The following is a 72,089-nucleotide window of genomic DNA, read 5'->3' as shown; positions in this document are numbered from 1 at the left end:
TAACAAACTAACAGTTGAATGATCAGTTTTGACATGACTTCATGTGCCCCACACAAGTCAGGGAGTTTGGTTAACACTAGTCCAATGGGGATCAAATGAGATGCTCCCAGGTGTAAGCCTAGACGTAATGAGTACATGGTCAATGTCCTGTTCTCCACAGAAGCCAACTAGGGGACTCACTGGAGCCCCTGGGGCACTGCTCAAAAGAACCCCTGATGTGCTTAGGGATTGGACAGCATTTCCACAGCAAAGATTTTTATTAAAAAAAATAGCCTGACACATATCTTTGCTCACTTACTCTGTGTCTGTAAGATATACTTGCTAAGAGACATTTAAATTATTATTTTCTCAATACATTTTATAAAATACTTTGACTTGGGAGAATCAAGATGGCGCTGGAGTAGGCGGACGTACCAGCATCTACCTCCCAGAACTAAAGTGGATTACAAACTAATTTTATGAACTATCATCTGGAAAAACCAACTTTGGACTAAACTGAGAGGACTCTTCAACCAAGGAACACTGAAGAAGCCACACTGAGACTGGTAGGAAAAGTGGAAACGCGGAAATGCGGAGAGGGCAGCCCAGCTCCTCAGAGCGAAGGGTAGCAGGGAGAGACTCACGTGGCGAGAAGTGAGTTTAGCAGAGGGGAAAGGGTCCTGAGCCCCAGGAACAAAGCCCCAGCCTGCAGCCCCAGAGCCCAGAAGAGGCGTAAGGACAATATTTAGCTGGAAACAAGTCAGGATACTGTTTGTGAGAGAGTCTGATTTCTCAGACCCAGGATCCTTCTTAAAGGGACCGCGCAGAACATCTCTCTCAAAAACAATCACCTGGGGCTCCTGGAGACAGGGGGGAGAGAGGAGAGGACCACAGTAACAGGAAGAGAGTGTAATCTAGGAGGCATAGGGAGAAACATTTTGGGAGATAGCCACCCTAACCCCTGGGACGAGTCACTCCCCAAAGCTGAAGTGAATATTTCCCCCGGAAACAGCAATACCAGCAAAGGGAAGCAGGAGAGCAGCCAAACAAGCTCCCCCGTGGCATTCAGAGCAGAGTCGCATAGAAGGAGGAAGTTTTCGGGTCTACAGTAGTGAGTCTTAGGGTCCAAGCTGCAACGCCCCCACCCACGTGGCTGAGGGCGCACTGCAGAGCAGGCGGCAGTGGGAGACAAAAGCACGGTTCTGCTGGCAGGGGCGGAAGCCAGCTGGCCACCACTGGACTCAGGTGTGAGCTCAATCTTGCCCGGCTGGGGAGAAGGGGGCGTGCAAAAGTGGTCGAACTCAGCTGCCGTCAGCCTGTAATCCAGCCTGCGGGAGAAGGGCAAGAACCCCGGAAAGGGTGGAGACAAGCCCCGGGGCAAGGGCAGAGGAGCACAGCCCTGTCCGCCAGTGCAACCCAGGCTTGCGGTCTGACTTGGTAGCCGGCTCCTCCCATGGGGGTGGAGCCAAAAGCCCAGAAGAGGCGAAGTTCTGCTACGGAGCTAAGCTTGAGCCCGCAGCCCTGCCCAGCGGTAGAGCCAAGGCTAGCAGATGTTCCTTGAGTAAGATCCTCCTGCAAGGGCAGGGTGAAAGCTCATAAACAGGCGGAGACCCGTAGCTGAGCAAAGGTGCTCACCAGTGCCCTCAGGACTGAGCATAATGTCACACATGGGGGCAGGGCAAAGGCCAAGGCCACCAACCCTTGTGCACCCAAGCACGTGATCACAGCCACTCCCGTGAAGAGAAAATGTGGAGGCAGAGAAATACAACAAAAATAAACCAAGAGAAATCCCCAGAAAAGGACCTAAGTGAATCAGATATAACCAAATTACCAGATGCAGAGTTTAAAATAACGATTGTTAGGATGCTCAAAGATATTAGAACAACCATAGATGGCCATTACAAAAACCTAAAAAAAGAGATAACAAATATAAAAAATGACATTGAAATAATAAAAAAGAATCAGTCAGAAATGACAAGTACAATATCTGAAATAAAGAATACAATGGAAGGAATTAAAAGCAGGATGGATGAAGCAGAGAATCGAATCAGCGAGTTAGAGGACACGATAAATAAAGGCATGGAAGCAGAGCAGAAAAAAGAAAAGAGACTCAAAAAGTCTGAGGAAACTCTAAGAGAGCTCTGTGACAACATGAAGAGAAATAACATCCACATCATAGGGGTTCATGAAGAAGAAGAGAAAGAACAAGGGATAGAGACTTTGTTCAAACATATAGCAGAAAACTTCCCCCAATTAAGTCAGGAAAACATTTCACATGTTCAGGAAGCACAGAGAACTCCATTAAGGAGAAACCCAAAGAAACCAACACCAAAACACATCATAATTAAAATACCAAAGCTAGATGATAAAGAGAAAATATTAAAAGCTGCTAGAGAAAAAAAGACTATCACCTACAAAGGAGCCCCATAAGGATGACTTCTGACTTCTCAACAGAAACACTTGAGGCCAGAAGGGAATGGCAAGAAATATTCAAAGTAATGAAGAACAAGAACCTACAACCAAGACTACTTTATCCAGCAAGGCTATCATTTAAAATTGAAGGAGAAATAAAAAGATTTACAGACAAAAAAAAAAACTCAAGGATTTCACTGCAACCAAACCAAGGCTGCAAGAAATGCTAAGGGACCTGTTGTAAACAGATCAAAGGAAAAAAAGAATATAGCAAAAGAGAAACACAGTTTTAAAGAAAAAAAAATGGCAATAAACAATTACATATCAGTAATAACCTTAAATAGTAATGGATTAAATGATCCAATCAAGAGACATAGGGTAGCTGCGTGGATAAGAAAACAGGACCCATACATATGCTGTCTACAAGAGACACACCTTAAATCAAAAGATGCACACAGGCTGAAGATAAAAGGATGGAAAAAAATATTTCACGCAAATGGAAATGAAAAAAAAGCTGGGGTAGCAATACTTATATCAGACAAAATGGACTTTAAAACAAAGACCATAGTTAGAGATAAAGAAGGTCACTACATAATGATAAAGGGAGCAATCCAAAAGGAAGATATAACCATTATAAATATCTACACAGCTAATATAGGAGCACCTGAATATATAAGGCAGACTTTGATGGACTTAAAGGGCGAGATCAACAGCAATACTATAATAGTAGGGGATTTCAATACCCCATTAACATCATTAGATAGATCCTCAAGAAAGAAAATTAACAAAGAAACAGCAGACTTAAAGGACATATTATATCAACTCGATTTAATAGATATCTTCAGAACCTTTCACCCTAAAACAGCAGAATATACATTCTTTTCAAGCGCTCATGGTACATTCTCTAGAATAGACCACATATTAGGGCACAAAAATGGTCTCAACAAATTTAAGAAGATTGAAATCATATCAAGCACTTTCTCAGATCACAATGGCATTAAACTAGAAATCAACCACAATAGAAAAATTGAAAAACATTCAAACACTTGGAAATTAAACAGCACATTATTAAACAATGAATGGGTTAACATTAAGATCAAAGAAGAAATTTAAAAATTCCTAGAAACAAACGATAATGAGCACACATCAACTCAAAATTTATGGGACACAGCAAAAGCAGTCCTGAGAGGAAAGTTTATAGCATTACAGGCATACCTCAAGAAGCTAGAAAAAGCTCAAATAAACAACTTAACCCTGCATCTAAAAGAACTAGAAAAAAAACAACAAGTAAAGCCCAGAGCTAGTAGAAGGAAGGAAATAATAAAGATCAGAGCAGAAATAAATGACATAGAGGCTAAAGAAACAATACAGAGGATCAATGAAAGTAGGAGCTGGTTCTTTGAAAAGGTAAACAAGATCGATGAACCTTTAACGAGACTCACCAAGAAAAAAAGAGAGAGGACTCAAATAAATAAAATTAGAAACGAGAGTGGAGAAATAACAACTGACACAACAGAAATACAAAATATTGTAAGAAAATACTATGAAGAACTGTACGCCAAAAAACTAGACAACCTAGATGAAATGGACAAATTCCTTGAAACATACAATCTTCAAAAAATCAATCTGGAAGAATCAGAAAACCTAAACAGACCAATTACAACAAATGAGATTGAAACAGCTATCAAAAAAACTCCCAAAAAAGAAAAGTCCTGGGCCTGATGGCTTCACAAGTGAATTCTACCAAATATTCAAAGAAGAACTAGCTCCTATCCTTCTCAAACTATTTCAAAAAATTCAAGAGGAAGGAAGACTTCCAAACTCCTTTTATGAGGCAAGCATAATTCGAATTCCAAAACCAGGCAAAGACAACACAAAAAAAGAAAATTATAGGCCAATATCCCTGATGAACTTAGATGCAAAAATCCTCAACAAAATATTAGCAAACCGGATCCAGCAGTATATGGAAAAAATCATACACCATGATCAAGTAGGATTTATTATTGGGAGGCAAGGCTGGTACAATATTCGCAAATCAATCAATGTGATTCATCACATAAACAAAAGAAAGGAGAAAAAACACATGATAATTTCAATAGATGCAGAAAAAGCATTTGATAAAACCCAGCACCCATTCATGATCAAAACTCTCAACAATGTGGGAATACAGGGAACATACCTCAACATGATAAAGGCCATCTATGACAAACCCACAGCCAACATCATACTCAATGGGCAAAAATTAAAAGCAATACCCTTAAGATCAGGAACAAGGTTGAGGTGCCCCCTTTCACTGCTCTTATTCAACATAGTCCTGGAAGTCTTAGCCACAGCAATCAGACAAGAAGAAGAAATAAAAGGCATTCAAGTTGGAAAAGAAGAAGTAAAACTATCATTATTTGCAGATGATGTGATATTGTATATAGAAAACCCTATAGTCTCAGTCAAAAAACTACTGGACCTGATAAATAAAGTCAGCAAGGTGGCAGGATATAAAAATAATACTCAGAAATCAGAGACATTTTATACACCAACAATGAACAGTCAGAAAGAGAAATTAAGGAAACAATCGCCTTCACTATTACAACCAAAAATATAAATTACCTAGGATGACATTTAACCAAGGAGACTAAAGACTTGTACTCAGAAAATTATAAAACATTGATAAAAGAAATCAAGGAAGATACAAACAAGTGGAAGCATGTACCGTGCTCATGGTTAGGAAAAATAAACATCATTAAAATGTCTATATTACCCAAAGCAATTTATAAATTCAATGCAATACCAATTAAAATACCAATGACTTACTTTAAAGATATAGATCACATATTTCAAAAATTTATATGGAACCAAAAGAGAACATGAATAACCTCAGCAATCTTAAGAAAGAAGAATAAAGAAGGAGGTATCACACTTCCTGATATCAAGCTATACTACAAGACCATTGTACTCAAAACAGCCTGGTACTGGCATAAGAATGGGCACATAGATCAATGGAACAGAACGGAGAACCCAGAAATAAACCCACAGCTCTATGGACAACTGATATTTGACAAAGGAGATAAGGGCATACAATGGAGTAAAGACAGCATCTTCAACAAATGGTGTTGGGAAAATTGGACAGCAACCTGCAAAAAAATGAAACTAGACCACCAACTTACACCATTCACAAAAATAAAGTCAAAATGGATAAAAGACTTATATGTAAGCCTTGAAACCATAAGCATCTTAGAAGAAAACATAGGCAGTAAGCTCTTGGACATCTCTCGCAGTGATATAGTTGCTGATTTATCTCCACGGGCAAGTGAAATAAAAGACAGGATAAACAAATGGGACTATATCAAACTAAAAAGTTTTTGCACAGCCAAAGACAATACGAACAGAATAAAAAGACAAACTACACAATGGGAGAACATATTTGACATTACATCTGATAAGGTGTTAATAACCAAAATTTATAAAGAACTTGTAAATCTGAACAGCAGAAAGACTAACAATCCAATCAAAAAGTGGGCAAAAGAAATGAATAGACACTTCTCCAAAGAAGACATACAGATGGCCAACAGGCATATGAAAAAATGCTCAATGTCACTAATCATTAGAGAAATGCAAATTAAAACCACAATGAGATATCACCTCACACCAGTCAGAATGGCACTCATCAACAAAACAACACAGAATAAGTGCTGGCAAGGATGTGGAGAAAAGGGAACCCTCCTGCACTGCTGGTGGGAATGCAGACTGTTGCAGCCATTGTGGAAAACAGTATGGAGAGTCCTCAAAAAATTGAAAATCCAACTGCCTTTTGACCCAGCTATTCCACTTTTGGGACTATACCCCAAGAACACCATAGAACGGTTCCAGAAGGAGAAATGCACCCCCATGTTTATGGCAGCATTGTTCACAACAGCAAAGATCTGGAAACAGCCCAAGTGTCCATCAGAGGACGAGTGGATTAAAAAGCTTTGGTACATATATACTGTGGAATACAGTCATAAGAAATGATGACATCGGATCACTTACAATAACATGGATGGACCTTGATAACATTATACGGAGTAAAATAAGTAAATCAGAAGAAACTAAGAACTATATGAACCCATACATAGATGGGACATGAAAATGAGACTCAGAGACATGGACTAGAATGTGATGGTAACAGGGAGTGGGGTGAGGGGTGGGGAGGGGGCAAGGAAGGAGAGGGAGGGGGTAGGGGGAGGGGAGGGGTACAAAGAAAACCAGCGAGAAGGTGACGGAAGACAATTTGACTTTGGGTGAGGGGTATGCAGCAAAATCAAATGTCAAAATAATCTGGAGATGTTTTCTCAAAACATATGTACCTTGATTTGTCAATGTCATTACATTAAAATTAAGAAAAATAAGATTAAAAAAATAATTCTCATAATATTCATGTCAAGGAAGTGTTATCATGCCCACAGATAAAGTAACACAGGTTTAGAGGATTTGAGCAATTCTGTCCAAGGCCACACAGCGCTGAGTGGGAAGACCAGGCTTCTAAAGCAGTTAGTCTAACTCCAGAACCCATGCATCTTCCACCACCACCTACCAAGGAGGAAAGGTCTCTAACTTCTTCATCAGGAATGTTGGGGCTTCAATGAAGCTGCTTCCAAAGCAAGCCACTACTGCTTCTAGGAAGCAAGGGCCCAGCAAGGAAAAGCTAGTGGCCTCAGGTTCTCTGAGCACAACACTGACAGTGATGGCAGTGGCTATGGGGATCCTGGGATCAATCCCAGGATCTGGCCAACTCTCAAGCATAGTGGGCAGGGTGGGCTGAGTGTGGCACTGGCGTGGCTGCTGAGGACCAGCTCCCCAGCACACAGCTGGTAAGCAGCACCAACTACCAAGCTCCAAAAGACCTCTGTCGATTTCAGATCACATTATGTGGGTGTTTTGTAATGTCCTGGCTTAGATATGGAAGGCTTTGATTAAAATGGGACTCTAGCAAAGCCTTGCTAGTGGATACATGGTGGTTAAATAGCTGCGTTCTGGGTTTGAATCCTGGCTCAACCACTTACTAGCTGCATGAAATCAGCTCCTTACCATAACATTTTTAAAAGATGTTAAATGAGTTCATATATGTGAAACAGAATGGCATTTAGAACATAGGGATTATTTTATGTTAAGTAGGGATTGTCATCTGTCTTCTTCTGTCAGTAGAACTTAGTGAATGCTTGTACCTTTAGAGTTGTTATCAAAGATTCAAGCCTGGATTAAGGACCTAAATGAAGCTTAAGTGGACATGTTTAAAGACACTATTTCCTTTGGAAACAGACAAATCCTGGTGTTCAGAGTTAACTCTTGCAGGTCTGCTGATGTAATTCTGTGAGAGATCTTCTATCACATGTAGCTGAACAGTGGCCTCTAGTGGCACAAGTACTTATTACTACATTGTACTGCAAACTCAAAGATTCTTGTAAGGGATGAACAGATTGTAGGAGCACGGGAACTGATCGTATACTGTCCTGGATCAAAAGGAATCTACAGCCATGAGAAGCCCTGTATATTGGCAGTGTAGTTATCTTGACCTTTAAAAGTAACTTCATTCACCCCGGCCGGATGGCTCGGTTGGTTAGAGCATCGTCCCAATGCACAGAGGTTGCCAGTTTGATCCCTGATCAGGACACATACAGGAACAGATTGATGTCTCTGTCTCTCTTTTTCCCTTCTTCTCTCTTTAAAATTAATCAATAAATTAAAAATAAATAAGTAAATAAATAAAAGTCATTTCATCCCTTCTAAAGCCAGTCCTGATGAGAAAACCCAAGGGCTTCTCAATATACACTTTTAGAAAACAAAAATGGGCCTGACCAGGCAAAAGCACAGTGGATAGGGCATTGGACTGGGATGCAGAGGACTCAGGTTTGAAACCTCGAGGTCGCTGGCTTGAGCGCGGGCTCATTTGGCTTGAGAAGAGGATCACCAGCTTGAGCGAGGGGTCACTAATTTGAGCATGGGATCATACACATGGCCCCATGGTCATTGGCTTGAGCCCAAAGGTTGCTGGCTTGAAGTCCAAGGTGTCTGGCTTGAGCAAAAGGTCACTCGCTCTGCTGAGGTCCCTGGTCAATGTTAGATTCAGGGAGTACTGGAGCTGCCAAAGAGTGTAACTATTGCAGGAACAGTAAGTGCTAATATGGCTCCTGTGAGGCTGGGAACAAAGAAGGTCAGAGACCCTTATCAGAAGTTTAGGTTTGAAATTCGCCACTAAGCTAAAACCGGCCCCTGTTGCTATGCCGGCCCCTGTTGCTATGCTGCGTGTGACCTCCCTAGCCAATAGCTAAACTGCCACATCTGCTTCTGTCTATGCTTGCTCATTTAGGATATATAAGGGCTTGGCTGTAAGCTCCAGGCGCGGCTCCCATTTGCAGCTCCTTGTGGGCACGGTGTCTCCGGACATCTCGGGAGTTCGCCCCTGCGCAGGTTAAACTGGCCAATAAAGTAACATCTTCACTCCTGAAAGTCTCCGACATTTGTTCTCGTACCGGTGGATGCTACAGTCAAGGCACATATGAGAAAGCAATCACTGAACAACTAAGGTGCTGCAATGAAGAATTGATGCTTCTCATCCTCTCCTTTCCTGTGTGTCTGACTCTCACTGTGTGTGTCAAAAAAAAGAAAGAAAACACAAATATGGTGTGAGTCTTTTGGAAAGTAACACAGGTGAATAAAAGTCTTAGAAATGTTCATATCAAAGGACATAGGACATAGCTTAAAGGGATCCCAATGGCTTCATCTGGGATTATTTGAGCAACAAAATAAATGCACTTCTAGTTTGTTATCAAAGGCTCAAGCCTGGATTAAATAGTTTATAAGCTACAAAATGAGTCTGTACTAATATATATAAACAAATGACTAAGCGAAGAAGGGAAAGCTCTTCCTTACAATGAGATTCCAACTAATAAAGTAGAAGGAATGCTAGAATGAGAAAATAATTTTCAATGAGTGTTTCAGGCAAAAATTATTCATGGATGCTAAAACACTTATTAGTCACAAAGGTAAACATGGTAACATTTTAGTAGAGGACACTGGCAGACATGTCTTAGCCAAAGTTAATATCAAAGGTAACACCATTAGTAATGGGGCAAACTGACATCATGTGCCTCCTAATATGAGGTGCTGAAGACACAACCAAAACACAAAACGTGAATCTAATCATGAGGCGAGGAAACGTTGTACAAACCCTAATTAAGGTCCATTCTAAAAAGCCACTGGTATATCCTGTGGAGCAGGAAGGAAGGAACTGTGTAGTGATGGATTGGAATTAGTGGTTTCGTAGGAAAAGAATGAATGACATCCAGTACCATTGCATTTACCAATGCCAGAATTTGGTCCCTTACTGAAAAGAATGTGTACTTCTTAGAGAAAAGGCTTGTTCCAGGGATGCAGCTGAGAAGGTGCAAGTGAGCCTGGGTTGTTTTGTTAAACAAGAAAGTAACATAATGCCCCCAAACTAATGGTCAAAGGAGCTGGTTTACAGGAGCTTCTCCTGGCCTAATTTGGGATGATTGCAGTATCATAAAGAAAATAATAGGAATGAATTATATATAACATATTGAATTTTTAAAATCTATGAGTCCACAGATACTTTAAAAAATTAAAAAGAGCCCTGGCCTGGTAGCTCCGTTGGTTGGAGAGTCATCTGGATATTGCCAAAGTTGTAGGTTGGATCTCTGGTCCCAGCTCATATGGGAACCAGCCAATGAATGCATAAATAGGTGTACAACAAATTGGTGTTACTCTCTCTCTCTCTCTGTTTCTTCTCTCTCTAAAATCAATCAATAAATAAAAATAAATTAGGCCCTGGCTGGATGGCTCAATAGATAGAGCGTTGTCCCCAAGCACTGAGGTAGTGGATTGGATCCCCAGTCAGGGCCCGTACCAAAAGCAATCAATGAGCATAACTAAAAATGGAACAACTAAGTGGAGCAATGAATTGATGCTTTGTAACATCTGAATACAGCAGGTTCAGTGGCTAATTCAACAGAAGGGAATAAAAGCTTAGAGTGGTTAAGTAATTTGTATAAGATTGAACAGCTAGTAAGTTGAGAAGCTAAGCAATGACTTCAGGTAGTCTGAATCCAAAACTACACCATCTCTACTCCAATATTACAATATTTCACTATTCCACACACAAACTCTTCTGGCCAAAGCAAACAGGTCTAGTGCTTCCAAGCATACACCCCAAACTGCCTTGAATTTACACCTCAAGCCCTGCCTCAATATCACAGTTTCTTCCTTCCTGTCCTTCCTTTTAAATCCTTACCATCTTGGACCCAGGCTATGCTCCCTACCTCTATGAAAATTTATCAGCCTTCTTCCTTCTTGTAACTCAGCACTCACTGCTTGCTTGGCCATAAAATAACTTCAGAATTACTTTGGATATTATTTGACTTTAAAAACATTTTTTTACCTCCAACTAAATAATAAGTACCCTGCAAGCAGGTATTAAGTATATGTAGGTATTTGTCACATATATAGACATTGAGACTTTGACGACCCTGTTTTCTCTAGTCAGACACCTATCATGACAGCCCATTTATATGCAATTATAGTTTACACCTAACATTTGCAATTTATTTTCAAGTAGGTCAAGAGTTAATTTGTTGGTTCTTAATATTGTATATAAAAGGTGGTCAGCTAGAAACTGAGAGTCTGGCTAACAAATTTCAACATGGTGTTGTTCATTGTTATTCTATGTTGCAATAGTTATCAAATGAATGATTGGTTTGATAAGGTCCAAGAAAATAATATATTTTGAGCAGAAAATTAGTTTTGTCATTTAGAATAAAATACTGAAACTCATGGTGGCTTAGATTTATGATGTGCCTTATTCTCTGTACAAAGATCTGATGTGTCATATGCTGTATAAAAAAAACAGGAAAAATCCATTTGTGGAATTTTTCTACAAGTACTCCAGCAATGCAAGAGCTGCCCGAGGGAGAAATTCTGGTTCGACAAGGTTAACTATACTGTTCTGTGGTTAATGAGATGTCAGACACAGTAAACAATCTGATTTTCAATTGACCCAGGAGCCTATACAAACAATGCCACATTCACAGATGAGGGGTTCATGTAAGTTTCAGATTGTCTTCTGAGATGCCAGGGGTCTATTGAAGGGCCAGGCAGGTACTATCAATGAACAAAAGGAGCGTTACTCAAGGAGAATACCGTTGTCAGCACATTGATAACTGCACACTGACACTTGCTTCCCTGTTTCGAATAAGAGGGGCTGCATGCCAGTCAATGGTAGTTGCCTTGTGGGACTAATTGTGGATCTCATGTATTATTTTTAAAAAGAAGCTGGAAGGCCCTAGTGAGTTAACTCAGTGGTAGAGCATTGGCCCGGCATGTGAATGTCCTGGGTTTGATTCCCAGTCAGCGCACACAGGAAAAACACCCATCTTCTTCTCCACCCTCTCCCTCTCGCTTCTGTCTCCCTCCCCCCCCCCCCCCGCCCGCCCGCCGCCCCGACCCTCGTGCAGCCATGGCTCAATTGGAGTGAGTTGGCGCCTGGCGCTGAGGATGGCTCCATGTCCTCTGCCTGAGGTGCTAAGGAGAGCTCAGTTGCTGAGCAACAGAGCAACACCCCAGATGAGCACAGCATTGCCTCCTAGTGGGCTTGCCAGGTGGCTCCTGATCAGGGGGCATGGAGGAGTCTCTCTGCCTCCCCTACTCTCACTAAATTAAAAAAAAAAAAAAAAAAAGCCCTGGCTGGTTGGCTCAGCAGTAGAGCATCGGCCCAGCATGTGGAAGTCCTGGGTTTGACTCCCAGCCAGGACACCCAGGAGAAGCGCCCATCTGCTTTTCTGCCCTTCCCCCTCTCCTTCCTCTCTATCTCTCTCTTTCCCTCCCACAGCCAAGGCTCCATTGGAGCAAAGTTGGCCTGGGCACCAAGGATGGCTTCATGGCTTCTGCCTCAGGCACTAGAATGGCTCCGACTGCAGAGGAGCAATGCCCCAGATGGGCAGAGCATCAGCCCCTAGTGGGCTTGCCAGGTGGATCTGCTTTTGTCCTCAGACTTTGCATGTGGGAGTCTCTCTGCCTCCCTGCTTCTCACTTCAGAAAAATACAAATAAATAAAGTCTAGTTCCAATTTTAAAAAAATATTAGCTAGTTCATTTAAAACAAACATTGCACAAACCAGATATGTGTGCAGCAAGCTAGAATTTGGCCCATTTTGTTACTCCTTGGTTGTTGTTTATATGTCAATCCAACCCCCTTTAAATTGTGAGCTCCAAGTACCTAGAATGGCAGTTGGATAAAGAACATATGCTCACACTTGAACAATGAGGGCTTAAGTGTCAAAAATTTAGTGGTATGTGAGAGTCATTGCTCAGTATTTATTGCACACCCTAATCTAGGTAGAACAACACTGTTGTAGGGTTAGGGGAGGGGAATGCAGTAATCAATAAACTGCATTCCCACTGTTCTCTTGAAGCTTATATTCTAATGAGTAAGAATCAATGATTAAAATAATTTTGGATAATAAGGATTATGAAAAAATTAGTGCTGGCTCAGGAATAGACTGTGCTGGGTCTCTGAGGGACTTGTTTTAGAAAGGGTGTGAAAGCCCCCTTTGGATAGATAACTTTACAAGGGGCACCAGCAAGAACAAGGCTATCACATAAGATCTGAGAGAAGGGCATCCCAATCAGGGAGGACAGCAAGGGCTTAGGGAGAGATGTGCATATTTTGAGGAAGAGAAGTTGGTTGGTTGATGAGGAAGCTGCTAAGGGTGGGCTCACATTCAGCTGGAGTCAGGGCTTTGTCTTTTATGCAGTGAAATGGGAGATCATTAGGTTTATATATCAGAGCAACATGCGATTCGTGTTGTAAATAGATCATTTAAAAAATTGTGGCAAAGGAGTACAGTTAGAAATGCCACTGTACATACTACTGAGGTGATAGGAGATGCAGGGGAAAGGAAGTTGATGACATAAAAGCAGGTGGGTCGGAATTTCCTTTGTACTTAGAACTGGGTTAGAAATGTACTGAGCAGAGAGGATAAAAGCAGAAGGTTCAAGAGGACACCTGGAATCAAAGTGCCCGGTGTTGTCATGCCTTATGAAAATCTTGTACTGTTCCGAAGTCAGATCTAATCTTAGTAAAGTAGAATGCTGAAACAGCTGTATTCAGAATTGTGTCTGTAGGAAACAATTTAAATTCTCTAAGTAGGTGGATATTTTCTAATAGCAATTGTTTGGATTGCAGGGTTAAAAATAGAACCCCCTTATATTTGTCTAACACATGTATACTATATAAAATACTGTAAGGGCCAGTTTGCAAGCATGAGGTTAAACGACTTCAGCTGACATGAAAAGTCCATGTTTTTTCCTCCCAGAAATGGAACAAGTTCAAATGGTTACAAATGAAGTCAAACTGTGACTTCCTGCCACCCACATAGTTAAAAGAGGGATCAAGGCCACACAATGAATGTTGCTTCCCTTCTAGTCTTTCCAGTGGGTGATTATTTTCCTTATCAAAACCCATGTACATCCCATTTCTCCAACAAAACTAAGCTTCCAACACGCCTTTAATGTGATTCTTAAGCCCTCAATCTTCATAACTATCTTTTACAGCCCAAAGTGAATTAAGAAATAGCTCTTAACAAATTGCTATTATCAAATTTCCTTGTAATGGAACAATTCACCTTTGTTTTTAGAAACTTCCCTGAAGGCTAACTTTAAATTTCTAAATAAGACTTTCAATGCAGATTGTGGGCATTAGTAATAGGGTTAATACCTGATGGTAACAGTGACAATATTTAAAACTATAAAGTAAAACTTAGAACCTCAGAATAAAGAGGTGCTCATTATTATGATAACTTTGTTTTAAAATGGAAAGGTGATTTAAGAATTTCACTGGTCTTCCTGTAGGATTAAGATACCAACTGTAAAGGACAAAGGTAACATTACATATTAGGACAAATACAAAACAGCTTATATGCATTAAGATTTACAGCTGTAGTGGGAACCTAAAATGAAGGGATAATACTGAGGAACATAAATACAAAGCTGTCGAGGTGGACCAATAAAGTCTTCAGCCTGACCTGTGGTGGTGCAGTGGATAATGCATCGACCTGATAAACTGAGGTCATCAGTTCAAAACCCTAGGCTTGCCCAGTCAAGGCACATACAGAAAGAACTACAAGTTAATGTTTCCTGCTTCTCTCCCCCTCTAAATAAAAAGCAGTAAAATGCAAGAAAAAAAGTTTTCACACCTATATCTGATGCAGACTTAAGACCTGTAAGTTTATAATGAAGGGGACAAAGATATATGTTCAGTGACACCACAGGTTTACAATAAGCAAACTCAGAATATGGAAAATTAGGACCTCAGGACAAATGACACAATTTCTTTAAATTATAAGGAAAAAGATTGGGCAATCTATGACTAAAAGCAAAGCCACTTATTTGAACAAGCCAATTATAAAAACATCATTAGGGATAGGAAGGAAAATTTGGACACTGACTGGGTAATAAGATATTACTGTTAGCCTTTTAAAATATAATAAAAGTATTGTGGTTTCAAGTTCTTACTTTCTTTTGGATTATAATATTTGGAGATGAAGTCTGAGATTCCCTTCCAAATAAGGGAGGGAGGTGGAGTGGTGAGTTGGTGAGGTATAAACAGAGTGAGCTGTCCATGATTTGATGTTTTTTGGAACTGTGATAAATGGCTCCTTGATTACTTCTATTTGATTAGTTCCCATAAAAATTGAAAACTGGTATTTTTCCCCAATAAAATTTTTTTCAAATTTAGGTAGATCAGCTTCAGTTTGTAAACGTCTTGACAAGAACCTAGAAAACTGGAATAGCACAAGACAAAAATTAGGACATGGGAACATATCCTTGGCAAAGCCACCCTAACATATACACCTCAACCCTCACGCGGTGCGTCCTCCACACCTTCCACCTTCACATATAATGCGAGTTCACAACCATACTGCTATTTCAAAACAGGGTCTGTAAAAATTTACACAATTACGAATTCCAGGCTAATCTGTTAAATTTATGGGCCTTTGTCCTCCAATGCCTGTCAGGTAAACACTTACAGGCAGTTTACGCTCTACAGAAATAGAGCTCAGCAATTGATTACAAATTATGTCGAACACTCTGAACTTTCCCTTTGGGATGTTACTCATTCGTGCTAGGTCGTGCTAAGTTTTTGGTTAGAATGGATTTAAACTAGCATACCCAATATTTTTATACCCAAACGAATCATCTCTCCCATGTAGCTGCTTTGTGAGGCTTTCTGCTTTTTCTAGCCCTGCTGCCAGCCATTGGTGAGTTTGGAAATTTCTGGAATCCTCTTCAGAAGCTGTAACTATTTTTTTTAAACATCTTTAGTGGCAGTTTTCATCTCCTTGTGGGTGCATGTGATTTTTTTTGCGAGTAATTTGGAGTTACTGGACTTCGTGGACAGGTAAACAAGGTGGGTGAAAAAAAATTAATGGGAAAACTATTAAGCATTGAAATATGTATTATGGCCTTTTAAAATCTCTCAATTCAGCCCTGTCCGGTTGGCTCAGCGGTAGAGCGTCAGCCTGGCGTGCGGGGGACCCGGGTTCGATTTCCAGCCAGGGCACATAGAAGCGCCCATTTGCTTCTCCACAACCCCCCCCCCCTTCCTCTCTCTCTCTTCCCCTCCCGCAGCCAAGGCTCCATTGGAGCAAAGATGGCCCGGGTGCTGGGGATGGCTCCTTGGCCTCTGCCCCAGGCGCTAGAGTGGCTCTGGTCGCGGCAGAGAGTCGCCCCTGGTGGATCCCGGTCGGGCGCATGCAGGAGTCTGACTGTCTCTTCCCGTTTCCAGCTTCAGGAAAAAAAAAAAAAAAAAAAAAAAAAAAATCTCTAAATTCACTTCCAAAATATTGGGGAAATAACTCTCAATGTTAATTTGAAAAATGTTCATTTGAATACACGGCAATGGCTTTTTCAACAAGACTTCATTTTTCATGTGTCCCGATTTTACTTTTATCAGCCAGACAATTGCCAAAGGCTTGGCCTCATTAGTGAATTCTCCTTGCCTAGATAAAAATCACTTTTAAAGAAAACCTTTACAGCTAAGAGGAGCCCTAGGAGACATAATTAACTGTAATCCAGTATCCTAGAAGGGATCCTGAAACAGGAAAAAGGCACTAGGTAGAAACCAAGAAAACTGGATCAAGTATGGACTTTAGTAAAAATGTATCAATAAACATTTAACTGTAAAAAAAGTACAATTCTACTGAAAGATGTTAAGGGAAACTGAGTATGATGTATATGCAACCTCTGTACTGTCATCATTTTTCTGTAACTCAAAACAGTTTGAAAAATTAGTTTATTATAAAGAAAAACTTTAAAGCTCAATAGTTGGCTGATGCAGCATTCTGCTAAGTTTTGGTTAGTTCATAAGGAACTAACTGACATTTAACATTCTGTTGTTGGCGCCACTCCCATTTACTTTCTCGATCCACACAGGGAAGACTTTTAACAGTTCCCCATGAGGATAAAAGTTCTATTCCAATCACCTCAAACTCTAGCTAATAGAGGAAAGAACAGATTTGTGAGAAAATCAGTACAGCCATTTTTACTATTAAAATTTTGCTTTTTAATAATTTAAGCAAGATATTTGAAGCAGTTTAGAAAAACAAGACTTGTATTTTATTTCCTTGTAAAAATCTTTACACATGCAGACAAACCAGTGTTATGAAAGTATTCACCATCATTTTAACAAATAACCACTTAAATAGAAGTGTCTGCAATTTTATCTGTATAAAAATAAGATACGTTTTTACAGAATTCACACTCCAGTTCTTATAGCAATAAACAATACACAACCTTAAGTACAACTGAGCCTGACCGTGGTTTTCAATTAGATACTGCTAGAACATTTTGATGTGCAAAAAAAAAAAAAATTCTTTTCAACAGAAAATGTCCTGTTTCTAGAGATCTAGAGGGTTTTAAGAAATCAAATCCTAATCAGTTTGCTTTTAATGTTTTCACTGAGTCACACACCATAATGTAGATCGGCAAAAACAGATGCAGGTTCATCGGAAGGAAGTCAGCGCCTATGCCTGCCATGTCCTGAGCGGCTGCCACTGTGGTGCTTGCCTTTATGGGACCTCTCAAAGGAGCGAGATCTTTCCCGCCTGTCCCTATGATGTCCCCTTTCATGCCTGTGTTTCTTGGCAGCATCTGAGTGATCCCGAGACTTGCTCTGAGATCGAGAACGAGACTTTTTCCTTTTATGACCATGTCTATTTGAACTTTTTAAATCATCTCTGGTATGCTTGGCCTTAAGGTGAGGAGAACCATGATTGTGATGTCTTCTTGGGCTTTCACTGTGACTGCGGGACCTGCTTCTTGATCTTGAGCTGTATGTTCCAGATCGACTCCGCCTATTATTATAACTTAGATAAAAATTTGAGGGTTAGATTAGATTTCTATTAGATCAGAATATTTAGGTGGTGCTCATAGCAGGTTCAACACAAAACTGTCAGGCCTGTATTGACAACAGGACAGACTAAAGACTTTTATTATAACTCTCCCCCCTCCACTTTTCCCCCTCTAGCCTATATTAGACAAATGTACTCTATGTCTATATTCCAAAGACAGGAGTAATTAGCAAATTTTACAGACTGTTCTAGATAGCTATGCTTTTTATCTGACCATCTCCCATTGTTCAGAGCCACAAAAAGCAATTTATTTGACTATGGTTACAGTAGATCGTTGTACATGGAAATAGTCACAAGAAATTCTTGATGGAATTCAGAGTTTGGCTGGTTATGCTGATGTTTGTGATGGCATGACTACAGTATATTAATAAATGTTGATTTTTTTGTTCAACAATAAATGTGAATTCTTGTTCCTGGAAAAATAAGATATTCCCTGAAAATAAGACCTAGTGCGTCTTTAGGAGCAAAAATTAATATAAGATATTCTTATTTTCAGGGAAACATGGTAATTAATAAGTCACATTTCCTAACTGAAACCGACAAAATGTTTACACATAAACAGGATACTACACTGCTAACAAAAATTAGTGGATTAGAGAACTTACAAGAAACTTCAGTACTTTCAGCCTTTTGTATAGTGCATTTTCACCAATGAAATAAAAGTTGGTTTTGCATCTCATCTATATAACTGAACAATTTTTTTGACTTGTCATTTGCTTTTCTGATGTTCTTGTTTAATAAAAAAAGATCAAATGCTTTTTTTTTTATCACTTCATACTCGTTTTTGAAATATCCCCTAATTTGTGAGCAGTACATACACCTTCCATAGCACTTTGGCCAGCCCCTATACTTTTCCAAAACAAACAAAAACAAAACAAAATACACAAAAAAACAAACAGCAAGCAAAAACAGAAAAGAATGCCTTTTAAGGCCAAATTAGCTACACTTATTTGATATTTGAAAAGCATTTTTTTAAAAGTAACTTTTAAATATTCCAAATAAGATTGTTTTTCTTAAGGCAATATTTACTTACTGTCGTCTTGGAGTATGTGATCTAGAATGTGATCGTGTTCTTGACCTTGATCTACTTGCACTTCTGCTATTTCGACTCCTCTTGCTGTCTTTTCTTACACTTCAAAAAAAGAAAGGAAAAAAACCCACAGTACTTAAGTCACATACTAGTGTTAGAAATTAATCACATAAGATTCAGGCCAATTTTCTAACTCAAGCTCACTCACCCATTATAAGGACTTTTAGAAGCCTGTTGTCTGTCTTCAGGTTCTTTTTTGACCATCTTCACATTAACAGAGATTGGTGATTTCTCTTCAGCCTTTACTTCTCTTGGTGAGGCTTAAAAATAATAAGGACATACTAACTATTGGATTTAACAGAGGGTCAAAACTTGTTTATAAATATAACTCAAAGTATCAGGCTTTTAAGTATGTCTTTAGTTGTCAAGAGAAAACAACTTCTTATTGTTTCTTTGCAACTGTTAAATGTTAAAGCCTCTAATAACCATGTTTAAGTTCAGTGCCCAACTCATTTCAATTCTAACTCTTACATGGTTTAGAGGCTGGAGAAAATCCACCAAGCGTTGAAAGGGCTGGAGTTCCATCAGGATTCAATCCCTTTGCTTTTAATTTGGCTTCTTGTAAGGCTACTTTTCTTTTCTCTACTTCTTTTTCCAGCAATTCATAGTTTGGCTGTTAGAGGAAAATGAATTTAGTATTTCTCTTTCTCAGTGGTTTAGAGGCTTAACACACTGAGACAATAAACACTAGTAAACATAATTACCTTTTTTCTGGTATAAAGCCTAAGGGTTTCTACACAGATATCCTGGATCTCCTCTTCTGTAGTACCAAAAAGAAGAAACCAATGGGGACGAGTAGGCAATGGAATCTAAACCATAAACACAGAATGGTTTAGATTAAATTTCCACTGGTTTTATTAGGAGAACTGATTTATCCTATAGGACAAAAAGACTATATACACCAACCTGAAGAGCTCTAGCTGCAAGGTAGATGCAAGCACATGCTATAGTCTCTGGTTGAAATCGAACAAATACATTGGTTCGAAGGCTGTCATTCATATAATTCCTGAAAAAATATTTTAATCATAAGCTTCGTACATAAAATAGTTCTAAAGCTTACATAAAATTGGAGACTCAATCTACTTTATTCTTTTTTCTTCTCATAATTATATTCATATTCTCATATTCTAGCATATAACAATTCTTTTTTAGCATGTAACAATTCTTAACTCAAAAATCCACGAGATAAGAATTTAAAACTAGAACAATTCTTCAGCTTTCCCCCATATGACCAAAGTCCTTGAAATAATTCTATATTATTCCAAACAGTTCTGAAATTTAAAAAATAGCTCTATAAAAAGCAATGCTTTCAAAGTCAATTCTAACATGACTAGTTTCAGAAATGATAAACCACTCCAACAATACTTCAAGCCATTCATTACTGACCATCTCTCCTTTATCCACAATAAAAAGCAGTATCAACCAAGTGTTTTCAAAAACTCAAAATACTGTGACAGGGGTAAAAGGTAAACAAACTCACCAGGTTACAGTACGAAAACTAAGCTACTTCAGAAAATCTAGACAGGGAAGTGAAGAGCAGTAAATATATAAAACAGCCTTGCTTATACACCATTTTTGTGACTAAGTACAAATAAAAGCAATAAACTACTTTAGTTAATGAACTGCTTGACTTTTTAAAGTAGTGAACCCTTCCCCACAATACTCCTAATGTATTAATAAAATTTTACAAATTTTTAAAAGGTTAAACTAAGACTTTCTTAAAAATCTTTACTCATGACAATGGCTAAAATCTGTTTTTATAGAACACATATTAAAAATGTCATGCACTTTATAAAAGCAATGAGCTTTTCTATTACTATTATTTACTGAATCCAAAGGAAGCACTTCAGTCTTAAGTCCAGACCATAAAAATTAAGCTCTGCACACCAACTGTTTTGAGACAGTAGTTGTGCCTGGACCACGAACTCCTTGTTTTCTTTACCTTTAAATAAGCCAGCAATCCAAACACACACCTGCACCTCAGAAGTCCAAGTTCTATAGTACTTATGTTGATATCTCTAAAAATCAAGTTATTAACTGTTAATGTCTGCAATAGCCCAGGAGCTATAAATTCATCCAGTATGGAAACGGTGCCCAGTTTAAGCTATAAGTTATAGTTTTCTTTTTGTAGAATTCATGCTATACATACTAAAAATAGAAATCTAGTCAAACTCCTAACAAGAAAAATTACGTAATTCATAATGGCCGAATAACAAATCTATCAAAAATGAACTATTCATTTTGATAGGTACAGGTATACATTAAATACACAGGCATGTTGAATAGTTATTTCTAGAAGCAAATATACAAATCCTTTTGACACCCCGACAGAACTAGAAGATGCTGCCAGATGGATATGGACCACTTCAGTGAATCTCGGATGAGAGCTTGCACTGGATTGGCTGGAGAGCAGGGCAGCCAATCAGGCCATCCTGAGGTCATGGGCTGAAGTGCAGAGGGCAGAGTTCTATGACTTACCATCATGGACTACCCTTTAATTAAAGAGTAGAAAAAAGAACAAAGTTAAATTGAGTCCTCCGTTAAAAGTAATTAGTCAAGCCAAGAAAACAGGAAGCAGAAATAAGCATTATTTACCTTTTGATTAAAAAAAAAAACAAAAAGCACCAAAAGAAACTCATCTTATTATTTTGGAAAGGGAAAATGAAACTTACTTTATTTCTGCTTCTGTTTTCCTGGCTAGAAAAAAAAATATAAAAAAAGCAACTTACCAGGCAGTTTGAACCAGGGTTTGATTACGTTCACATTCTAAGACTTGTAAATACATAACAATGATCTGAAGGACAAAGAGTACAGAGTTGAATGAATACTAAGTAACTGAACATACCAGATACAAGTTATAATTCTTCTGTAAACTATAAATAGCAGACCAACCTAAAATGTACCTGAATTGATGTGTTATTATGCTACCATTTCTCATAAATTATGTTTAAAAATGTCTCAAATTGTACAAGAAAAAAATTGGGAGTTAATTCAATGGAAAACAATACCTCATTTTTCATGAATACTATCTGACAGGCACTGTATTCTACAAACAAGTTAAAGCTATAAAATTATAGTGTTTAACTTCTAAAGGTACAATCTTCACATCTCAGAACCCTGTATTTTTAAACTTATACAATAGGTATGAAACATATTCTGTGACGCTCCAAGTGGGTATTATAGTGTGTCATCAAACACTAAATATCTCCACAGTGAAGCTCATCACACTCCATGCAAGGAGCTTCACCTCAGTTCAAACAAGGTATTTCGGAACCTCTATCACATCATTCTCATTTTACAGTTTTAAGATATGAAATCTAAAAACGAGATTATCTGCCAAGACCACACAGCTAACTGCAATGGAGAGTTTCTATTACAGAAAGTACTATCCTCAGAGCATCCGTTCTTCTAAGTGTTCTGTCATTATGTCGATCACATGCAAGCAGAGCTGCTGGAGAAACCCATGAACACTCAGTCACAGCGAGAGTGGGCAGCCATCACCACACTTGGAACATTTTACTACACAGCAGGTAGCACAACAGATTTTTTTGCACATGCACACATACACATACAATTTATTCCTTGGAATGGGTTATTTCATAATCTGTTTCTAGGTAGAGAAAACTGGGTTAACCCCAGAGGCAAAAAGAACTTATCTTTGCCTATACTATACAGAGTGAAGATTTGAACCCAAGTCTTTTTGACTCTCATTTTTCTGATAAACTTCAATTAAAAAAAAAAAAAAGAAATGCTTTTAAAACACAAGTTTAACTCTCAAATATAAAAATAAATTCATGTAAAATAAAATTTTAAGAAAATCCCTAATACTTACGAATGTAATTTCTGTGCTCTACAACTCACCTTATGGGGATGCTTGACATGAACACAAAATCCCAACTCCTTTAGCACCCTCCTCTCTGCCTTGATAACTTGATTTTTGGTGTTAATGTAGTTCTGATCAAGGATCAGGGGGCTTGGAGTCCTATAGTTTGTAAGAAATAAAATCAAAACTGTTTTGCACATCCAAAAAATTTTATTTGTGGCATCTCCGTTTTCCCTTCCAACCAACTATTGGCAACAGAAACCAGCTTTTTAAACTCCTGCAAACAAGTTAAAGGCATTAATCTTGTGCTGTCCAAGTTATGCTAATTAAATATATACTTTCTAGACTAAATTTCCATAGAAACTAACTCAACCCTGTAATGAAAATAATACACTCTAATTCTCTTGGATGTACCCTTGTTGGTCTTTTCATATTGACATTTTGGGTGTATATGTTGTGTGACAGCTTGACTATCACAAATCCCATTACTCTCCAGATACTTACCAATGTGCTCTTGAAAACATCTACTGTTAAGACCTCATTAAGATATAGTGATTTTATCTATATTATAAAGTATCACCTCTTAACCACTTTATGGCCAATTAAAAATTAGGTGAAAAAATGGTGGATAATTTAATCCAGATTCTCCCAAAATGGGCAATTTGTTTAAACAAATTGTTTTAAGAATCTATCTCTGTTAAAGAAATTAATCTGAAAACTAAAGATTTAGATCAATTACCAAAAAAAGTTATAACATTAGATTCAAAACTTAAAATAATAAAATCCATGCCTAAATTTGGCTGAGTTGTAGTTACTGGGCAGTATATTTAGCATGTAATGCAAAAGAGAAGACAAGACCATAATGGGGGAACCAGAACAGCAGTCAAAGTCTCTGTGCCAGATTGAATTTTGATAGCTTCCACAGTTATGATGCAGAACGGTGTATGTCAACCAGTGGTTCAATGCTTTAGAAATAGTGCATTAAATTAAAAGATTATCTTATTTAAGTGTTGAAATAAAACTTAATGTTCAAAATTAGGTTTTTACTAAGAAGTCTGTTTCTCTCGACTTGGACTTCCATTAAAAAGTCCATAAAATATCCCTTATTTGATATACTTTTAGAGCCAACCAACAAAATGTATTTTTGTTAAGATACTGATTATATGGTGTGTGTATGTAAAACATTTCAACATTTTCCCCATACTCAATTCATTTTGAGCAAAAAGATTCAGGAGTTTCTGCCCTGGACAGAATACAATGCCTGTTTTTAATTGTAAACAATCTCTTTACAATTCACAGCAAATTTAGAAAAATGTAAGCTCACACTTTAAAAAAACCAATACATCCACTTGAAACATCAGTGTTTGAAAAAAATAATCTGAAATAAGCTGCATCAACTACCCCTGTAGTGACATGTTATCAAAGTAGAAATCATTTATTTTCACACATTTAAGAAAAAAACTAGAATGCTTACTAGACTATTTCAAATTATTCTATTTTTTATCATTACATTAAACAAGACAAAGTTGACAAAGCTGACAAAATGGAAAATAGCTGTTACTTAGGTTAACAAAGCTGACAATGGCCTTCACTCAAGTCCAATTCCTATTACATACATGAAAAGGTGTGAACGATGAACGAGGTCACCAATTGTGGAAGGAATGATTTCTAATGTAGTATCACAATGAATCCATTTTAATCAGAATAGGCTACACAATAACTGCTTATTGGGGGGAAAAACTCAAATGGAACTCAAAGAGCAATAAATGTATATATAAAAACATCTCAAAGCTCTTAAGGTTTATGATTTTTCAGGTTTCACCACAATAGGAAATTTATAGTTAAATTCGGACTGTTACTGATGGTCGGTTTTCTAATGGCCCTCCTTCAGCAGGCATTAGGAGATAGGATATCTCCGCTGTTAGAGCTGCGCACACTTTTAACTCTTAACCTGCTGCAATTCAGAAAGCAAAACTGCACCATTAGAATCCATATAAAAATAAAATCTTATAAAAGCAGTTTTGTCTCATTTACCCCCAATTACGTTGAGCAAACTCATACCTCTTACTAAGTTTGTTTTAAGAGTTGCCTTTAAAATCTGTTAAAAATACATTTTTCTTGTACTTAACCAGCTAAACACTTGTTTGAATTATGGCTACTCTCTAGTGCCAAATCAGGCTTAATTATTAATTCTGCTTAAACAAATTGTCATTTTGAATCTACTCTACCACAATCTTTACTTTACTTTTTTTGTGTGTGTCAACGTCCCAATCAAGTTAAATGATTAAAGAAACCAAACTCATTATCCACTATTAATTCAACTATATACTCAACTTCTTGCTCAGGCCTACTATTACCTGCAGTTTTCAAAGTTAACTTTGTGGGTGTAATCTAATACCTTTATTTTGATCAGAATTGGTTTCACCCCAAAATCAAGGAAGGCTCAATATACATGTAATTAACAACTACCTTATATTCATTTTTTCCCCTTATATTGATTTTGTAGAATAAAAACATGTCCAGATAAATCAGCAAGGTTCAAGAAAATGGTCTAAGCAAGTGGCTTACTTATGTTAACAAAGTATTGACTAGTACTTTTTCTGTGGCTACAAGAATGTTAAACTGAATTACGATTTGCTAGAATGTCTTCCTCTCCAATTAAGTAAACCTTCTCATCCAAGTGTGAAGTGGCACTTACAAACAATTAAGAAATAATCTATTCAGAGACCAAAAGTAAAAAAATAATTATCAAGAAACAACCAAACCTAACTCTACCTTCCTGACTTTCAAGTTTGTCAGATTTTTCAAATTAATTTATATGACAACAACAATTTTCAAATTTAGTCTTAACAAGAAATCTTAGGCTTTAGTCACTGGCAGTTAATTATCATCTGGCCTCTTAGAATAGTTATTTTTTCCTTTACCATAATTGAGTTAAAATATACCCCTTAAAAAAAAGAAAATACAATTAAGAGGTCCAAACATGGTTAAGTTTCACTCACGTATCTAAGGACCAAGGATATCTAAACTAGTTCAAGGACTAGACCTGCAGTTCTCAACCTGTGGGTCGCGACTCCAATGGGGGTCGAACGACCAAAACAGGGGTCGCCTAAAGCCATCGGAAATACATATTTTATTTAAAAATGTATTGTATAATAAATATGTATTTTCCGAAGGCTTTAGGCGACCCGTGTTTTGGTCGTTCGACCCCCGCTGGGGTCGCGACCCACAGGTTGAGAACCGCTGGACCAGACTAAATTGTGGTAAGTAGTTCACAGGGAGGCAGAATGCTGATCAATACAGAATAACACAATGGTACTTCAAAGAACTCTTTTTTTAAAGCAGTGTTTAAAAACAAACGAATGGCTACCTTAAGAGCCACCAAAATAAACTGCACCAGGAGGGTGAACTAAATGACAAGATCACTTAAGACTCCTCCAACCTTCATCCATGTTCAGTACACATGCTGAAAATACCATATACCACCGAGAGTGGCCGCACCAGTCTGAAGATGTCTTTTAGACAGACAAGTCAGAAGTATGAATGTGGGCTCCTTAAAACTACAGAAAACCCTTTATTTGCTGGGAATATGTTGAGTCCCAATAGCAAATTATAGTTGAAACTATTAAAATGTTAAAGCAACCTTCCTTTAGGTTCAGCCGTTTATGAGCTTATAAAACAATTATCAAACTGTAAAGAAACAAAGATCAAAGGGGAAAAAAGTCAAATAATCCAGGATGTGGCCTGGGCATTGGTACTCTCTAAGAGCTTATCTGGTGACTCTAATGTGTAGCCAGGACCAAAGAACAATGACTTAATAAAGGCTACAGAAAAGATGTCTCCTTTGTAATTTTCAAATTCACGCTACAATTTAACCTTTCATAAACTACATTAAAAAATCAAAATAAACTGACACACTTTACCTATCTGAAGTATAATAAGTGTAATATGGATAATACTTTTGAATGACATTAAGCTATACAAATAAAACATTAAGCTATAATTCTAATAACTTGGACAGCAAAGACTAAAGCTTATAACAAGAAACAGGAGTTTTTCTAAATGGTTCACCAGTGGCCAACCTGTTAGTCCCCGATTCCAGTGACCTATTCTCAGAACACTGGCTTCTCCTTGGGGATTTTCCATACTTCACTCACTGTTGCCATGACGACAGCTTCATCTCTATGTACCACTCCACATCACCCAGGCTTTGGTAAATGTAGCTGGTCGCTGTATAGTCGGTTGCAAGGGAAAAAAGAGTTGAAGTTAATAACATATACAAGTTACATGTCTGAGTAAACTTGTAATATGCATAGAAACACTTTTACATCCTTCTTTAAAAACAAAGGCTTCCATGCAATTAACAACTTCTTTTAAATTTCATGCTATAGTCACTTCTAAGATTTGAGACAAAAATCAGTCTCTCTGTAATGACCCCCCAAAGAACCAGTTATCAGACACAACAGTCAGGTGAGATGTTTTAAATTCCAAGGTTTTATAGTTAATTCCTACACTGACAACAAGGAAGTCTCACAGAAAATTTCAAAGTAGACAGTCAAATCACTGTAAGTGATAACATAAGAGTTGGCTCAATGGTTCAAAGCTATTTCCTTTAAAGACACAAAATTCTTTGACTGAAGAACCTTTTTATTCTTTTTGTTTTAAACACTTTGAAGAATCGACTAGACAGCTAAATTTTAGCTCAGACCACACTAAACACCAACTGAAATCTTTCCAATTTCCAGGAATTCCTCACCAAGAAGCTAAAAGATATTTTAAAATGAAATACAAAAATTAGTTTATCCCTGAATATGGTTAAGGTGAATGAGAAGATGGCAGAAAAAAAATGTAAGAAAACTGAAAAACGTTGTGAAAACTATCTGAGTAACAATGTTTTGGACTTTTAAACTAGACAGATCATTTTACAGTTACTTTACTATCTGCTTGTCTCTGAATAGCTGTTACTGCCAACTTACAGATTCAACCAATAAGAACCACTTATATTATAGGATATTAAATTGGCACTAATCAACACTCAACCCCCAAAACCTAAAATCTTTTAATAACTTCCTTTCAAACTCATTACAAGTTTGTCTAACATCATCAAAATTTCTTAAAAGTGAAAAGAACTAATCTACCCCAACTATAGCCACCTGCAACACGTATGAAAAGTCACCTGTAGACACATTAAGTGCTGCAACTACAATTTTTGGTACTGCCTCACACGAACACATAAGTCCACATCAAGTGTTAGGTTGTAACCACAACACCTTTAAGATATTATTTTAGTCTATTTTCTTTCAAGAGAAATTAAATGTGCCTTATCAAAATACAACCCAATCAATTAAGAGTTAATTTTTCTAACCCACTCACTGAGACTATATCTGACCAAAACAAAATACCTGTTTAATCTCTTTGACTTCAAACTTTATCATCCTGCAGTCTTTTCAGATCCGGCATTATGCGATATACTGTAGTTCAATGTTGAGAGGCACGCTAACAAAAGCCAACCTCAGTTGATCGAGTTAATTAACTGAGACTTCCAAGTAGAGAAACAATCTACACAAAACTTCGCAGCAATATTAACTTGAACTGCAGTTAAACTTCAGCCTTCAGTCTTCCAGAGAGGGATGGGGAAAAACAACTTACAGAATACACTCACACTTGAGCCAAACGTATTCCCTTTCTTGTTTAATCTTAAGTCACAGGACTGCTTCACAGCATTGCTAGGATTGTCCATAAATGCAACTGCCTCTATAAACTTTAGATAGCTGGTTAATGGTAGTTTTTTTCATATTAAGAATCAGTGTGCTCCTAATGTGAATTTCAACACCTAAATTAGTATTCCTGTGTGCATGAGTTTTAACTTGAGAAGAATGTTTTTGATTTGATGATTGGTGCACAGTACAGTACTAGCAACAGATGCTGTGTTCAACACCAATCTTACCTTTTTCCTCTTAACTGGCGTAGGTGGTGAAATACATTAATCACATCTCTTATTCTTCTAGGTGCTTCTTCAATTTTTGATGCAAGATTAATACAAGCCATGGCAACAATCTGAAAGAAACAACGATCCAATGAACCAGGTGTTAAGATTACAACACTATCATACAGTTAGAAAAAAAATGCCCTTCTCAAAATCTTAACAAAACTATTTTGATAAGAATCTTTAGGACACAACTGGAACAATCTTTGGTGAAATGTTACAAGTGAGATTTCCAAGCCATAAGTTTACCAGCTATGCTAATACAAAGACTTATTTTTACTGCTTAATTACTCAATTTTGAATCCAGAATCAAGCTCAGTCTCATTGGGAGTTACATGTTTCGGTGAAAATTCTAATTTTTGATTAGAGGGCTTGGGATCCACTTTCTACTTTATTTTCTTTCTTTTTAAAAAATTTGTTGATTGATTTTAGAGAGACATAGAGGAACAAACAGTAAGAAACACAAAAAAATCCATTTGTTATTCTGTTTATGCATTTACTGGTTAAGTCTTCTGTGTGTCCTAACCGGGGATGGAACCCTCAACCTGTACTGGTAGGTTATAACCAAATGAACTACCCGCCCTGGCCCCAGTTTCGAGTTTTTAAAACCTATTCTAAAAGTCCCCACTTCCCGGTGGGTGAGAATTAGATACAAAGGACTAAACTAGCCAGTTTCTTTCTGGAAGAGCTGACTGCTGACACCACCCCTCCTTCCCGTTCCCGGAGGAAGAAATCCTTTTCCACTCGCCCCCGCTGGACTTACCTCGAAACTGTGTTTGACGAAAGACTTGGAGTAGAAAAAACGATGAAATAACACCTGCCCCGTTGCCATCGCCACCTGCAGACAGGAGAGAAGACCGGAAGCGCAGGGTCAGGCGGGCCCGCACCAGGCGCCGCCGCCATTTTGTGCCGCCGCTCGCTCCGCTTCTCCTCCCCACGCGCCCGCCCGCCCACGGGAGGCCCCGGCTCCGGCGGGGACCCGAGGCCGAAGAGCCGGAAGGGGCCGTTCCCACGCAGCCGGGACAAGGCGGCATCCGGACACAGCGCAGGAGAGCGGGGAGACGCGGCGCGGCGGCTGGCGGGGCCCCTCACTGACCTGCGGCAGCCGGAGCAGGATGCCGGCAGCCTGGATGAGCTCGCAGCCCAGGATGCGCAGGTCCGTCTCGCTGGGCAAGTCCAGCCCGTCCTGCATAGACGGCGTGGGCGAGAGCCGCTCCTCTGGGATCAGCGAGTGGTCGATGGTGAGCGAGACTTCCGAGTAGAGGCGGTCTCCGATCAGAATCCCTCCCGACACGGTCGTCGTCGTGGTCGTCGTCCCGGAGCTAGAGCCGCCCGCGCTCGGCGCGGCCGACGAGGCCGCGGCGGCGACAGTCACTGTCGGGTGAGGCCCGGACGCCATAGTCTCAGCGAGCGGTACGCACACCCAACGCAGCGGAGTCCGGAGCGGAACTAACCAGCGTCCTCCGCCGCGCTCCGGCGCTTCACGCAGCGTGTGCCTCCGCTCTGACGTCACCACGCCTGTCCGTCCGCTTCACGCAGCGTGCGCCTCTGCTTGACGTCACCACGCCCGTCGGCGCGCCGACCAGTCCCTGTGGGCTCCGCCCCCGCCCACGGGTTCGCCTGCTGGTGGTCTCAGGCTGCTGTTCCTGCTGTTTGACCTGTCTGTCGGGGTCCCGCAGTGATTAGGACGGCCTGAAAGTCTTTTTAACTAAAACAGGTCCAAGCCGCCTTATTTATACTATTTTTAGCCACAAGACTAATACGGGAGTGTTACAAGTTACCTTTCCCCCAAGTTAGAGTTGGTGAAACTGACTGTAACCGCTGCGCGATTTTGGTAATTTGTGCAGAACGTGCGTCCCTTGGTTCCCATATCTCATGGTCTCTTAACTGCGCGTTTGCGCGGCGCAGGTTCAGTGCGGGGTGCCACCTCGCCCTCTCTGACGGCTGGAAGTGGGAGCCCTGATGCGGACCAACTTGTAATTTAATGTGACCATCAAGGAATCTAGAGGGGACTAACTGCTTTACAGTATTTTTAGGAAACCGGTGTGAACTACTTCGGTTCCCCAGGAAAGCCCGTGGATGAGTGTGTGGTATCGATGGGTGAAGACAATGGCTGGGAGGGTGGCTGCTTTCACTGCGTGGCTTGAGAAATTCGGACCCACCGTGACAGCGCTGCAGCTTGCAATAATCTGGAAAATCTCTAGTTTCCAAAAATAGTATTAGGATAAGAACCTTCCAGAGGTAATCTGATTATGCCCTCAGAGTCTATTCATATGTAGTTAGCTTAATTAGAATGGGAGAAATCTCATTTTTTCCTCTCATACAGTAGTAGCTAGTAATTTCCAAATTTCCTCAACATTCAAGTAAAAATGATACTGAGCCAAACTACTGGAGTGTAGAGTTGGAGGAAAGGAAGTTCATTTTGGTTTACTGCAACCATCTTCTTATCCCACTCTTGAACTTCCGCGAGGTTGTCCAGGGATGAGATGCCCCATTACCTTTCCATTCCATAGCTCAGTTTTAAGGCTTAATTTGTCTAATTATGAAAAGTATTGAAATTAGGCTCTATAGGGCAAAGAGAGTTTGAATACATTTCAATTTGGGCAACGATGTCACTAACGCAAAACATACTCAAAACCCTCACTTTTTAAAAAAAGCATTAAATCAACCCTACTTAGTAAAGACTAACATCAATAGTTCTGAACCCTGGCTTGCACATTAGGACATTCTGAGGAGTTTTTAAAACGTCCTGATGCCTGAATGTTACCTAAAGAGGGTGATGGAATTGATATGGGATAGGCTCCAGTCAAGTGATTTTTGCCCATCCTCCAGTGATTCCAACGTTTAGCCAGCCCTGAGAAACAACTCCAAGAGAGTGTAATTCTGGTACTGGCTAAAGCAAGTAACCTCTTTGCATGTCACTGCCTTCACCTGTCTGAGTAGGCTGCTTGCAGGGAAACTTCCCTCCCCATTATTCAGGGGGGATTTAAAATATTGTAACAGCCTGGTCTGTAGTGGCGGAGTGAATAGAGCATCAACCTAGAACACTTAGGTTGCCAGTTTGAAACCCTAGGCTAGCCCAGTCAAGGCACATATGACAAGCAATCAATGAACAACTAAGGTGAAGCAACTATGAGTTGACACTGCTCATTCCCCCTTCTTTCCTCTGTAAAAGTCAATAAATAAAATATTTTAAAAAATACTGTTAACAAATTTTGAAGTCTTTAAAGACTAATAGTTAATATGCTGGTTCTGATAATCTATCGTGTAAGATAGTATCCTTGGAGAAGGTTGAATGGTACCCAGTAACTGCTGTTTTTGTAACTTCTTGTGACTATTTTAAAATAAGTTTAAAAATCTAATTGTTAATATGCTTCATTGAAACATTGAGTTTCAATGAAATCACCTATATTTATGACTTGACAGTAAGAGAGATGAGAAGCATCAACTTGTAGTTGTTGCACTTTAGTTGTCCATTGATTGCTTTCTCATATGTTCGGGGGGGGGGGGGGGACTTCCAGCTGAGCCAGTGATCCCTTGCTCAAACTAGCAACCTTGGACTTCAAGCCAGCAGCCTTTGGGCTCAAACCAGTGACTATGGGACTATGTCAATGATCCCACACTGGAGCTGGAAACCCTGTGCTCAAGCTGGTGAGTCCACACTCCAGCTGGTGAGCCCGTGCTTAAGCTGGATGAGACTGCTCAAGCCTGTGATCTCAAGATTTCAAGCCTGGGACCTCAGCATCGCAGTTTACTATCCACTGCACCACCACTGGTCAGGCAGTATATGTTTTAATTGTATAAAAACAGGAGAACTAGTGCTCACTTCAGCAGCACATATACTAAAATTGGAAACATATAGAGATTAGCATAGCCCCTGCACAAGGATGACATGTGTGGAAACGGCCCACTGGGGGTGAGGACGACGGAGACGCAGAGACCCAACTCCGGGGACCAGGTTCAGTGATGCAGATCCACTTTATTCAGGAAGTAAGCTAGCTTATATACACAGGTTCAGCCTATAGGGTGTTATAGCATGTCCTTCACAGCTAATGGCTGAAAAGGTCAGGGAGCTGCCTGGTTAGCGCTGAGTCGCTTCCTTATAGCGGGCGAGCTCCCTCCTGGGTGTGCCTAGGAGGGTTTCAGGTGCTGGAGTGTTCTCACAGCATTGCATCAACCACAGCTGCTAGGAATGTGCTCTGCGCTCTACCTACAGACATGCAAATTCGTGAAGTGTTCCATATTAAAAAGAAACGAATTAGGAGAAATGAGTTCATTCTAGTGTGACTCTTCCATTAGGAAGTAAATAAATTCTTTGTCACCCAAAAAGAAAATTAAATGGTAGATCTGTAATATACTTTGTATATTCTTTCTCAACAGAGGTCCTATTAGTAGGCACTTAATTCACCTAGGTCTAAAGGGAAACTAGTGTTGATAACTAGAGTAAAGTTGTATTTCTACTGTTTCAAGACCTGCAGGCTGCAGATGATGACTAAAGAGACAAACAAAAATATCAGTGGTGCCTGACCTGTGGTGGCGCAGTGGATAAAGCATTGATCTGGAACATTGAGGTTGCCGGTTTGAAACCCTGGGCTTGCCTGGTCAAGGCACGTATGGGAGTTGATGCTTCCTCCCCCTGTTCTATCTCTTTTCTCTCTCTCGCTAATAAAAATGAATAAATAAATAAAAATCTAAAAAAAAAAATCTTAAAAAATATATATCAGTGGCCTGCCTTGCTGGGACTACTAAAGAATCATATTTCTGGCGCCTAAATCAGTTCTCATTCCATTAGTCTCTATAACCCAGTGGTTCTCAGAGTGTGTGCCAGGGCACACTGGTGCACCCTAGAAGATTTTCAGGTGTGCCCTATGGTATTCCAGAGAAATATATAACTGTTGGGGACCAAAAAACCAACAGGGCTTTTGGAGTTTAGATTTTTGGGGGACAGAGGTGTGGGGAATTGGCTATAAGCTGACAGTCTGCCCAACCCCCCACCTCACTTGCCTGATGAGGTTGCAAAAGGCTGTTAAGTTGTGGTGCTGGATTGTTTACACTACCCCCCAGGTTCCCCAGAAGACTGGAGGCAAGTTTCTTCTATCCTTTGTTTGATATAAAGTTAAGATGATATGTATGGTGGGGGTTTTCTGCACTTAACACAATTAAGAGTAAAAAGAGAGGAATTCTTCAATGTATTGATGAGGAAATAAGAGTTTGCCTTTCAAATATATGCCCAAACATTGAAGAAATCACTAGGACACATCAGGCTCATGTTTCTTATAAACACAAGAATGAAAAAACACATTCATGCCAGGACCTGCTGAATTTACTAAATCTTACTAAGAATATGTCTATATATAGATATATCTATATAGATAACTTTTTTGTTTTTTATTTTTAAGTCCTCTTTTTTATGAATTCTAAAAAGCATAACAAAAAATGTAACACAAATGTTTGTTAATGTCAGAATAAATTTAATTTTGTCATTTATTTCACTTAATTACCATAGAAGCATGCTTGGACTTTATATTTTTTTCTTTAATAGTTGACTTAATTCAGGGGTCCCCAAACTTTTTACACAGGGGGCCAGTTCACTGTCCCTCAGACCATTGGAGGGCTGGACTATAAAAAAAACTATGAACAAATCCCTATGCACACTGAACATATCTTAAAGTAAAAAACAAAATGGGAACAAATAACAATATTTAAAATAAAGAACAAGTAAATTTAAATCAACAAACTGACCAGTATTTCAATGGGAACTATGGGTCTGCTTTTGGCTAATGAGATGGTCAATGTCCGGTTCCATATTTGTCACTGCTAGCCGTAACAAGTGATATGACAAGCTTCCGGAGCCCTGATGCGTGCGACCCACGTCACCGGAAGTAGTACTGTACGTGAGTGACGCCGCGCTCTCACTGACCACCAATGAAAGAGGTGCCCCTTCCAGAAGTGCGGCGGGGGCCGGATAAATGGCTTCAGGGGGCCATATGCGGCCCATAGTTTAGGGACCCCTGACTTAATTATTATAACATTTCTCATAAATTTGTATATAGTGTGCCTACAATTATTTGTAGGCTTTTAAATGTGCCCAACTTCAAAAAGTTTGAGAACCACTGCTATATCCTCTCTGGAGAGCATGTTTTCTTCTTCATTTTATTTAGAAATTAAATTTAATGGGGTGACATTGATCAATAAGAGTACATAGGTTTCAGGTGCATATCTTCATAGCATCTGAACTGTTGATTGTGTTGTGTGCTCATCACCCAAAGTCATATCATTTTCTGTCATCCTATATTTGTTCCACATGTTTTCCATTATTTAAACTTTCAGGTTCTCTAATCCTAAACTCACAATTGGTATGATTTCATTAACTTCTTCAGTAATCAGTTATTTATCAGTAGACCACTGGAATTTAATAACACAACACTGTAATTTTGGCTAAGGGCAAATGGATAAAGAGAATGGTACACAAAAGGACAAATGTCAGGCCCTGGCCAGTTGGCTCAGTGGTAGAGCATCGGCCCAGCATGTGGATGTCCTGGGTTCAATTCTCGGTCAGGGCACACAGGAGAAGCACACATCTGCTTCTCCACCCCTCTTGCTTTTCTCTTTCTCCCCTCCCCCCACCCCTGCAGCCATGGCTTGATTGGAGTGAGTTGGCCTCAGCTGCTGAGGATGGCTCCATGGCTTCCACCTCAGGTGCTAGGAAGAGCTCAGTTGCTGAGCAACAGAGCAAAGCTCCAGTTGGGCAGAGCATCATTCTCTAGTGGACTTGCCAGGTGATTCCTGGTAGGGGCACATGTGGGAGTCTGCCTCTCTTCCTCCCCTCCTCTCACTGAATAATAATTTTTTTAAAAAAAGACAAATGTCAAGGTTACCATAAGTGCAAAGAGCAGGCAGAAAAGGGATAAGTCATCATGGTTAATGTCATCCAGGTGAATTTATAACCCTGAAAAATTGCTAATCAAGTTTCTGTTAACAGCAGAAATCAGAGTATCTGACTTTGCATGAACTATTCATATAGTAACATGCCTTTTTTATTTAGTCCCGTGGCAGTTATTATGACATCTCATTTTGATCTGGTTGTTCTCATCATTAGAAATAGTCATTCTGAAAATGATTTATATGTAAATAACACTTGGTATATACTGCTTAGAGAATCTCATGGTTGCACTAAGCCTGGGAATTCTTCGGTTGGCTCTGCTGAGAACTAGTTCTGAGACTTAATAAACAACCAGCTTTATCATTTCTTGAAGTGAGGGAGTCTGACTGGATCTTTTGCAGGTCTAAAATTCTTTTGACTCTGGTCATCTATACATCTTGGCCCTCAGATTCATTTTAATTCTTAGTTCTTCTTTATTCTATTAATACTTTAGTTACCCAGTCCTGTTGTTCCTTTCTTCTAGTGTAGTGGAATAACCCATTGCATGGCCTTGGATGGGAACACAGCCAACAAGAAAAGAATGTTTTGCCAAGAAAATTGTTTTGTGACTTGAAGGCGGGTCACTGAAACAGGTCTATGTGACTGAAGGCAGTTGCTGGGCTTTTCTCAGTAAAACATTCTCATAAGATTTCTGTACTTTCCAAGGTTATCCCTTAAGATAAGGAGAGGAATGTTATGGGATCCATAGAAGCAATAGCAATTAATGCCTTCTGATATTATGTTGTTACTAAGCTATCTTGCAGGTGCACTCCATGTATCTTTAAGTAAAAGTTACACTTGATGGTATGCCAATTTCTCAGGAAACAAGCTTTTTGAAGTCTTGTGAATAAAATTAGGACACAGCGCGAACTCAGGGCCATTTGCCTGAGCGAGTGGTGTGGTCCTTTGCTAGTCCTTGATGATTTCGTCTGCTGATCTCTCTCTCTGCGCCCCCGCCTCACAACAACATTCTAGGAAGGAAATTGTTCTTGAATCTTCCTCTTCTGTCTATTCTACCATATCTGCTGTTACTTCATGTCTGGGCCATTACAGTAGTTTTCTAAATGATCTTCCATTCTCTCCCATCTGTCCATCACCCTGGGAAATCTGTAAGTAGTGAAATATCAGTTTCTTTACCCCAATTCCTCAAATTAAGAATTCTGGAGATAAAAAGTAGAGCTCAAACACCTTTTGGCAGTTGAGGGTTTCCACAATCTAAACCTACTTTGTCATCCATTTCCTAATTGTATTACCACCTCACCTTTTCCCCCTCCCTCATGTCTCTACCTGAACCAAGACCAGCCAGACCTGCCTTCTCACTAACATGTCTTTTACTTCAAGATTTCACACTTTCCCTCATTCCTGTCTATTAAGCAAATCCTACTTAATTTTTTTTTTTTTGAGATCCAGATGAAGTTCTACCTCTTGCCAGAAGCCTTCCCCACCCAATCTAGCTTTCATTAATTTTCCCTGTCTTTGGACTCTCTCACAGTATTTATGACCTCTAGTATACATTTTGACATGATTCTATGCATTGTTATTTGACCTCTTCATGGGTGTATCTTGACTTTAAAAATAGTACCATTTTTCCTGGCCAAGTGGAGGCACAGTGAATATAGCGTCAGACTGGGACACAGAGGACCCAGGTTCAAAACCCCAAGTTTGCTGGCTTGAGTGTGGACTCACCACCTTGAGTATGGGGTCACTGGCTTGAGCGTGGGATCATAACCATGACCTCATGATCGCCCAAATGTCACTGGCTTAAGCTCAAGGTTGCTGGCTTAAGAAACAGGTCACTTGCTCTGCTTTAGCCCCCCTAGTCAAGGCACATATGAGACAGCAATCAATGAACTACTAAGGAGACTAAGGAGCTGCAATAAAGAATTGATGCTTCTCATCTCTCTCCTTTCCTGTCTGTCTTTATCTGTCCCTCTCTCTGCCTCTGTCACAAAACAAACAAACAAACAAAAACAGTACCATTTTTGTGTTTATTTTATATTCTCCAGAGAACCTGGTAGACATTTATATATGGTAGGTAGTTAATTAAAACTTGTGCATTGCATTGCATGTTTTTCTCCTCGTGCCTTGCTTAGGCAGCCTTTTCTGGCCTTTTCCTTTGTGTCTGGGAGCCAGTTTTACCTCAAGTGTCTGTCCTATCACCATAGCCCTCTCTCCCTAATATAGAGCTACAGGTCCTCACTTATCCCATTCTCTTTGCAGCACTTGGTAGACCAGCCATGTTTCCTCTTCTGCTCAATTCTGTATCCTTCTTACATTGGGCTAGGGCTAGGTAAATAGCCCACAATGTCTGTGCTATAGTGGCATGGACTGCAGAACAGGAGGCCTGTTGGAATTACTATGTGGGGAGTTCTAGAGGAATGAGAGTTCACAAAAAGCAATACAGTGAAGTAGTTTGGTGTATGAATGTGGACATAGACTCTGGACAGTTTTTGTAGGTGTGTCCAGGAATTGGGTACATGTGACTAAGAGTTAAGGTCAATGCCAATTTAATAAGCTAAACTATAAAACCAATAAAACCACAGGTTTACTTTGGGAGTTAGCTTAAAGTAATACCTACTCCTCTCTTCTTTTTCATACAAAGAGGAGGCTGCAAATAGTAGATACTCAATATTTGCTGATTGCAAATAATCAAATCAAACCAGTCCTTGAATGGATTTATTCTTTATGATATTTAATGTCAGAAATTGATGAGAAGGTTTGCAGTAGAGAAATACACAAAGTAAAAGGTAAAAGCCCCATTCCCACCTATCTGTATCTCCCCAATCTTTTACCAAAATTATCCAATTACCTTCCCCAGAGATAACAGCATTATATCTATTCTCCAAAATATATACATATTTCTATATAATATATACAAATTATAATTTCACATAAAAGGGAGCACATTATACATATCCAATGTGGTATGGAATGGTACTTTTATAAAATCCGAGTGAAACGTTACAAAAATGAAAAATTTAAATACATTGCAAATGCAAGCCTGAATTACTTATTATTAGATTCAACAGACAAAAAGTTATTGTGTCAATTTGCAATAATAATTTTTAGATATTTACTCTCAATCTTTGTACTTACCTTATTGAGGACCAATAACAAACAATTCAGAGTTGGCTGCCAGTCTATGGGCCATTCTTTGAGTGGTATCACTCTTTAGAAAAAGAAAAAAAGCTTTTTTGATAATGAGCATATATTACTTGTACAATTGTGATCAATTGTTTTAAATTCTTTTCCCATTCATTCTGAAAATAATAGAAATAGGTTCAACGTACAGGAATGGTTCCTAGGATGGGTCAATTTTATGAGCAAGAATAACAAACAAGGTGGCAAAAAGGAGGTGATATGTGATCTGGGTTTTAAAGGCTACATAGTAATTTGTCAGAAGTATAAATGCGGACAAGCATTTTAGGCAGAGGGAAAATGAGCCAGGGTACTGGGGTATGAGATTGCTGGGTATGTTGAGAAATACAGTGGACATCTGTTTTAGTTTGCTGTAAGGCCAGCAGTCATGGCCATCACAGCTGCCAGGCAGGTGCAGGTTCCCATTAGATTCGGACAGATGGTAGTAAAACAGTGTAGGTGAAAACTGGTGGGCCATGCCTTTATTCTAGCCTTGCATGGGTGGATGAGTAAATACACACTGCCAGAAAACACTTCCCTATCCATTCAGGGCTCCCAAAGTCACTGACGGTTTTTCTAGAATCAAAGGCCCCCACTAGCTCAGTCACCTCTTTTCCCCATCTCCTTCTCTCTGCATAAACTGGCTTCTCCTTCAGCACCCCACCATCTTGGCTGCCTGCTTCGTATGCAACCACGTGGCTTCTACAAAAATGGCCTCCTAGCTCTTCCCTCTTCCTTCTTCTTTAAACTTTGCAATGCAACAACCCCTCCTTCAGTACACATTAGCATAGCCAAGCCCCTTCCTAGGCATGAAGGTAATTAACAGTATTACTTGGGCAACGCAATCACATGGTCAGTGGCCATTTTAACAATAAAAGTGAGCAAAACCAAACAACACAAATTTTATAAACTTATTTGTCCAACACTTGCCCAGTATTCACTCGCCCTTCCATTTTCCCTTGGGGGCTCATAACTTCTCAATTCTCAGTGTACGTGGTTTGGGAGGGGCTGTCCTCTTCCCCAGCTCACGAACCTCTCCCATCTCCCTTCACTTCTTCCCAGTGATTAGTTTGGAAAGGCAGTCAAATCCAGGACTTTGGCTGGAAACTTGGTCAAGGTCTGGGAGAAGTGCTTGTTCCCCCTGGTATTGCTGAGTGGAGGATGTAAACTCAGAGTTACAGACTGCCCTCTTAAACCTGGAGAAGACAACTAGCTTGAAGATGGAGCCAGTGGAGAAAAAAAGAGAAGCATAGACTAGAGACAGAAATCCAATCTAGTGACTTTATTTATGACCCATACCCTATATTCTATCACTGGGGATTTCAGTTTTATTAACAAGTAACTTCCTTTTTATTTAATTTACTCTTAAACCCACCTTAACTGTAAGGCTTACACAAAGAATATTATGGTGTAATAGAGTATTGGGTATGTGCGTGTACACACTAGAACTAATGAGGCTGCAGGAGTTGGTAGGAGCTGAATATGAAGGGCTGAGGAACATGCCCTCATTTCTGGAGGCTCTCCAGAGCTCTGGAGGGTGTAAAGCAGTGATTGCCTCAACACGAAAATCAAGAGCTATAAATCAGAAACTCTGATATTAGGAATGTTAATTTCCTCAAGCTTTTCTAGTTGTTTTATTTCTGTTGTTCTTTGTTTTCCTCTGATTGGGGCTAGGCAATTAAAAATAACAAGAGCCCAGCAGGTTCCTGAAAATAACATTTAGAAAATGATTCCATTTTCCTTGTAAGTATAGAAAGTTAATTTAATTTTGAGCAATAAAGTAGTTGACCCTGCTTAGTACTGTTTTCCATTTACAATAAAAGTTCAGTGCAGAAAACTTTTAGGAATAATAAGAACCAGCTTTTCTGAAGCTCTCTACACATTTAATTAGTTTTCTCAGTGGGAACAGAAAGTAACTGGGGATCACATTAGCCATTTAGAACATCATAAAACAAAAATAAATAAATCTTGCATGAAGTTCCCTGCACAGAGTTGTCATGTCTCTTTAATTTAGAACAATTTCCTAGGGTTTTTGTCTTTTATCATATTTTCCATCATTTCTGATCAACTGTTTTGCAGCATGTCCCTCAGTTTGGATTTGTCTGACTGTGTTATGATTAGATTCAGGTTAAACAGTTTTCCAGGAACACTCCATCGATGATGTTGTAGCCTTCTTTGAGCTTCACATTAAGGGACATACCATGTCCAATTGTCCAATTTTTCATTAATTTCAATCATTTGGTTACTGTGGGGCCCACCAGATTTATCCATGTTAAAGGTCCCTTTATACCTTTGTAATTAATAAGTACTCTGTGGGATGATTCTTTGACAATAAATAGCATGCTTAATAACAGATCTTGCCCTGGCAGGGTAGCTCAGTTGGTTACAGCATTGACCCGATATCCTAACGTTGCAGGTTTGATCCCTGGTCAGGGCACATACAAGAATCAACCAACGAATGCATAAATAAGTAGAACAAATAGATCTCTCTCTCTCTCTCAAATCAATCTATAATAATAATAAAACGAGATCTTATGCACATTGTTTCAAAGAAGAAAAATCATGCATAACAAAACTGTAGAAATTGAAGGAATTATTTCAACAAACCTCTAGTGCACGGGTCGGGAACCCTTTTGGCTGAGAGCCATAAAGGCCACATATTTTAAAATGTAATTCCGTGAGAGCCATACAACGACCCATGTACATTACGTATTATCCAATAAAAATTTGGTGTTGTCCGGAGGACAGCTGTGATTGGCTCCAGTCACCCGCAACCATGAACATGAGCGGTAGGAAATGAATGGATTGTAATACATGAGAATGTTTTATAATTTTAACGTTATTATTTTTTTATTAAAGATTTGTCTGCGAGCCAGATGCAGCCATCAGAAGAGCCACATCGGGCTCGCGAGCCATAGGTTCCCGACCCCTGCTCTAATGAGTACCAACTCAACACTGTTATGCTAGGTGTTAAGATCAAAGTGGTAGAAATCCAAAGAAATGTTTTTCTATGGTCTGTTGGCCAGTTCAGAACTTAGGAAATTTAATGGTCAAAGAAACACCTGAGAAAAAAAAAAAAGACCAAAATGGTGAAGACTGTCCAGTAAACAGATTATATCAAATGCTAAATTAAAGGGCAAAATACCATAGAATTCAAGAGTGTCGCAAAAATCACAATAAATGCAAAGAAAGGGGAAAGTTCAGAGATATAAAGTGACTTGACCAAGGATTTAGAGTGGTAGGGGGGGATTAGCACTTTTTCTGATGCCCACGCCAGTATTCCTTTCATGATAGCATCGAAAGGCTCTGTTGCAATACTGTTCTCCAGACACGAGTACCACTTGTTCTTAGTGAAAACCCATGATATCTTACTATATAAAAGAACAGACTTTCTCCAGCCCCACCATAAAGTGCTTTAGACAGAATTTTATTTGGATTGATTTAAATTATGTACATTGTGACATAAAAATCACTGGTTACCCAGGAAAGGTGTCCTCAAAGTGAATGACACACATACCCACTATATAACCATCTATTACTCACCTGATACATCTTAAAAATACCACAGTACAAGATTTAATTACAAATTGGAAAACATTTCAGAGGTATCTAACTCCTACTTTCTGAGAGTAACTACTTACGATTGATATATAATTCCTTTATGTCATGTTTTCATATGTATCACTGGAGTCTCAAAAACAATCCAATGACTCCTTAAAGTGAGAAGCAGGGATCAGCGTGAGATGTTGGCTGGATTACTGATTGTTTTGCCTTTAGATTTAAGAATATCTAGTGAACACTTAATTTTCAAAACGGAAAAAAGAGAATAGTCTTACATATACATTCACTCAGTTTATATTCATTTATTCATTGAACCCTAGTGGGGATTATAGCAGCTTCAAATTTAAAAGCTGTGTCTGCAGGTAAGAAATTTTAGGCATTGTTTCTGTAAATCATGCTATTTCTTTCGATCTATACACACTAAGTTCCCAACATGGTTTCTTCCCTGGGCTAAGCATATTCAGGGAGAAATAAGTGACTGAATTGAGCAGGAGAAGCTCAATTCTACCCCCACAGTAGTTTCAGGAACTATATTTATTATTTGTTTTTATTGATTTGAGAGACAGACATGGGTGTGTTGTTCCACTGCTTCGGGAGGAAGCTCAAATCAACTGAGCAAACCCGCAGGGCTTCAGAAACCGTTTTTAAATGAGGCCACCACATCCTTTGCATTTTGCTTGCCCTAAACCTTCTCAGTAAGTCACCTCATTAACATTCTACTTGCTCTGTATGAGCTAATTAAATAGGTATATTTACAAGTTTTACGTAAGGATCGGCCATACCTCAGTCGCCACAAGCTGCTAGAGGGCTACTGCAGATTTAGAGGCAGGCTTCCCGGAAGGCTGCCCCGTGGGAGAAGTGACCCACGGGGACCGATCAGTTGGGAAGTCCTTGACCCGTTCAACGTCCTCAGTGACAACACGGTGCCCACAACCCATGCAGTGACCTGAGCGTACCGCCTAGGCACGCCTGCCCTGACAGGCCTCACGGGCTCGGCCGGGGGCAGTTACATTCAGCTAGAGCACGCGCCAGGCTGGCCGGGCCTGCCGCCAGCTCCAGGCGCGACATGATGTCGCACCCCCAGAGAGGGAGGAGCGCCGGTTCCGGCATTTCTAGGAAGGCTGCCGCCCACCGGGCCGCAGGGGCTGCCGGGAAGAGCTGCTCGGGAGCCGGAAGCATTGCCAGTCCAGGGAGACCGGCGCACGCGCAGTGCGCTCTTTCTCCGTGCAGCCGCAGCGGAGAGGCACCCCCGCCAGCTGCCGGCTCTAACTTAGTCTTCTCGCCCCGCAGGCCGCGGACTTTGCGCTGGCGTGACGTGGCGGGGCGTTTCCTTTGCCCCGTGGCGCCCGACTCTTGTGACGTCACGACGGAATTACCCCCACTTTGTCCTGCGCCCATACACTTCGTGGGGCCGGCCAGCCGGATGGGGGGTTACCTGTGCCTCCCTTGTCTGAACCTCTTGTTAAAGGTCTTTTGTCATTTCCTGAGACTTCAAGCGAAGGCGGTGAACTGTGCCCAGTTCCTAATAAGGGTGAAAATGCGGGCAGCCCTCATTTCCTCCCAAGCTGGGGGTTCTGTGCAAGATACACAGCAAAATATGCCATTACTCAGTACTGTTTGGAAGCTTTTGTTTTATACGTGTTCTTGGTGTGTAAATTGGAAGGATGAATGACTTCCATAAAGTCAAAGTGGCAACTTTGTATAGGGAGGCTGGGATAAGCAGTATCTACTCTGTCTTATTGAAATCAACGTAATTTTAATTTAACATATATGTAGTTTTCGGTTGAGTTATTCAACAGTGGCATCTTAAAAGGCTGCCCAGTGAAAGCATCTAAGAGCTTCAAGGAGTAATTTTTTTAAAGGTATTTAAAGCCCAAATGAAAAGGTGTATTAGAAATAAAATAAACTTACAAAGAGCCAGAGGCAGATTAAGGTCAGTTGAGACCCCTGGGGTGCAGAAGAAAATATTGGACCCCTTAAAAAAGAGAGAGGGGAAATAAAAATACATGTTAACCATATTTTTAAATAAATAAAAAAATATTATGTACCATTAATGTTAAAATTGCACGTATGAAACCAAACTTGGTGTCATTATATAAAAGTGTAAAGTTGGGGTTTGTGGGGCCCTTCAGAAGTTGGGGCCCAGGGTGCCCGCCAGGTTTGCCTGCCGTTAAATCTGTTTCTGCAAAGAACAGAAGTTTTATTTATGTTTTACAGATAATTAAATAGGTCCAAACATTGTTATGACTTGCCCAAGCACAGTGGACTTGAGGTCACTGCTTTCACCATATCAGGACTCCAGAAGCTTGAAAGGCTGTTTCTAGAAGAGGCTGGCCAGGGATGTATTGCCTCCTTTCTTGCCTTCCTCCCATACTTCCATGAATTCCATGAATTCGGGTCCCTCCTGAGTTTCCCTCTTGTCACCCCCCCCCCCCACCCGTCTCTGCTTCTTTAACTTTGTGGGGTTTTTTTTTTTGTTTTTTTTTTTTGTTTTTTTGTGGCAGAGACAGAGAGGGTCAGAGAGAGGGACAGATGGAGACAGACAGGAAGGGAGAGAGATGAGAAACATCAGTTCCTCCTTGCGGCTCCTTAGTTGTTCATTGATCGATTTCTCATATGTGCCTTGACCAGGGGGCTACAGCAGACTAAGTGACCCCTTGCTCGAGCCAGCAACCCTGGGCTCAATCTTGTGAGCCTTGCTCAAAGCAGATAAGCCTGCACTCAAGCTGGCGACCTCTGGGTCTTGTACCTGGGTCCTCTGCATCCCAGTCCAACGCTCTATCCACTGTGCCACTGCCTGGCCAGGCTACTTTGTGTTTTCTTGATAGTTGAACCAGCCTTTCAAAACTTACTTTCCTTTAAATGTGTCTCCTGGAAATGACCATAAAAGAAAATAGAATAATTTTAAAAGTTTATTTTTTTTTCTTTTTTTTTTTATAATAATTTTATTTTTTTAATGGGGTGACATCAATAAATCAGGATACATATATTCAAAGATAACAAGTCCAGGTTATCTTGTCGTTCAATTATGTTGCATACCCATCACCCAAAGTCAGATTGTCCTCTGTCACCTTCTATCTTGTTTTCTTTGTGCCCCTCCCCCTCCCCCTTTCCCTCTCCCATTCCCCCCTCCCCCCCCCCCCCGTAACCACCACAATCTTATCAATGTCTCTTAGTTTCACTTTTATGTCCCACCTACGTGTGGAAAAATGCAGTTCCTGGTTTTTTCTGATTTACTTATTTCGCTTTGTATCATGTTATCAAGATCCCACCATTTTGCTGTAAATGTTCCGATGTCATCATTTCTTATGGCTGAGTAGTATTCCATAGTGTATATGTGCCACATCTTCTTTATCCAGTCATCTATTGACGGGCTTTTGGGTTGTTTCCATGTCCTGGCCACTGTGAACAATGCTGCAATAAACATGGGGCTGCATGTGTCTTTACGTATCAATGTTTCTGAGTTTTGGGGGTATATACCCAGTAGAGGGATTGCTGGGTCATAAGGTAGTTCTATTTTCAGTTTTTTGAGGAACCACCATACTTTCTTCCATAATGGTTGTACTACTTTACATTCCCACCAACAGTGTATGAGGGTTCCTTTTTCTCCACAGCCTCTCCAACATTTGCTATTACCTGTCTTGCTAATAATAGCTAATCGAACAGGTGTGAGGTGGTATCTCATTGCAGTTTTGATTTGCATTTCTCCAATAGCTAAAGAAGATGAGCATCTTTTCATATATCTGTTGGCCATTTGTATTTCTTCCTGGGAGAAGTGTCTGTTCATATCCTCGTCCCATTTTTTTATTGGATTGTTTGTTTGTTTGTTGTTGAGTTTTATGAGTTCTTTGTATATTTTGGATATTAGGCCCTTATCTGAGCTGTTGTTTGAAAATATCATTTCCCATTTAGTTGGCTGTCTGTTTATTTTGTTATCAGTTTCTCTTGCTGAGCAAAAACTTCTTAGTCTGATGTAGTCCCATTCATTAATTTTTGCCTTCACTTCTCTTGCCTGTGGAGTCAAATTCATAAAATGCTCTTTAAAACCCAGGTCCATGAGTTGAGTACCTATGTCTTCTTCTATGTACTTAATTGTTTCAGGTCTTATGTTTAGATCTTTGATCCATTTTGAGTTAATTTTTGTACAAGGGGACAAACTGTAGTCCAGTTTCATTCTTTTGCATGTGGCTTTCCAGTTTTCCCAGCACCATTTATTGAAGAGGCTTTCTTTTCTCCATTGTGTGTTGTTGGCCCCTTTATCAAAAATTATTTGACTATATATATGTGGTTTTATTTCAGGACTTTCTATTCTGTTCCATTGGTCTGAGTGTCTATTTTTCTGCCAATACCATGCTGTTTTGATTGTCGTGGCCCTATAATATAGTTTGAAGTCAGGTATTGTAATGCCCCCAGCTTCATTCTTTTTCTTTAGGATTGCTTTGGCTATTCGGGGTTTTTTATAGTTCCATATTAATCTGATGATTTTTTGCTCTATTTCTTTAACAAACGTCATTGGAAGTTTGATGGGAATTGCATTAAATTTGTATATTTCTTTGGGTAATATAGCCATCTTGATTATATTTATTCTTCCTAGCCAAGAACAAGGTATATTCTTCCATCTCATTATATCTTTTTCAATTTCCCTTAACAATGGTTTATAGTTTTCATTATATAAGTCCTTTACATTCTTTGTTATGTTTATTCCTAAGTATTTTATTTTTTGTTGTTGCAATCGTGAAGGGGATTATTCTTTTGAGTTCGTTCTCAATTGTTTCATTGTTGGCATATAGAAAGGCTATTGACTTCTGTATGTTAATTTTGTATCCTGCGACCTTAGTGTATTTATTGGCTTATTGTTTCTAGTAGTCTTTTTGTGGATTCTTTGGGGTTTTCGATGTATAGGATCATATCATCTGCAAAAAGTGATACCTTTACTTCTTCTTTTCCGATATGGATGCCTTTTATTTCTTTGTCTTGTCTGATTGCTCTGGCTAGAATCTCTAGTACCACATTAAATAAGAGTGGAGAGAGTGGACAACCCTGTCTTGTTCCTGATTTAAGAGGGAAAGCCTTCAGTTTAGTGCCATTTAATATGATGTTAGCTGATGGTTTATCATATATGGCCTTTATCATGTTGAGATATTTTCCTTCTATACCCATTTTGTTGAGAGTCTTAAACCTAAAATTGTGTTGTATTTTATCAAAAGCCTTTTCTGCGTCTATTAATAAGATCATGTGGTTTTTGTTCTTTGTTTTGTTGATATGGTGTATTACGTTAACCGTTTTACGTATGTTAAACCATCCTTGAGATTCTGGGATGAATCCCACTTGATCATGATGTATTATTTTTTTAATATGTTGTTGTATTCGATTTGCTAGTATTTTGTTTAGTATTTTAGCATCTGTATTCATTAGAGATATTGGTCTGTAGTTTTCTTTTTTTGTGCCATCCTTGCCTGGTTTTGGTATGAGGGTTATGTTGGCCTCATAAATGTGTTTGGAAGTATTGCTTCTTCTTCAATTTTTTGGAAGACTTTGAGTAGAATAGGAACCAAGTCTTTGAATGTTTGATAAAATTCACTTGTATAGCCGTCAGGGCCTGGACTTTTATTTTTGGGGAGGTTTTTAATGGTTTTTTCTATTTCTTCTCTACTAATAGGTCTGTTTAGGCTTTCTGCTTCTTCTTGACTCAGTCCAGGAAGGCTGTATTGTTCTAGGAATTTATCCATTTCTTCTAGGTTGTTGAATTTAGTGGCATAAAGTTTTTCATAGTATTCTACAATAATTCTTTGTATATCTACGGTGTCCGTGGTGATTTCTCCTCTTTCATTTTGGATTTTGTTTATATGAGTTCTTTCTCTTTTTTCCTTGGTAAGTCTTGCCAAGGGTTTGTCAATTTTGTTGATCTTTTCAAAGAACCATCTCCTTAATTTTTTCTATAGTTTTTCTCTTCTCTAATTCATTTATTTCTGCTCTGATTTTTATTATCTCCTTTCTTCGGCTGGTTTTGGGTTGTCTTTCTTCTTCTTTTTCTAGTTCCTTAAGGTGGGAAGTTAAGTGGTTCACTTGGGCTCTCTCTTGTTTGTTCATATATGCCTGAAGTGATATGAACTTCCCTCTTATCACTGCTTTTGCTGCATCCCATAGATTCTGATATGTCGTATTGTCATTTTCATTAGTCTGTATATATCTTTTGATCTCTGCACTTATTTCTTCTTTGACCCATTCATTTTTTTTTTAATAAATAAATTTTTATTTTAATGGGGTGACATCAATAAATCAGGGTACATACATTCAAAGAAAACATTTCCAGGTTATCTTGTCATTTAGTTCTGTTGCATACCCATCACCCGAAGAGAGATCGTCCTCCGCCACCCTCCATCCAGTTCTCTCTGTACCCCTCCCCCTCCCCCTCCCCCTCTCCCTCCTTCCCTCCCCCCATCCCCCATAGCCACCACACTCCTGTTCATGCCTCTTAGTCTCGCTTTTATGTCCCACCAATGTATGGAATCCTGCAGTTCCTGTTTTTTTCTGATTCGCTTATTTCACCCCGCACAATGCTACCAAGACTCCACCATTCCGCTATAAGTGATCCGATGTCACCATTTCTCCTAGCTGAATAATATACCATGGTGTATATGTGCCCCATTTTCTTCATCCAGTCCTCTATTTTTTTTACAGTGATTAACAGCCTTTAAGCAAACTCTTGGCCAATACAGCAAGAATCCATGAATGAGTAGTGTCCTTAACATGTTCCCCAAGTCCAAGTTGGCCCCATCACCATGCCAAATCCCTGAAAAATGCAACCCAACCACAGTTCAGTCTGTTAGGAGCTGTCACAGGGAGCAGGAGTCCAGGAAAGTTCCCCACAGGAAAAGTCCGCATGGCACTGGAATTGTTGTCACCATTCTATACTTTGCAGCTCATGTCCAAGTCCCAATGACTGCTGCTTCTAGCTGGTAATGATTCAGGCAGACTGGAAAAAGCCATTTGCAGCATGCGTGGATATGGAGCTTCTGTTCTCCTCTGCCTGGAGAGTTGAGACCAGGTTGCTTTTCCCTGGAGCTCTGTGACTGTGGCCTGGTAAAGAGAACCTTGGGATACACTAAGCTGGGTGGCAAAGGTAAATTCAAAATACGAATTGGCAAAAGGAGGAAAGAGAGCTCTAAATTAAGAGTAGGTCTCAGCCTGAAATATGAGTGGGGCATTGAGGTAGGAGGGATAAAGGAAACACTATATATTAAGCAAAGCAGCAGAAAATAGGACTATCAACACCCACAACAGAGATCTTTGAGGGAAGAATAAAAAACCTGACTATTCAGGCAAAACATAGTTAAGTGGCCCTTGTGCAAATGAGATCAGTTTACCTGCTTCTTGGAAGAAATACCCTAGGCTCGTCCACAGTGTCGTAGATGGGGCCTATGGCCCTGGGCACCTTCAGCCTTCAGTGGCAAACCCCAGCTTTCTGGGCAAGGTTAGGTCATAGGTGGCTGGAGCAGGGCTGGAAGAGACTGAACCCTCCCTTAGAGGAGCGAGGGGGAAGCCCACCTTCCAGTGTGACCCATTCATTTTTTAAAAGTATGTTGTTTAGTTTCCACGTTTTTGTGGGATTTTTTTCCTCTTTTTTGCAGTTGAATTCTAGTTTCAAGGCTTTATGATCAGAAAATATGCTTGGTACAACTTCAATTTTTCTGAATTTGCTGATGTTTTTGTGGCCCAACATATGGTCAATTCTTGAGAATGATCCATGTACACTGGAGAAAAATGTATACTCAGTCACTTTGGGATGAAATGTCCTGTAGATGTCTGTCATATCCAGGTGCTCTAGTGTTTTGTTTAAGGCCACTATATCTTTGTTGATTCTCTGTTTGGATGACCGATCTAGAGCCGTCAGCGGTGTATTGAGGTCTCCAAGTATGATTGTGTTTTTGTCAGTTTTTGTTTTAAGATCAATAAGTAGCTGTCTTATATATTTTGGTGCTCCTTGGTTTGGTGCATATATATTAAGAATTGTTATGTCTTCTTGATTCAGTGTCCCCTTAGCCATTATGAAATGGCCATTTTTGTCTCTGAGTACTTTTCCTGTCGTGTAGTCAGCCATATCCGATATGAGTATTGCTACACCTGCTTTTTTTGGATGTTATTTGCTTGGAGTATTGTTTTCCAGCCTTTCACTTTGAATTTGTTTTTATCCTTGTTACTTAGATGAGTTTCCTGTAGGCAGCATACAGTTGGAATTTCTTTTTTAATCCATTCTGCTACTCTGTGCCTTTTTATTGGTGAGTTTAATCCGTTTACATTTAGTGTAATTATTGATACTTGTGAGTTCCCTATTGCCATTTTATATCTTGCTTTCTGTTAGTTTTGTGTCTTGTTTGATCCTTCTCTTTTGTTTTTCTATCTTTTGTTTTTATTTGGTTGTATTCCATACATCTTTCCTCTGTTGCTATCTTTTTTATCTCATGTGCTTCTGTAGTGGTTTTTTCAATGGTGGTTACCTTTGAGTAATGAAAAGGGTCCCTACCCTGTTCATTGTAGCGAACTATTTTGTGAGTACTTCTGCACTCCATCGTCCTTTGCTACTGTTAATCTCCATCTTCTCCCCCTCTTTCTTTTTGTTGTTGTCACAGTTTAAATTTGGTTTTATTGTGTTCTTCTTGGAGCTTTTACTTGTGGCTCTGTTTTTTTTTTTTTGTTGTTGTTGTTGTTTTTTTGTTCTTTGTATCTGATTGGAGAACCCCCTTTAGTAATTCCTGGAGTGGGGGTTTTCTGATGATAAATTCCCTCATCTTTTCTGTATCTGTGAATGTTTTTATTTCTCCTTCATATTTGAAGGATAGCTTTGATGGGTATTGTATTCGTGGCTGAAAGTTCCTCTCTTTCAGGATTTTAAATATTGGGGTCCACTCTCTTCTAGCTTGTAGAGTTTCTGCTAAGAAATCTGATGATAATCTAATGGGCCTTCCTTTATATGTTGTATTCTTCCTTTCCCTGGCTGCCTTGAGAATTTCTTCTTTGCTGTTGGTTTGTGTCAATTTTATTATGATATGCCTTGGAGTAGGTTTGTTGGGGTTAAGAAAACTCGGAGTTCTGTTTGCTTCTTGAACTTGAGGCTTTAGTTCTTTCCACAGGCTTGGGAAATTCTCATCTATTATTTGTTTGAGTATGGTCTCCATTCCATTTTCTCTCTCTTCTCCTTCTGATATACCTATTATTCTTATGTTATTCTTTTTGATGGAGTCAGATAATTCTTGTAGGGCTATCTCATTTTTTTTAATTTTTGAGTCTCTTTCTTCTTCTCTCTGTTGTGCCTCAAGTTGCTTGTCTTCTATTTCACTAATCCTCTCTTCTATCTGACCTGTTCTATTAGCTAAGCTTGTTACTTCGTTTTTCAGCTTGTGAATTGAGTTTTTCATCTCTGTTTGATTTGTTTTTATAGTTCAATTTCCTTGGACATATATTCTTTGTGTTCATTGAGTTGTTTTCTGAGCTCCCTAAATTGCCTTTCTGTGTTTTCTTGTACATCTCAGAGGATTTTTAGGATTTCTATCTTGAATTCTCTATCATTTAGCTCCAAGGTTTCCAATATATTAAATTTTTTCTCCATAGATTTTTCCTCATCTAGCTGTGTTACCTCTCTTTCTTTTGTATCCATGATATTCGATTTTCTCTTCCTTAATGGCATCTGAGGGTGGTTTTGTTGATAGTATTAGTGAGATTTAATAAAGAATAAAAAGTTATAAAAAATAAAAAAATAAATCGAAAAGAGTTGTTTTTTTTAAAAAATTAATAATTAAATAAAGAAAAATAAAATAAAATAAAAATTTAAAAAAAGAAAATTATTCCCCCCCTCCTTTTTTCCTCTCCTCTCCTCTCCCCTCTTTCTTGAGAAAATCTTGTGGTGAACTGTGAACTATAACAAACAATGCCTGTGATGGAGGGCCTGAATTGGGGAAAAGTAATAAAGGGGCAAAAAGAAAAAAGGAAAGAAAAAAGAAAAGAAAGAAAAAAAAAGAAAAAAAAAGGGTATGGACCCACAAAAAGCAAATAAGGAAAAAATTTGGGTCAAGAATAAAATGATTTGCTTTTAGGTGTTGGTTGTCTAAGAGTTATGATGAGAGGAATAAGAGGAAAACAGAAAAATGGGGGGAAAAATGAAAAAATTACTATTGTATTTAGTGGAATAAGAACTAGATAAAATGGAGAGCCAGGGATGGGAGCACTGCTAGTGAGTTAAAAAGGTGAAGTAAAAACCCCCCAAAATGTTATAAACATAAGTTTGAGTCCCAGATAATTTGTTTGTTATTGAGGTTTGAATGAGAGGAGATGTAAAGGAGAAAGGAAGAAACTAATATAGAGGGAGAAAAGAAAGAGAGAGAGAGAAAAAAAGAGGGAACCACTAAAAGAAGAAAAAAGAAAGGAGAGAGAGAGAGAGAGAGTGAGAGAGTTAAGGGTTTTGGAGTGCAACCCTCATAGAGAGAAAGGAAGAAGAGAGAAAAGATAATGGGAGATGTAACACTTATGGGTAGTGTAGTTCAAGGAGAGGAGAGAGTAAGACCGGCAGAGAGTTAATCAGCCAAATTGGAGGAGGAAAAAAAGTATCAAGAATGAAGATAAGAGAAACAAATGAACAAATATAATAAAATGGGATAGGTTATAAAGTCTGCAGATTATTCTTGATTTTGAGAGGTTATCTTCTTGCTTTTTCTTTTCTCTCCCTCTTCCTGGTCGGTGACTCTGTACCCTGGGTTCTGCCCCTTTGGCATGCTCAGGTAGAGGTTTGCAGTTGATAAGTCTCTATGGCAATGTCATGTATTGTGCTTTAGTCTCGTTGGCAGTCGAGGCTCATTAGCATTTATAGGCTCTGACAGTGAGAGAGTCCGTGTTCTTGAGCCTTTCTCCTAGTCTTTCCTTCCTCATTAGTAGCCTGATAATCCAGCTATGGGGTTGCTGCTGCCTCTGCCTGGATAGTAAGAGGCTCAAAGAGCTGGCAACTCCCCACTCTATTTCAGCACAGGGCTCTGGGTAAGACTCAGTCAGTCAGATCTGCTAGCATAATCAGTTGGGCTTTCCGCCCACTCAAAGACCTCTGGCTCTGCCACTCTGTCTGGTAACACAGGCGGGCGCCCCCTTCCGGGGCGCTTGTAGGAAACTCTCGCTATCTGTGCGCGCAGACCAGGATATCCGGCCAGCAGTCTCACGCTCTGAGTGAAACCCCCAACCACATGGAAAAGTTGTAGCGTGGAATTGGCTCTCGCTTTGTCCCTGTGTGCGGCTTTTGCAAGGCGCTGGGGCGGCCCGAGTTTCCGCTTTGGCCCACACAAAGGCCCCTGACTCTGCCCCTCTGTGCGATAACATGGGTGTGCACTGCCGAGGCACTCGGAGGAATCTCTCACTCCCTATCTGCGCGCGCAGACCAGGATATGAGGCCGGCCGCATTTCCCTCTGAGTGCAACCCCCACCAGCACGGAAAATTTCCACCGTTGGAATTAGTTCTTGCTCCCTCCCATGCGCGGCTTTCCCAGGGCGCTGGGGCTGCCCAGAGATTCTGCTTTCGGCCCACAGAAAGGCCTCTGACTCTGCCTCTCTGTGGGGTAACGCGGGCACCCACTTCCGGGGCTTAGGAAGAAATCTCTCACCCACTAACTGCGCACAGACCAGGAGAACGGGTAAAATGGCTGCCCCGCTTGTCTTTCTTTGTTTGGGTTTGGCGCGAGTGTTAGCTTGTATTGCCCGGGTTGCCACAGGATCAGTTTTTCCTCGGCTTGCATGTCCGTGCCACAGCCTGGTTCGGCCGTTTGTGCTGCGGCCTGGATCTATTCACCCCCTTTGCCTGCCTCAGTTTCTATATTCACAGTTACCAGAGAAAGCCGCCCTGTTTAGGTTAGTGAGAAAGTTGGAGCATTTCTTACTCCTTATTTCCTTCAGGGTTTGGTTGTATATTTAGCCAATTTTTCACTCGACCATACCTTTGGGTGTATTGCGAATCATCTGGAGATTGGTATAGGTTTTTCTGTTTCTGGTTGAAGATCTTGTTGAGTTTTGGGGGAGATTTATCAGTATCGCTTCCTACCCCGCCATTACTCTGACGTCATCTCTTAAAAGTTTATTTTTATCATGGTTATTCCCATGTTTGTGTAATGTTATGTCTACCCTGAAGTCTATAGTTCACAGAAGCATTGTTATTCTATATTATTATTCCGCCCCCCCATTACTATCTTCTGGGGTAATGATTATTTAACTTTTATATTTATATCTTTCTCCAATGTGGATACCTGGGGGAGGTCACTTTCCCCAGGGCTCTGTCCAGGTGGCATCAGGAAGCATAGGGCTCTGCCCCTTGATGTACAGTCCTTTTCCACAATGTTGGAGAGAAAACTAGGCTTTGAGTCTGTGCCTGCACATTCCTACAGCTTCTCAGAATCCTGTGGACTATGACTGAGGAGATACACCATGTAGGAAACATCTACAAAAGAAAAGAAAAGAAAAGATATTTATAGGATTTTATTATTATCCTTACCATATACAGTGTTTTGAGGATGAATAAAACAAACAAAACAGAAGCATTGTGGGACATAGCTTTATTTTTGTAGCTTTAAAATATAGTATAAAGGACCTGGCGGATTCATAGAGCATCAGCCCGACTCGGCATGTGGATGTCCTGGGTTTGATTGCTGGTCAGGGTACACAGGAGAAGGGCCCATCTGCTTCTCCTGCCCCCCATCTCTCTCTCTTCCCCTCCCCTTCTGCAGCGATGGCTTGATTGGAGCAAGTTGGCCCTGGGTGCTGAGAAGGGCTCCATGGCCTCCATCTAGGTACTAAAAATTGGCTCTGGTTGCAACAGAGCAAGGGCCCCAAATGGGCAGAACATCACCCCCTAGTAGGCTTGCCAGGTGAATCCTGGTCAGGGCGCATGCCAGAGTCTGTCTCTGCCTCCCCTCATCTCACTAAATTAAAAGTAAATAAATAAATAAAATACAAACAAAAAATAATGATTTTGTTAGTCTTTAAAATGTCAGCAATCAGCCTGACTAGTGGTAGTGCAGTGGATAAAGTGTGGACCTGGAATACTGAGGTTGCAGGTTCAAAACCCCAGGCTTGCCTGGTCAGTGCACATATGAGAAGCAGCTACTACATATGAGCTGATGCTCCCTACTCTTCCCCATATTCTCTCACTCTCATCTAAAATCAATAAATAAAATCTTAAAGTGGCAGCAATCATGTTGCATTTTTACTGCTAAAACTGTTAAACATATAGATATGACATGATGTCATCACAGAAAAGTTAATGCTAATTAGTTCTCTTATTGGGAAGCTTGAAAATGCATTTTAGGCCTTGGCAGGTTAGCCCAGTCTATTAGAGCAGTGGTCCCCAACCTTTTTTGGGCTACAAACTGGTTTAATGTCAGAAAATATTTTCATGGACCAGCCTTTAGGGTGAGATGGATAAATGCACAAAATAAAATTATGTGATGGCATAAAAACTGTGGTATTTTTAAATATAATTGTCAAACTTATGAGACAAGGATCAAGAGTGAGTCTTAGACAGATTAACAGAGAGAATCTGGTCATTTTTTAAAAATAAAACATCGTTCAGACTTAAATATAAATCAGAAATAATATAAGTTATTTATTCTTTTTCTGTGGGTCGGTACCAAATGACCCACAGACTGCTACCAGTTTGGGGACCACTGTATTAGAGCATTCTCCAGAAACACTAAGGTTGCAGGTGTTATCTCTGGTCAGGGCACATGATTATACAACATGAAGTGACCAATGAATATACAACTAAGTGGAAAAACAGATGAATGTTTCTCCTTTCCTTTCTCTGTCTCTATAAAGTTAATCAATCAATCAATAAAAGGAAAAGTATTTTACTAACACCTGCATTCATGGGATAAAATTTGAAGTGTAGGCTCAAAAAAGCAATGTTTGCTTTTAATCCTTCTGTTTAACAGTGACAATAGAGGCTCTCACAATGAAGCAATTTGAACAGAAAGCATTTGCAAGGCTAGTTAATAGGCTTTATATATTTCACTGCTTTGATGCTATAGAAAACATTAAGTGGGACAATACACATGTGCAAAGATTACTTCAAATTTTTTGAAAAAAGTTTTATTTCAAATTATTAAAAACTTCCATTCTGTAGATGATTAGAATATTTTGAGTAAGAACCTATCCATTCATATTTCTAGGTCTTTGACTCTAATGGATTACTTCAGTTACTGCTGCTACATAGTAAACTGACCCAAATTTAGCATCTTGAAACAACTATTTTTTTATGTTTACAGTTTCTGTGGCTCTGGGATTTAGTCTAAACAGAAAAGGGATGGTGAATTTCTCTTTCTTGAGGTCTGAGGTCTCATCCCTTGGGCTGAACTGAAAGACTAGGATGGCTGACAGGAGTACCTGCACTTGACTTCTTTATGTGGCTTGCCTCCTTCCTATCACAGAAAACCCACTCTGCAGGAGGGCACTGCTCCCTATGGTCTTCTCTAGCATGGCTGGTCACAGGCCTCTTGCCACCCCTGGGCCTGAAAGGGGATGGGTGGGATGTTGGAAGGTGCAGAAAGTAGATTTTCTTTTGGCCACTTCCAGACCACTTCTTCCTCTCCTCCGTACCCCTCCTCCCAGGTTTAGACTTAGATCATCAGACAATACCTTATTCCACTCTTCCATAGTGCAGTCATTATGGATACCTGGGTCTTTCCCTCTCAATTTTGAAGACTTTTATCTGTGAGCTCACTGCTATTCTCTGAAGCAGCTCCTTATTTCAGTGTCCAAATGGATGATCTTCCAATAGCCAGGCCTTAGGTTCTTTGACCTGCCCTCCTCCAATAGTCATGTCCTCTTCCCTTAACAGCTGCTCACCTCCTACAGTCCTGCTCTAAATTTAACATACCTCATCCTAGCCATAATCTCAGTCTCACTCTACGCCTCCAATCTTTGCAGCTAACTCCTTCCCGCAGTCCTTTTGACCCCATTCCATTTCTCAATATTCTCTTTACCTGGCTTGAAATTCACAATCAGTCATTATAATTACTACCTTGCATAACTCTCAGATCCCAACCTAAACTCACTTAGCAAACCATAGCTGCAGGAAAACACTCAAGCATGCCAACTGGGCTTACTTGAAATGCAAGACCTCAACATCAAGTGGACTTTATTCTTGTCTGTCAATTATCACATTTCCCTGAAACATTCACCCTTTCTAGATAGCCCTGCTAGATAACATGTACACTCTCCTAAATAGCTTGTTTCACATCTACTCCTTTCTTCTAAACTCTGATATCTCCCCCATCCTCTCATTCTTTTTGTATTCTTAAGAAAGCAGAAGCAATCTATATAGAATGTCGCTGGCTCTCATAACCACCATGGACCCATTTCATCCATATCTGGGTGAACACTCAGCCTTCCCTTCCATTTCTGTGTGTGAACTGTCCATGCTCCTGCTAAGGGTGGTCTTTATGTTGTGTCCAAGATCAGTCATGAACTGTGAAAAAGAAACAACAGACCTAAAATGGAGTCACTTTTGCTAAGCCCCAACATGTCATGATCCAGCATGGCTAGTAATTTCAGGTCCTGAGTGGGAATGGCACAAAATTAAGAAAATTGGCTTAAAGAAATAAAAGGATGGGTTTGGGAGGGTTCTGTAAAGCTGATAGCAAAAAATAGAGTGCCCTCAAACACCGCTTCCTCCTTTATTTATCATGGCAAAGTGGGCCATTAGCAAATCAATGAGATCTTTGATCATATCTTCAAGGCAACCCAAGAATTTTACCAAGTTCAGAAAACCCCCACCATACATAACATTTTAACTTCACTGAAAGGAGAAATTTGCCTCCAGTCTTCTGGGGGACATAGGGGGTAGGATGAGTATAAATAACCAAACATCACAGCTAACGTGGAGGTTGTGGGGAAGGGCTTAGCCTTTTGTAAATTAATCAGGCAAGTGAGGTGGGGGTGTTGGGCAGACTGTCAGCTTACAGCCAGTTCCCCACACTTCTGTTTCCCAAAAATCTAAACTCCAAAAACTCTGTTGGCTTTTCGGTCCCCAACATATCCCCCTTTTCTATTTATTAACATCAATTCATTCAAATCATACTCATCTGATTTCCCATGTTCCGATTTGGAGGCAGACTGGAAAAATATAAAATAAACACAAAATTAAAATAGCCAATGCTAACAGATACCAAAACAACTGTCTTAATACAATGAAGGGATTAAAGCCTTTTAAATTATCAAGCAAATTCTTAGCTAATACAGCAAATCTAAAATAAAATCTTTGCAGTTTTACATGTCCTTAACATGTTAATGTAATTTCACCAAGTCCATGTTGACACCATCACCACTCCACATTATCTGTAAATGCAACTCAACCCCACTTCAGTCTGAGAACTGTCCCAAGGAGCAGGAGTCACACACATTCAGGAAAAGTCTTCAAGGCACTGGAACTATTGTCACATTGCCACACACTACAGCTAGCGTCCAAGTCCCAATGACCACTGCTTCTAGCACATTAAGCTTTTGTCTTAAGCTCAATGTCAATACTGGATTTCTGGCAATGATTCAGGTAGACTGGAAGGGTCATCTGAAGTATGTATGGAGATGGAGTTTTTGTTTTCTTTAACCTGGAGAGATGAAACCATGGGGCTTTTCCCTGGAGCTTTGCAGCTGTGGGGTGGTGGTGAGGAGAACCTTGAGATACGCTATGCTGGGTGGTAGAGGTAAATTCATAACAGAAGTGAGCAAAAGAGAGAGGGGGGGCTCTAAATTTGGAGTAGATCCCAGCCTAAAATAGGCATGGAGCATTGAGGCAGAAGGAGAAACTATGTATTAAAAAATGCAGCAGATCTGTGGCAAACAGGGTAGGAAAATAAGACCATCAACACCCACAACAGAGATCTTCGAGGGATGAGCAGAACCTGAATATTTAGGCAAGGCAGAGCAAGCAGCCCTCATGTCTATAAGAAATGAGATCAGCTTATCTGCTACTTGGATGGTTACCCTAGACTTGTCCACAGTAACATGAGATGGGGCCAATGGCCCTGGGCACCTTTAGTCTTCAGTGGCAAGTCCCAGCAGGCTGGGCAAGGTTAGGTGAGAGGTGGCTGGAGTAGGGCTAGAAGAGACTGAACCCTCCCTTGGAGGAGTGAGGGGGTAGTCTACCTTCCAGTGTCCCTTTTTCCCACAGCAAGGGCATGGCCCTGGCGGCGGTCAAGAAGCCAGGCAGGCTTTAGCCCAATGACCTTCCTTTTCACTCTTGAAGCAGGGCCTTGATGGAGTCTTATGAGGCCCCTTAGGGGCATTGGAGCCTTTAAAGGCATATGCCAAGAGCTGGCATTTTGCCTGATCTCTTTGGGCTTTGTCTGCCTTTTCCTGTTCCTCTCGATCATTATAGACTTTAAAAGCCATGCTAAGGGGTTTGAGGATCCTCCTTTGCCTATATAAACTTTTCCATATATCTGGAGCTGATTGGAAAAAGACAGGACAGCATTATCAGCTGCATCAAATTAAGGAGGGTAGGAATTTGCAGGAGAAAGAAGTTTGGAGTGTGCTAAGAGGATTTGATAGATGGAACAGGTTTGACAGAGAAAGGAATGAGAGCATAGTAAAATAAGCCCTATACAATTGCTCTTGGGAAGTGAGTCTCTCATCTTGGCTCATGGTGTCTCACCAAATGTTCAGGAGCCCACTGAGAAGCCTAAGCAGACTTAGGAAAAACACATATCCTCAGCCTCATAGGAGAACAGGGTCTGGCTCTTACCAGATTCCTGTGAGCAGGTCCCTCCATCGCACTTCAGGGAAGGTTTTCCTTGTAGGATTCCAGAGTCTCTTGGTTGCTGAATGGCCCTGTACATCAGCATTCAAAATTTTTTTAAAGTAAAAGGTGTGATAAAGAAGATTTGCAGAGTTCCAGGATATGACTCCCCCTTTTTTATTTTTTATAATTGACCTTTAAGCATTTGGTTGGCATGCTTTATAATGCCTTGACCCTGAGGATTTTAAGGAATATCTATCCTTAGGTTAATTTTAAAGTTTGACAAAATATAGTAAATGCTTTTCCAAGTAACACTCTCATATTTTTCAAAATATTTCTACCCCATCAATTAACAGGCAATCTAAAGAACAACAGATACATCAGCTCAACCACATTAACAAGTCTTTGGGATCCACATTCCATTCTACTTAAATTTAAATGAGCTCACCTTGAAGTTTAATTTTAAAAAAAATGTAGGGATGAAACCATTTTATTTTTTCAATATTAGAGCAAGCATTTCCAATTTTTGCATGCAATAACTTAATTCAGGTCTTTGAAACAGACACATTTTAGATTACATTAAACAAAGACTAAACACAAACAAGAATCAGATGAACCAGACAAACCAGAGAGAAACCCAGGATTTCAGAGTACAACCAGATTAGAAAGGTACCTGCCTGATTTTAGTCAGGGCATTTTCTGACAGAGGGACTGAATGACGAATCAGTAATCAAAACTTTCTCGAGAAAAATCTCGGGTGGCCGCATGAAAATTCTGTATAGTCAGACCCAACAGGTGTCCCCCGCCTTAATTTCCAGGCAAAGAATAAGAAAGAACAAAATGATAGTTCAGAGGATTGTAACTAAAACATTAAAGAAAATTAGATAATAACAGAAAAAGCTGAAACTTTCTTAATACCTGAGTCTCCTATCCATTCTCAAATTCCAATAGCTGCTACAACTGGTATTTCAGGCTGATTATGCTGAGATTTCTTTACCTCAATTTTAGCTGAGTGGCAAACTAAGTTGATGGGGGCAGGGAAGGCTTCCTTGTCCATTTCCCTGAATCACCTGCCCTTCAGCAGTATATTTAGGATTACATTTATTCTCCCAATGTTTCCCTCTCCCACAAGTGGGCAGAGGTCTGGAGCCTTAAGAGCTGGCTGCTCTTGAAGGAGAGGCTGAGACTGTCATCCGGGGGGAGCAGGGAAATTTCTAGCAAAATATTCTAAATCCCCACATTGGAAACAAGATCCATGGGCAGAAGTACTGCCCTGACCTTCCTTCTCTCATTTGTTCTACCGTTTATCAAAGTATTGTCCTGGAAGCCTTCCCTGAAACACTGAGGCAATAGCCAGACCTTGCATGTATGAAGTCCCAATACCAGTGCATATTCTGATATAGTCCTCTGTATCTTGCGATGAGGCTGAAGTGCAACCTGGCAAACAGAATTAGCATTTTCATACCCTAGCTGTTTTACTAAAATCCTTCCTATTTCTTTGTCTACCACTATTCTTTCAACTGCCTGAAACAGCTGTGAAACAAATTCTTGAAGTGGCTCATCAGCGCCTTGCCAAATATTTTCATTTTGGCCTCTGTAGTAGGCAGGCATTTCCATAACAAATAATCACCCCCCGGGGAGACAGGCACGAGCAATCACCTTCAAGTCATTTGGGGGAAGAGCCTTTGCACTAATAGTATCTAATAAACCAAGTGTAAAAGGGGCAGTAGGCCCATACTGAGCACAAGCAAGTTTAAATTCTTTTAGAGTTTTAAAAGATAGAGGTCATGATCTTGCACAACATTCCCTTGATTGTCCCATCTTTCTACAACAGGAAAACAGGTAAAGCCATTCATTGTTTCCCCTATATCTTGAGCCTGATCTAAAGCTTGTTGGAGTGGGGATTTCCAAAGGTCTGAGACAAAGACCCTGGGAGCAACCCGATAAGCATAAGAAAGAGCAGAGTGTGACAGGCGCAAAGGTTAAAATGACCATAGCAACAACATTCTCATTTATCTCCCGATTCACCCTCAGCCTTCAAGGGGTTCTCAAATTTACATCCCTCTGTTTCTAGCTCACTCTGATCAAACAACATCTCCTCAAATAAAAACATTTGTACAAAAAGGAAAAGGTCCCTCATTTTTTACCCTAACTGTCCCATAATTTATTACTCCTGATAATACTCTCCCCCAAAACGCTACTCAAAAATTTTACTTGCTGTGCACACCTGGGGAGTTCCATCACCTGCCTTGAGTTTAGTTTTGCTCAGGTCCCTGTTCAGGCACCATCTGTCGTGAACCAGTGTGGCTAGTAATTCTAGGTCCTGAGTGGGAATGGTGCAAAATTAAGAAAATAGGCTTAAAGAAATGAAAGGATGGGTTCAGGAGGGTTCTGCAAAGCTGATAGCAAAAAACAGAGCGCCCTCAAAAACCACTTCCTCCTTTATTTATAGGGCAAAATGGGCCATTAGCAAATCAATGAGATCTCTGATCATATCTCCAAGGCAACCCAAGAATTTTACCAAGTGCAGAAAACCCCCACCATACATAACATTTTAACTTCATACAAAGAAGAAACTTGCTTCTAGTCTTTCCAGGGGACATGGGGGGTAGGATGAGCAAAAACAATTGAGCATCATAGCTAACATGGAGGTTGTGGGGAAGGGCTTAGCCTTTTGTAACTTAATCAGACAAGTGAGGTGGGGGGGAGGGTTGGGCAGACTGTCAGCTTACAGCCAGTTCCCCACACCTCTGTTCCCCAAAAATCTAAACTCCAAAAACCCTATTGGCTTTTTGGTCCCCAACACCACCATGACTTAATACCTAATCTAACTATAGTTTTAGTCTTTCCCAGGAGTGTAATTTTAAACCAATGAACCTGGAATTTCCTGGTCAGTACACCTTATAAATCTCCTTGACTTTCCCCTAAGGAAGGGTGATATTGCCTGAAATAATTCACTCTTTTAATTTTCTTATCTAATTTTCTTTGTTCTTTTAAAAACTTTCTATTTTGTACAACCCCTCAATCCCTCAGAGGTTTCTTCTACTTGCTAGGTGAGATGCTGCCAATTCAAAAATTGCTTAATGAAGTTAGTTAGGTCTTGAAATTTACTTGGTTGAATTTTGTCCTTTAATGCAATCAGTTAATACAACTAGGAACCAATTCCACTGGTACCTTGAGATACGATTTTAATTCGTTCTGTAACCCAGCTCATAAGTCAGTCAACTCGTATATCAAACAAATTTCTCCCATTTAAAATAACTGAAATATATTTAATCCATTCCAGCCCTGTGAAACATCCTCAAACTATCCTAAATTATGAAAAAGACATGTTTTTAATTAAAAAACACATGGATACTTTATCAATGCATAACAAAATATATGAAATAAAAGAAAAAAGCGTTATTTAGTACTTACTGTAGTCTTACATTGGAGACAGACGAGTGCGGCTAATGGAGGTGAATGGCGGAGGAGGAGGGAGGGAGGAAGGGATGCAGCCATTGTAGACACGCAAACTAAAGCTGCACTTTCTTAACACTAAATGTAAACTAAAATTGCTTTTCTTTACTTTAAACAAAACTAAAACTGCACTTTCTTTACTTAAAATAAAACCACAAAAACTTAATTGTAAAAAAATGCACTTTCTCACCTTTAAATTTAACCTAAGCTTAACATTATGTATTTTTCATTTAATTATCACCTGTTTTTGCCTTTTTGGCTGCACTTTCAGAACTTTCATTTGCAGGACTTTTGAATAAAAATCTATCCGAAGAGGTTTGCTTTTGCTTACTTTTTAAAATGTCATGGAAATGTGACAAACAAGTGTCATTAAAAAGTGCTGAAGCGCGACCAGTTGAAACTTTTTCTGGGTGTTTTTTTCAATGAAACTTGAAAGCTTCTCCAGTATGTCTTTAATTTCACTTGTAGAAATCACTTCCGTTGACTCTACCTCCTCCTCACTACTAATCTCTTGCAGAAGCTCCATATGTTGCATTATCTGTAGCTCCTTCAATTCCTCAGATGAGAGTTCCTTTTAACATTCCCTGACGAACTTGTTTACGTCACCCTCATCTACCTCCAGACCCATTGACTTTCTGAGAGACACAATCTTCTCCAACGCTTCTACCTCAGTCTCGGTCTCTGGTTCAAATCCTTCAAAGTCCCCGTCTGCAACAACATCAGGCCATAACTTTTTCCACGCCAAGTTTAAGGTTCTTCTTGTAACCTCTTGCTATGCCAAGTCAATAATGAGTAAACATATCAGGATGTGTAGTGATCTTTCCAAAACTCTTGAAGGGTTAGGATTGTATTCTCAATCATCTCAAAGCAGCAGTGGAACAAGTGCTTTGTGTAAAGCTTTTTAAAGTTGGAAATGACCTGCTGATCATAGGTTGCAAGATTGAAGTCGTGTTGGGTGGGTGGTAGAGGACTTTCACAAATTTGAACTCATCGATTATGTCATCTTCAAGACCAGGATTAGTAATGCTTTCATTGAGAGTTTATTTTCCTGAAGATATTTCTTCATTGCAGGACCAAAGACAAGATTTACCCATTCAATAAAAAACTGCTGCGTAACCCATGCCCTAGCTTTGGCATGCCACATAACCTGCAGTTTTTCTTTAAGAATCTTGTGAGTCTTAAAGGCTTGAGGATTTTCAAAATGATACACTAGCAGTGGCTTTACTTTATAGTCACCGCTAGCATTTGCACACAATGGAAGGGTCAGATGGTCCTTCATGGGTTTATGACCTGGCAGCTTCTTCTTCTCTGCGGTGATGAAAGTTCTCTGGGGCATTTTTTTTCCCAAAACAATCCTGTTTCATCACAGTTGAACACTTGTTGGGGGATGTAGCCTTCCTTTGCGATAAGCAAAGCAAAATGTGTGATGTACTCCTCAGCTGCCTTAATGTGTGCACTCACAGCTTCAACATGCCTCAGCACAGAGTGGATGCCAGATCTTTTCTTGAAATTTTCAAACCAGCCGTGACTTGCCTTAAACATATCTTCTGCTGCCTCTTTTGAAGTTGATGGTTCTTTCTTCTTCAAGTCACCGTAAATATGCTCCCCTCATAAAAGGAGCATGGAAGTTTTCCCTCCTCTTGAATTAATTGAAATAGCTTGAGAAGTATAGGAGTTAGTTCTTCTTTGAATGTTTGGTCGAATTCGCCTGTGAAGCCATCTGGCCCAGGGCTTTTGTTTGTTGGGAGTTTTTTGATAACTGTTTGATCTCATTTGTTGTAATTGGTCTATTTAGGTTTTCTGATTCCCCAAGATTGATTTTTGAAAGATTATATTTTTCAAAAAATTTGTCCATTTCACCTAGGTTGTCTAATTTTTTTGCATACAGTTCTTCATAGTATTTTCTTACAATTTTTGGTATTTCTGCTGTGTCAGTTGGTACTTCTCCACTCTTATTTCTAATTTTATTTATTTGAGTCCTCTCTCTTTTTTTCTTGGTGAGTCTGGCTAAGGTTTCATTGATCTTGTTTACCTTTTCAAAGAACCAGCTCTTTCTTGGTTTCATTGATCCTCTGTATTGTTTTTTTAGTCTCTATGTCATTTATTTTCCCTCTGATCTTTACTATTTCCTTCCTTCTACTTCCTCTGGACTTTACTAGCTGTTCTTTTTCTAGTTCTTTTAGAGGCAAGTTTATTTGAGCTTTTTTTTAAGCTTCTTAAGGTATGCCTGTAATGCTATGAACTTCCCTTCTTTGTACTACTGCTTTTGCTGTGTCTCATAGATTTTGAATTGTTTTATGTTTGTTTTTATTATTTTAAGGAAATTTTTTATTTCTTTCTTGATCTCATTGTTTATCCATTCGTTAATAACATGCTGTTTAGTTTCCAAGTGTTTGAGTGTTTTTTAGTTTTTCTATTGTAATTGCTTTCTTATTTCATGCCATTGTGATGAGAAGATGCTTGATATGATTTCAATATTCTTAAATTTGTTGAGACTTGATTTATGCCCTAATATGTGGTCTATTTTAGAGGATGTACTGTGAGCACTTGAAAAGAATTTATATTCTGCTGCTTTAGGGTTAAAGGTTCTGAAGATTTCTATTAAATTCAGTTGACCTAGTGTGCCCCTCAATTCTGCTGTTTATTTGTTAATTTTCTTTCTTGAGCATCTATCCAGTGATGTTAGTGGGGTATTGTAATCCCCTACTATTATAGTATTGCTGTTTATCTCACCCTTTATGTTGATAAAAGTCTGCTTTATATATTTAGGAGCTCCTGTATTAGGTGCATAGATATTTATAATGGTTTAAGCTTTCTGTTGGATTGTTTCCTTTATCATTATGTAGTGACCTTCTTTATCCCTTACTATAGTCTTTGTTTTAAAGTCTGTTTTTTCAGATACAAGTATTACTACCCATCTATTTTTTTTCATTTCCATTTGCATGAAATATTTTTTTTCATCCTTTTACTTTCAGTCTATATTTAAGTTTGTTTTGAGGTGGGTCTCTTGTAGACAGCATATGTACAGATCCTGTTTTCTTGTCCACGCAGCTAACCTATGTCTTTTAATTGCATCATTTAATCCATTTACATTTAAGGTTATTATTGGTATGTTGTTGTTTATTGACATTTTTTCTTTAAATCTATAGTCCTCTTCTACTAGATTCCCCCCCTCCTTTGTTCTGTCTACAGCAGGATCCTTAACATTTCTTGCAGTATTGGTTTGGTTGTGATAAATTCTTTGAGGTTTTTTTGTTTGTTTGTTTGTTTGTTTTGTCTGGGAAGCTTTTTATTTCTCCTTTAATCTTAAATGATAGTCTTGCTGGATAAAGAAGTCTTGGTTGTAGGCTCTTGTTCTGCATTACTTTGAATATTTCTTGCCATTCCCTTCTGGCCTCAAGTGTTTCTGTTGAGAAGTCAGATGTCATCCTTATGGGGGCTCCTTTGTAGGTGATTGACTGTTTTTCTCTTGCAGCTTTTAGTATTCTTTATCTCTTAGCTATGGTATTTTGATTATGAAGTGTCTTGGTGTGGGTCTTTTGGGGTTCTCTTTTAATGGGGTCCTCTCTGCTTCTTGAAACTGTGTGACTATTTCTGCATCAATTTAGAGAAATTTTCAGCTATTCTTCAATCAGGTTTTCTATCCTTGTTCTATCCCTTCTTCTTCAAGAAACCCTATTAAGTAGATATTGTGGCTCTTCATGTTTTCACAGAGCTCTCCTAGAGTTTCCTCAGACTTTTTATCCTTCTTTCTTTTTGCTGCTCTGCTTCTGTGCTTTTGCTTATCTTGTCCTCTACGTCACTGATTCAATCTTCTGCTTCATCCAGCCTACTTTTAATTCCTTCTAGTGTAGTCTTTATTTCTTTTCTTTTCTTTTTTTTTCTTACAGAGACAGAGAGAGAGTCAGAGAGAGAGAGAGATAGGGACAGACAGAGAGAAACGGAGAGAGATGAGAAGCATCAATCATCAGTTTTTTGTTGTGACACCTTAGTTGTTCATTGATTGCTTTCTCATATGTGCCTTGACCGTGGGCCTTCATCAGACTGAGTAACCCCTCACCCAAGCCAGAGACCTTGGGTCCAAGCTGGTGACCTTTGCTCACACCAGATGAGCCTGCGCTCAAGCTGGTGATCTCAGGGTCTCAAACCTGGGTCCTTCGTATCCCAGTCCGATGCTCTATCCTCTGTCCCACCAAGCTGTAGTCTTCATTTCTGATACTGTGTTTGCCATTTCTGTCTGGTTCTTTTTTATGATTTCAATGTTCTTTTTGATGCTTGTTATCTCTTTATTTAGGTGGTCATTATGTCCATCCATTGTTGCTCTAAGATCTTTGAGCATCCTAACAATCATTATTTTAAACTCTGCATCTAGTAATTAGGTTATTTCCATCTCACTAATTTCATTTTCTGGGGATTTCTCTTGTTGATTCATTTAGATTGCATTTCTTTGTCTTCCTATTTTGTCTGTGTATACACTCTTCCTTTGGGTGTGTTGTTTGTGTAGTTAGCTGAGTCTAGGGTTGGTATTGTCTGCCTCCAATACTCAGTTGTGTTGTTTCTAGGACTTCTTGGGTTGGCATCAGCTGTTGTTTGTAATCTGCTGTGGGCTACTTATCTGCTATCACTATTCTTTTTGCTATTTGTGTCAGTGTTTTCTATGTCTTGGCTGGGTCAGGTGTGAGTGGCCCTTCCTTAAGCTAGAACACTAGCAATGGTTGTTAGGTTTTGAACTGATGCTCTCTGTATCTGGCCACTGGATATGCCTGCCCTGGACCTCCCTGGCTTAAGCCTGGCACAGATCAGTGGGGGTCACTGCCTATAACTGGCTCTTATCAACCTTTATGGAGGTACAGGTGATCCAGATCTTGTGGCTGCCTCTGCTGTGCCCAGGTGCCATTGTAAATATCAGCTTCACTAATAGGCTTGCTTTTATCTACTCTTGGCCTGGGGGAAGTTCCTTTAAAAGTTCAAGTTCCTCTGAGATCTGCTTTCTGCTGCCTCTTATTGCTGACTCAATACTTTAATTCAGTGATTAGGTACAGTATTGGATTTGGCTTGCCCCTTAGCCTCGGATATCTTTCTGTTCAGACTTTTTATGTATTTTATTTATTTTTTGTTTTTTTTCTTCCTTTTCAGCACTCAGAAAGGTGTGGTCTCAGGGGTCCAGTGGGTGTGGCTTCTGTGTTCCCAATGTGTAGCCTGCTGGCTGGCCCCACCACTGCTGTTGCCACCTCTGGCATTTGGGCTCAGGTGCTGCCGGTGCCAGCCTGCCTCCATGGTGGCCAGGGCTTCTACTGCCCCTGGTAGGCCTGTGTGCACCCACTCAGACCATCCTTTAGGTCACCTTGGCCCTACAAGAATGGGCTCATGCTGCATGCTGGATTGCATGTGAGCTCGGACCTCTGCAGCAGCCTGCCCCAACTTCTGCCTCCATGGGTGGCCTGCTCACACTAGTTTGGACCACTTCCACTGTCACCCGGGCCTCAGCCACTGCCAGGGGTGGGCCCATGCCACAGGCATAATTGTGCCTGAGTTCCAACTTCTGCAGCTGCTGCTGCAGCCTCTGCCTCTGCCCACCTGCAGTTGTTCCCACTGCCTCCACTGTAGTCTGGGTCCCCTCTGCCTCCAAGGGTGGGCAGGGTTGCAAGTGAGCTTGGACCTCCACAGCAGCCACCTTCTGTTTTGTTTTTTAAATTCAGTAAGCTAGTACTAGGTAGATGTTTTCCATCTGGCAACTTTTTTTCTGTTTGGGGGAATATTCTTTTATTATTTATTCAATAATTTTCTCTCTTTGAGTTATTCTCTTTTCTCTTTCTGGAATTTCTATTACTCTGATGTTGGGAAACAAGAATTTATCTCTAATGTTCCTATCATTTTTTCTTATGTTCTTCCTTTTTTACTTTGTTTATTTTTTATGAGAAGTTTTAAAAAAATTATTTAGTTTCCAAAGCCCTTTTTTCTCTGATTGCTTCTTTTTTAAACAAAAATACTGTTTTAATAACCCTTTACTCTAGTGTTATAGGTACAATCATTTTTCGTCTTTTTCTGAGATTACTAGTTAGTTTCTTTGAAATTTTCTTCTGTTGTCTGCATTGCATCTTTCTCTTCTAAGATTTTTTTCCTTTTTGCATGGACTATATCTCTTATGTTGGAGGCTTTCCTAAAAGATCTGTGGATTGTTAGCTGTCTGTATTTAAGAGTGAGTATTAAAAATCTGATTTTGCTGGAAGGGTGAAGTCTGATGGGTAGTCGGCTTTACAGGAGGATTAAGAAGCTGGTAGTGAGCCAGACTTTTAGTGGGCTGGTACAATAGTAGCACACAGAGGATCCATCCTTTCTAGCTTTGGTTTCTTTTTTACTTTTATTATTTCTTCTAGCTTTGGAGGGAGTGAATTAGCCAGATCTAACAGCTTTCTAGGAAATGAGTGGGCAAAGGGACTGGGAGATATTGCAGACCGATATGTAGTGTGAATGAAACAAAAAGGGGGCAGTTCCTATGAAAAGTAACTTCACAGGGTGAAATGATCATAAATTTCTAACTGGGCAGGTCATGGTGGGTAGTCATGACTTGGGCTTATAACTTTTTAGTAAACAGGTTACCTTTGCCTTAAGCAAGTTCTGTCTGTTGCTTCTGTGCATTGAAAAACAACCAAGAGAGCACATAATCTTGTTCACTTTCCTGTAATCCAGCTCCCACCTTGCTTCTCTCACCTCCATGTCATCTTCCCTGAATTCCCTCCTTAATTTCAAGTGCATAAAAGAAGCTGCAAAATTTATTCTCTGGAGCATTTGAGATCTTCCTTGTTGGCATATGTCGCCAGTTTGGCTCAAATAAACTTGTAAAGATTCTCTACAGGTTTGAGTATTTCTTACATTGACAGTAGGTTTTTCCCAATTTTATTTCATTTTTGGCTACTGCCTTTCCAGGCCTAAGGGTGGAGGGTTGTTTTGATTTCTGAGTCCCCAAGGCTCTGGTGTGAAATAGACTTGCCTCTCACTTGTCCCCTTTGTTGGTGCCTAGGTTTTAGCTTTTTCCTAGGTCAGTTGCACTCAACCATTGGTTACCAGCTTTCTAAAAATGTGATAATGTGCTTTAGTTTGCTGTATTGTTCTCTACCATTTTTTATTTCCTTGTGGGTTTCTAATTTTTACTTTCCTTTTCTATCTTTTTTTAAAGATTTTATTTATTGATTTTAAAGAAAGAAAGGAGAGAGAGGGATGGGGAGCAAGGAATATCATCAACACATAGTGTCTTCAATTTGGTTGCTCATTGCTTGATTGCTTGTTGTATGTGCCTTGACCCAGCAAGCCCAGGGCTTCTAACCTGCAGCCTCAGTGTTCCAGGTCAATGCTGTATTCACTGTGTCACCACAGGCCATATTCCTTTTCTGTCTTTTGAAGGGTATTTGGGAGAATTTCATTCTCTTTTTATTGTAGTTAATAATTCTGTTACTGGATTGAAAGAGTCCATTTGCCTATGTGCATCAATAACACTCCAACAGAAACTTGCAACAAAGAAAGTAGAGGTTTATTAATTAAGGAAATGGCACCAAGTTTGTACACACAGGTAAACTAGTGCTCTAAAGCCTGGCTCCCTGACAATCTGCATGGGGACAAACTATATTCTAGAAAAATCAATCACAGTGATTAAGAGGTTGGGGTCATGGGTTCTACTGATTCACTGGGGTCAAGGTAGGGAATAGTTAATTATTGTATTAGTTTTTGATGTCAGCCATGCCAGCACCCTGTCTAGCTTTGTGAAGGTGTGGTCTGTAGGGTCTTCCCATTTTCATGGGCATGGGGCTGAACACAACTGCAATCAAGATGTTATTCTGAGTTTGACCAAAACTCTGTTTCTGTGGAAAACAGACCTGAGGGTCTGTTCTTAAGACCAGAATCTGACCAGAATAATAAAGAAGTAGACAGACAGAAAGGAGAAAGGGTCAGGTTAAAAATGTAGAGTTTCTGCATGGATACAGTCCTTTACTATTAAACTTTTTAGGTAGTCACAAAATGGTTTTCCCTTAGAAGAGAACTTCAATCACACATATAATTAAATCTGATGTACTTTATTTTATCATAGGCATACATGTTCCTCCAGTTAAAGGAACTCAGTATGTATTAGGGCCATCTAGTGAACAACTTGAATTAGTACTGTAGACTTGAAATATGACACAGTACCTTGTAAAATGTATGAAAAGAGTGGCCCTGGATGGTTGGCTCAGTGGTAGAGCATCAGCCTGGCATGTGGATGTCCTAGGTTTGATCAGTACACACAGGAGATGCGCCCTTCTGTTTCTCTACCTACCCCTTCCTCTTGCTCCTCTCTCTCCATCTCTCTCTTCTCCTCCCCTCTTGCAGCCATGGTTCAATTAGAGCAAGTTGGCCCTGGGCACTAAGAATGGCCCCATGGCCTCCACCTCAGGTGCTCCCTAGTGGGCTTGCCAGGTGGATCCTGGTTAGGGCACATGTGGGAGTCTGTCTCTGCCTCCCCTCTCACT

At 39.8% G+C, this 72,089-nt stretch overlaps 1 protein-coding gene, 1 non-coding gene and 1 pseudogene across 5 annotated transcripts; 2 read left to right on the top strand and 1 right to left on the bottom strand.

Moving 5' to 3' along the window:
- Window positions 1-17,294: 17,294 nt before the first annotated feature.
- CCNL1 (cyclin L1) lies at window positions 17,295-33,337 on the bottom strand. Of its 4 annotated transcripts, XM_066369864.1 has the most exons (11): window positions 29,844-33,318; window positions 29,511-29,585; window positions 28,709-28,818; window positions 22,800-22,920; window positions 21,668-21,732; window positions 19,845-19,944; window positions 19,643-19,747; window positions 19,410-19,551; window positions 19,087-19,198; window positions 18,882-18,980; window positions 17,295-17,803 (listed from the first exon to the last, which is right to left on the bottom strand). In XM_066369864.1, exons 1-11 carry the CDS (start codon window positions 30,144-30,146, stop codon window positions 17,455-17,457), a joined length of 1,581 nt encoding a protein of 526 aa, XP_066225961.1. In that variant the 5' UTR covers window positions 30,147-33,318; the 3' UTR covers window positions 17,295-17,454. The 4 variants fall into 4 exon arrangements, 3 of the variants coding, with proteins under 3 accessions (XP_066225961.1, XP_066225962.1, XP_066225963.1); XR_010749310.1 differs by lacking the exons at window positions 17,295-17,803; window positions 18,882-18,980; window positions 19,087-19,198; window positions 19,410-19,551 and adding an exon at window positions 21,417-21,430 and having other exon boundaries at window positions 19,728-19,747; window positions 29,844-33,336; XM_066369865.1 differs by lacking the exons at window positions 17,295-17,803; window positions 18,882-18,980; window positions 19,087-19,198; window positions 19,410-19,551; window positions 19,643-19,747 and adding exons at window positions 20,419-20,455; window positions 21,417-21,430 and having other exon boundaries at window positions 29,844-33,337.
- Window positions 32,566-32,643, top strand: LOC136396556 (U6 spliceosomal RNA; annotated as a pseudogene).
- A 21,293-nt stretch (window positions 33,338-54,630) lies between the features above and the next one.
- Window positions 54,631-54,836, top strand: LOC136395985 (small nucleolar RNA SNORA73 family). Its single transcript, XR_010749422.1, has one exon. It is a non-coding gene; the product is annotated as a small nucleolar RNA SNORA73 family (small nucleolar RNA).
- Window positions 54,837-72,089: the final 17,253 nt, after the last annotated feature.

Source organism: Saccopteryx leptura, chromosome 2, assembly GCF_036850995.1.
Source record: "Saccopteryx leptura isolate mSacLep1 chromosome 2, mSacLep1_pri_phased_curated, whole genome shotgun sequence".
In the NCBI taxonomy this organism is placed as follows: Eukaryota; Metazoa; Chordata; class Mammalia; order Chiroptera; family Emballonuridae; genus Saccopteryx; species Saccopteryx leptura.
This window is presented reverse-complemented; position numbering and strand designations above follow the sequence as displayed.

Coding starts and splice junctions, on each gene's coding strand:
- CCNL1 (XM_066369864.1), bottom strand. CDS start 30,146: ATGGCGTCCGGGCCTCACCCGACAGTGACTGTCGCCGCCGCGGCCTCG. Junction 21,733..22,799: donor ATGTCAAGCATCCCCATAAG/GTGAGTTGTAGA, acceptor TTTGTCCTTCAG/ATCATTGTTATGTATTTACA. Junction 17,804..18,881: donor TCACATACTCCAAGACGACA/GTAAGTAAATAT, acceptor TTTTTATCTAAG/TTATAATAATAGGCGGAGTC.